Below are 56,645 nucleotides of genomic sequence, written 5' to 3'. Positions count from 1 at the left end.
CAGTGCGGTGCCTTGACCCAGCTCGGAACTTCGCCATGTTGAGGTCGGATACCGCCGCTCGGGTGGCTGAAGGCCTTGGAAAGCCTCCCGCCGTGGGCCAGCACCGGCTCCTCGCCTGCGCCCCTTGCCTGCCCGGGCGCCATTTCCCACCGCTGAGCTGCGACCCGGCCGTGACAGCGGTAGGTGCAGGGTATGCCCGCGGGCACAGCCGCCTGGGAAGTACGCCTCTTGCTTTTGGAAGGGTGTTTACAAGGAGGGAACGTGTGTTTCGGCTGTGCTTCTCAAATTTTAAGGGCCTAGAAAGCTACAAGAAAAAGCAATCTTACAGTCAGGAGGTGTATAGATACAGAATCATAGAATGGTTTGGGGTGGAACAGACCTTCAAAGGTCGTCTAGTCCGACCCCCAGCAATAAGCAGGGACATCTTCAACTAGATCAGGTTGCTCAGGGCCCTGTCCAGCCTGGCCTGGAATGTTTCCAGGGATGGGGCATCTACCACCTCTGTGGGCAACCTGTGCCAGTGTTTCACCACCCTCATTGTGAAATATTTCTTTCTCACATCTAGCCTGAATCTCCCCTCTTTTAGTTTAAAACCATTACCCTTTGTCCTGTTGCTACAGGCCCTGCTGAAAAGTCTGTCCCAATCTTTCTTATAGGCCCCTTTTAAGCACTGAAAGGCCACAATTAGATCTCCCCAGAACCTTCTCTTCTCCAGGCTGAACAAGCCCAACTCTCTCAGCCTGTCCTCACAGCAGAGCTGTTCCAGCCCTCTGATCATTTCTGTGGCCTCCTCTGGCCCCTCTCCAACAGGTCCATGTCTTTCCTGTACTGAGGGCTCCAGAGCTGGACACAGGACTCCAGGTGGGGTCTCACCGAACAAAGCAGGGGGCAGAATCGGCTCCCTCGATGAGCTGGCCACACTCCTTTTCATGCAGCCCAGGATATGGTGGGCTTTTGTGGAAGGCTGTATCTCTGCTGAAAAAAACTAAGAATTTACATAGCAAAAAGAGTAAACACCAGTATCTTAGACAGCCATAAACTCAGCAAAACGATGTCATTGTGCTATAAAGCAGTTGGGCCTAGCCATGGTCTACAACTGGTAGTCTCTCTGACGTACTTCCACCATTTAGACTACATTAAACATTTTGGATCCGCTAGGAAAAACAAACGAACAAAACCCCACAAGCTTACTATTTCTTTATTTTCCACTGTTTATACACACAGGAGGAAAAGTGCCCAAAAGACAGAGTCTAATGACAAACAATACCCTGCACCTGTAATGGCAAGAAAAACATCTGATGCAGACACCATTGACTTCTTCAGTACAAAGCAGATTAAATCTATGTGACTGATGTTGCATGTGCTACTGAACAGTCAACAACTGAGCTGGAACTAAGGTGCTGTTCATCACCTTGCCTTACGAGATGATGTGCAGGGGTAAATATTTTTGCAGTAGCAGATTGAAGAAATACTTCAAGACTGAATGCAATTCCTTCCCCTATCAGAAACAGTATTTTTTACTTTCTATAAATTACAACTCATTCCATGCAGTCTGCATATCTCCCTTCAATTAATACAAATTTAGTAACTGCAATACTGACCACTGTTAATATTTCAAATAATTTATAAACAAAGAATGGTAAAAATGCCACTAATTTTGCAGCTTGAGGCAAACCAAGGAAAAGAGAAAGGGCATAAAAAGAATCTTCTGAGTTTCCTGTTTCTCTGCTGTTGTCTCAGATTGAAATTGTTCCCTGCTTGAAAAAGAAATAAAATCCAAACTCACTTGTACTGCTGTAACAAGCTTTTATTTACAGGAAACATTGCAAAGGCTTTCCTAATTTAGATGTTCATCTCTTTGTATAGCCAAAGAAATAGACCATTTTGCATTTACTCTTGTACAAATAATGAACTTTAGCCTCCAGTATCCTTCCTAGTCAAGGAAAAATAGCATCAGAAGCATCCAGTAAAAATAGCTGCTTCTACATCTTTACTCTTTCTGCTATTGAATTTTAGAATTACCTACCCCTAAACCTATGTTATCTTTTTACCCTTCAGTTGTGAAACTGAGATCCCACTTTTCAGATGTGGATCACAGTTCACTTTATTCAGTTCCTTGCTTCGGACTCCAGTGTTTCATGCTCAAGGCAATCAAGAAGACTGTAGCACCTGGCTTTTAACATTAAGGCCAAAATTAAAAGAGGTGGGGGTTTATGTCTGCAGATTGTTTTGCATTGCAAGCAAGAGAAATCATTCCAAACATGCTAGGCAGCATTTCGGGGTACAGCGGTCAGATTGTTTCAAGACTATGCAACATCTTAAATGTTTTAAGGGTGGAACAGAGTTCTAGTCCACAGCTCCAGAATCCCTCTGTAAAAAGGATCTACTACAGCAGTGAAGAAGTACGATCCTTACAAAACTGTGACTAAAAACTGGGATCTTGGATGCTTACTGCCTATCTGCTCTATCCAATGCAGGTTTCTCTCTCTTCAGAATATGCTATGTTACTCCCACGGAAATCAGTAAAACTAGATTTCAAGGAGCAGCTGGACCTGATTTTTGACATATAACAGCCCCAAATTTATGGTTATAAGCAGGGCATTTAAAAGATAAATTAAATCTATACTGCCTATTCTGCGAGAAGCAGTGCTGCACTTTTTCTTAGAGGAGCAGGAAACGGTTGGGGATGAAAGTTTAGGCTTTATGGAGAAAATAATAACTAGTGCAACTTTGTAGATTTTGTAATATTTTCAATAAAAGTATACTTCAAATGTACTTTTTTAACACCACAAAATTAATAATTACATTTTGTCTTCTCTTCCTCATACCTTTTAATCACTCCTTCTATCACATTACCAGCCTAATACAGCCACCCAGAGGAAAATCCCTTAGAACTCACTGATTTGATTCCTTGGCTCCCCATGAATAGTACCGTGAGATTTAAAAGTTTCTACCTCATATGTATTAAATATATACACTATCAAGGATTTTTTTTTTCACTCTGAAGCCATTTGGTTCAGCAAAAGTTTATTCCTATAGATATCAGTCTATTTAGTTAATCTTTTTTGTTAATCTTTTCTGCAAAATACTGAGTGAAAATACATTATCGTAATCGTATGAAAGAGAACAGGGAAGACAGTTACTGTGCCAGTCTTCAGTCATTCATTATCACTAAACTGCATAGAAGAGAAATAGATAGACTATGTATATGCCTAGTTACACGAATACCTATAGTAGAATCTAGTAGAACAAAAGTGCTTCAGTGATCCGCTTGAATTCTGACAGGGCCTCTGTTACTCCCAGCATTAGGAACTTCACTGGTGCTTCAGTTTTGTGGTAATTGGACCTGCCAACTCAGTTTTGTGAAATGATGATACTTACCTTACAAAAAGTAAACTCACAGTCACTGCTGGCTATGTGGGTATCCAGTTATGTAGTTTGGCTCCCTCTCAAAGTTATTTGTATACAACCAAACCAGGGGAACCCAATGACAGGGCACTTTATAGCTGTCCTCCTATGGTTACCAACATGCAAAGTCCACTGAAGGGAAACAGCGCATCTCCTTCCTCCAGTGAAGTAACACCATTGGCTTTTCGTCCAAGCATCCAGCCAAAAATTCTGGTTACTTTAGAAGAGAAATTGCTCGTGCTTTGGCTACTCTACAAGAAAAATGTTTTTGGATATTATCTAAATCACATACTTTCATATACAATGAAAAATAACTTGTCCTTTTCTTGTAGCACCCTGCCCTTTCCAGCCAGTGCCACAAGCCAAAATCTCCCTGCAGCCATTGCTGGCCCACGTTACCGCCTCACCCTGGGGCTTCTCTGACCATCTCCGTCTGCACCCACTACCCATTCCCACAGCTCCAGTTTTTGACCACGAATCTGCCATTTTTTCATAGGCCTGTGCCTCTATTTCAGATCTGGAGTCCCAGCTAAATAAGCAGCAGCTTATGGCTGTGGTACCATCACAGAGAAGAAAAAAGGGCAATCGTTATAGCGACTGGTAGTACTCCTTATCAAGACGTTGTTTAAAGACAGGAATGGTACCAGTGAGCCGGGCACCCAGCTCTCCCTCCAGTGGACACTGTGACCTGCTTCTGTGCCAGGGCTGGGGCTCTGGGAGCAGCTGCTTGGTCGCTCTCCAGGAGGTGGAAGGAAAGAGCTTAGCCACGAGTTTCACTCCTCACACACCTGCTGGGGGCTGTTTCTGCTCCTCCGGCGCACGGAGGCCTGCAGCTTCACCCACCCTCAGGGAAGGCCGGCCGGGCCCCCGGGCCGTGCCGCGCCGCGTGGGACAAAAATAAAGCGAAGGAGAAAGAAAAGCCCAGGGGGCGGCTAAAGGGCCGGGAGCAGCGCGCCTGCCCACGCGCGCCCTCAGGGGCGGGAGCGGCGCCTCACGGCACAGCCGCCGGGGCAGCGGCCCCCCCGCGCTCACCCGCCGCCACCTCTGCCCTGCTGCCCTCCGTGCTCCGCCCCGGGAGCAACGCGTCGGGCCTCCCCGCCCCGCCCGGCGGCCCGGGAACTACGACTCCCAGCAGGCCCCGCGGCGACACGCAGTCCGCCGCCGGCTTCCCGGGAGGCAGCGCCGGGACTCCGGACTACAGCTCCCGGTGTGCCAGCGCCGCCCCGCCTCCCGCCTTCCCGTCTCCGCGGTGAGAAAATAACCCTGAAGTTGCCCGCGATCAGCTGATCCCGGCTGGCGACGAAGGGAGCGGGCGGAGGGTGGCGGGGGCGCGGGTCCTGCCCTGGCCGCCTCGCCTGCATGGTCGGGTCGCCGCCCCAGTCCCTGGGGGAGGAGAACCGGGACACCCCCCGGGCGCGGAGGGGTGGGGGGAGGAGGAAGCCGCCGCCGGGACCCGACTCCTTAGTCACCGGGTGCCGGCGGGAGGAAGGGGAAGAAGGGTGGCCGCCGGCTTGTAAACAATAGCCTGGCTCGCGGCGCCCCGTCCCGTGCCGCCTTTGTTGTGCCGCCGCTCGGCGAGAGGAACCCGGGGCTTCCCCCTTGCTCCCCGGCCGCTGCTTAGAACGAGCCGGCGCCGCGCAGGGCGCAGCCCCAGGTAGGTGCGGGAGCGCGGCGCCGGCTGGCACCGGCGTTACGTAATAGCGCCGGCTCGCGGGGGGCGCCGGCCGCCCCCGCCCGGCCCCGCAGCCGCCGCCGAGCCACAAGTGCCCCCCGCCGCGGGGCAGCGCTGCCGGGCCCGGCCCGGCCCCCGCCCGGGCTGCGGAACCAGCGGGGAGAGCGGGGCGCCGGGGGTCAGCCCGGAGCGGGAGCAGCTCTGTGCGGGCTGGGGAGGCGAGGCGGCCGAGGGCCGGAGCGGGGCGGCAGGGCCGGGGCCCCGCGCAGCCGGGAGGCAGCAGGTCGAGACAAAGGCGGGTCGGTGCGCGGGCTGCCCTTAGCGGGCGCTGGTGTCGGGGGCTGCTGTGGCAGCTGGGGGCGGAGGGGGAGAAAATCCGGCGTCTGTCAGGCCGGCCGCGGCAGCGATCGGTATCCAGCGGCACCAGAAGGAGCGCACAAAGAGAGCGGCTTTTTGTTTATCTGGCAAAGCACATCAGGAAATTCCCAGCAAATAAACGCTGTGAACCCTGAAGGAGGAGCTTAGCCGGGGAGTGAAAGCAGAGAATTTTCTAGTATTGACACAGTCCTCTGTGTGTGTGTGTACATGTATGTGCACTTGTGCATTTCTAATGCCTTTTTTGCCTCTGTGTTACCAGCTGTCTCCCTCCGTTCTCTGCTTCAGGGAAATACTTGCCCTGTGTGCTGAAGTACACCAGACTGGGTTTTTTTTCTCATCACTGAAAATACATTATACAGTTAAGCAGAGAAAGAATGTATACTGGCACTTGGGTGTAACAATACATGAAACCAGCCACGTTGTTTATTTTGGAGAAAGAAAACTTCATCTGTGCTTAACAAGACTCTTCTTGGGAGGCAGGTCAGTGTATGAATCTTATAGAAACATCTGTTAATTATTTAAAACTAAGTACAGACAGCATTCCTGTAGTGTTTCTTTTCCCTGTGAAAATACTAAATTTGCAACTGACTCTGGCATGTATCATTGTTCAAAACAGAAACAGGAGGGAAAAACATTGCTTTAAAGAAAGCCGAAGATGAGCGCCCACACACAAACTGCAGAGAAAGGACAGAACACGACACTCCTGTGCCAGGAAAGCTATGTTTGCAGTGGGACAGATGAAGCAATCTATGAGTGTGACGAGTGCAGGAGCCTACAGTGCCAGCGTTGTGAAGAAGAGCTGCATCAGCCGGAAAGGTTACGGAACCACGAACGGACCCGTATAAGACCCGGCCACGTCCCGTACTGTGACTCCTGCAGAGGTGCCAATGGGAACATAATGCACGCCAGTATGACGGGGTCGAGGCAGATAGCAGCAGTGAGGTGCCAGGTGTGCAAAATCAACCTCTGCGTGGAGTGTCAGAAGAGAACACATGCTGGGGGGAACAAAAGGAAGCACCCTGTCACCATGTACCATGCTGGCAAAGCCCAGGAGCAGGAAGAGGAGGAGGGGATGGATGAGGAGACCAAGAGAAGGAAGATGACAGAGAAGGTTGTGAGTTTCCTTTTGGTGGATGAAACTGAGGAGATTCAGGTAAGAAGTGGTGTGGTTTGTTTGAATGGGTGAGATCCTTTAGTTTCTTAGTCTGACGGACTGCTCTGGTGCATGATTAATACTTGAAGTGTAACTGGCAGCAATGGTAATAAAATGAGGATAACCAGTTAAGTGGCACTGAGTGAGTATCTTGGGCCAAAAAGGCACAGTGCCTTGGAATTGCCTTGCTCACAAGTTCCTCAAAAGGTCAAGTTCATTAAAACCTTATGTGTGGCAAGGGCCTCCTCTTGAGAGGCTTGCTAAGTGAAGCTGGTGAAAGAACTGACTCTGAATTGAGACACACAGAGCTAAGATAAGAGCTCTCTGTGCAGGATGCTGATCATTCCTGAACAAAATTTAACTGAGAGTATTGCAGTAGATATCCTGCAAATGGGAGTGCTGGCAGCCAATCTCCTACCGTATGACTAGGAGTGGGCACTGTACCAAGCAGTGCTAATGCAAGACTACAGCCCCCTGCTACCCTCCTTTAGCATCAGTAAATCCATCTGATTTTTAGAAATAGGACAAAGTAGAAATAAGGGTCCAAAGTGTGTCATCTAAGTCCTACAGACACCATGGTTACACTATATTGCTTGTGACAAATATTACTTCGTGTTAGCCTTTTGCTGAAAGAGGGGGAAATTTGCCATCAATTTGGGGCAGGCCTGCTGGTAATAATGACAGAAATACTAGTTGACTAGGAACAGCCTTTCAGGAGGCATTATTTTAGAGAGTCTAGCATTCAATATAGACAGTTAAATAACTCTTCTATTTGCCCTTACATTTGATGAGCATAAGCACTTTGCAGTGTTAAAATACTTTACAAATGTAAAACCAGCAATGTGTGAAAGTCACAGAGCAGATTAGTTACACAACTGAAAATTCAGCTTTTTCTTCTGGCTTCCAGTTTGCATCCTTCATGCTAAACCTCATTCAGGGGACACTGAAAGAAAATGTGTAGTCACCTGAAGATTCGATATCTGGTTGCTCTAATTTAATATATTCATGCTACCAGTGGTAAAAAGAATTGTGATGATATTCTGATTATTTGTAGATTAGTTATTTGTATCCATTGTAGTAACAGTCAATGTTTCTGCCATATGTTGCAAGGAAATGTGACTTAAGTATCTTTTATCTCATATATGCACACACTCTTCTATAGTATAGAAATGTACTCTAATTATACTATAGTATAGAACAGATGCAAGATACTTGGGTCACATTTTAGTCAGTTCAGGTGTACTGACTGGCAAATTCTCATGGCTTTTAGAGAGGAAAGGGAAGAAGGGATGGCAGTCTTTATGATGCAGTGTCATAGAAAACATACTATGCAGAACACCTGTGACTGTGAACTGAGTGAGTTTCAGGTGTAGTAGCAGTCTTAAGTTTTTATGCCTCACCTAAGCATGCAGATGCTTCCTTGTAGATCCAACTATGACATTAAGAAGCAGCCTTTTAAATAATATTCATCTAGCTGCTAGAGCAAGCTCTGAGATGCATTATAACAGGGCTGTCCTGGCAAGCTGCTCACAAGCTGTGGCTGTGTGTGGTTGTACCAGTTTAAGTTATCTTTATACTCATGAATCTGTAAGCCTTGTTGAGGCAGCCTTCTGGCTGCCTCTTGCAAGCTGGTGCAGTGGTATTTAAATGTCATGGGCAATAAAGTCGACTTCCTTTTTGGGACAGCAGTGGTCCTTTATCAGATCGTAGCAATTTGGTCAGAACAGGGTTGAAAATGCTCTCAAAAGTGGTCTTGCTTCGCTATCAAGATGTTGAATCAGAGCTCTTCCATCTAGAGTGATCTCTTCCTCATAACTGAATAATTATGTGACATCTCACAGTCAATGTCAAAGCAGTTTGAGAGTTTTCAATTAAAATATTTTATGGCAGCTGTAACTTGAAGAGTTCTTGCTATTGTAGTGATATTGCTGCTAGTGAGCATGAGGACCTTTATTTAGAAAGGGCTGTCAGGTGATTAGCTTGCTCTGAAGACATCTTCTGTAGCATCTTTTGCTCTTGGTAATTCCGAACAGGCAATTTAGCTATAGGAAAGTGATCCTCAGTCTTTTGTGCTTCTAAGTAGCAAGATTATTGATGATTGCTTGGGAGAAATCATTAAAATGTTCTTTATTTAAGCCAACGCTTTGTCCAAAAATGCCAAAATAGTAATAACTTGAAATGTGGAGATTCAGGGTTTGAGGATGTGTGGCTTTTCAAGCTTGAGCAGGCAGGAGAAGTATTTATCAGAATTATGGAGTCCAGCTATCTTTAACAATATGTTTTCTGACCTTTGGAACTTGAAAATTATTGCATTAGTTAGGAAACAGGAAAGGCAACTGCTGATTTGCTGTCAGTGGTAGATTCTGCCATAGCAATGTTAAATGCTAGGCCTACGAAAATGGGCAGAACTAGTTACGCTGCTGAGCAAACACAATAGATCTAAATACTCAATGTATACATTTTTACAAACCTCTAACTTGAAAGTGGCTCGATGAGATGGGAACACAAGAGATTTCATTTTGGTTTCCTTTGGAACGTGAAGTTGTTAAGCTCAAGTGCTAATATTTAATCTCATTGTTCCTGTTGGCTTCTTGGAGGTGGTAGCTCTAAAACTGAAGGACATTTATAGTGTGTAAGCAATGATTGAGCTAGTTCCAGATTCAGAAGCAATGCAGACTAATCAATAAGGATCTGTGCCTGAGCAAATTAGTTTAGCTGAGAGGTGAAAGTTCTCAGCTTGGGCTCAGCGCTGCACTAATGAAGCTATGATAATTCTGAGATCTGCATAATCGTGCCATGTTGCACAGATGTGCTGGCCCGCCTAAAGCTAGTTTGGAGCTTTTTGCACTTTGCAGACGTAACCATAAGCTCAGAAAGCTGAGGGCTTCTTGTGCTAGTTTCAAGTCCACTCAGTCAGGAAAGGTCCCATTTTAAACTACCACTTGTGAAGCAGTTGTTTGTAGATAGTAGCTCAAGTTCATACCTGTGAAACGCAAGCTTCTTTGTGATGTTCATCATAACAGCACTATATGGGAGCACTTTAAGAAGAGGCTGGTTATCCCATGTTAAGAAAATTATGTTTAAAGTTAAATGCAAGTTTGCACTGCAAGTCTGTGAAGAACCAGAGAGAGAGAGGTTGTTCCCCATGCAGCCCCACGCCAGCTGTCTCACACACCACACAGCGTGATACTTTGCTACTCTTGTGAGTTAATCCCCAAGCTATCTTGACCTACATGGCAAATTTTCCTTTCCTTCTTCAGGACTTATTGACAATCAGACCTGATTGACGACTTCTATCAGAAAACAAATCTTGTCTATATTTTACAAATTTGCATCACCCGCACTTTAGATGTTGTTCTAGGTCCTTTTTCCTCAGGCTGTATTATGCAGTTTCTCTTTACACAGTATTAAACTTTTGGTCTTATCTCTTACATATCTAAAGCTGGGACTTGAATCAAATTGTTCTTGATAACTGCAGCATCTGTTTGGCAATTTTTCTCCTACATAGTCTATCTTCCTTTCTCATCTCTACTCAGAATGATAGTGTAGGGATTACTTCCTCAGTCAGTTGCTTTGGACTTGTCACTGCTCGTGTTACATCTTCCACATCTCCTCTTTGCTGTGTTAGGCTCAAACTGGGTGCCTTCTTTTTTTGTGTGTGTAAATCCCCCAACTGAATCTCCTGATCTGTTCTGTCAAGCTGTCAGCTTTCCTTTCTCTTCTCTAACTTGCTGAATTTTCAAACAAGCATCGTTCTGCTGTCACTAGTGCTGCTCCTTGCACACAGGAGGCACTTCCCTTGAGAACTTAGAGAATCAATTAATTTATCTTGTTTAAAACTCCCCTGTATCTGTGGATCTATTAAGAAAAGTGCAGCAAAATACAACAATAAAAACATGACTTGGGGTAAGGTAGTTGTTTCGAGTCCTGACGCTGTCTCACTGTCTCTTGAACTTTTCCACTGGTCTGAATCTTTGTCTCTTGTACTTATGTTTATGCAGTTTCTCAAACAGTATCAGTTTTTGCTTTGTCTTTATACAACACCTTTGCAATAGAGCTCTTTAGCATAAAGGGGAGAGCTGTGTATCAGTTGTAGAGTGATCTCTATTTACTACCACTTCTGAGGTAGGAGAGAAGTGGTGCTTAACAACGCATAATGACAATTTGATATTTTTATCGTGGGGAGCAGATGTTGAGACTTCTTACCACAGGATCAGAGCTTCGTTGTAGTGTCACTAGTGGCTTCTATGATAACACTTTGGACAAAGAACTAATTAAGGACTCAGCTCATATACTTTATAGAAAATAGGGGGCATGCTTCATTGTTGTTAGTCTGCCTTAAAGAGTTCACTGATCTTTGACCAAACGTTAACTGTCATAAGACATTACCCAATCTGTGGGTTGCGAAGAAAAATAACAGGTATTGACTTTGTAGCCTGTCTTACTAAGGAGACAGGAAGAAAAGGAAGTTTTTCTTCTGGCTAGTCCCAAAAATATCCCCAGCAATACAATTTTATGTGAGAGAAAGGAGCATGTATTTATTACTGGCTCTCCTCTGAGATACCCACTATGAACTTCCTTTTTTCATTTAGTAGGGTCTTTTTGTTTTGCCAGTAGACATCTCCATTTCCTAAAGCCAGACCCATGCCTTGAATTCTTTTTTTATTCCTGCTAGCAGGGTTAGACACCTCAAGGATTAAGCTCTTTCCCTCAGTAAATACTGAGCAGGATCTATATAATGCTTTGCAGTCCATTTACATGATGCAAAATGACCTGTAGCCCTTATTTAAAACCAGACCATTTTATACAATAATTAAATAACCAGCCTCTAACAGTGTAACAGTCCATGTGTCCTCCTCTGTCCCCTCTTATTAAAAAGTTACACATACAGAGTGATAACTCTTTAAGGCGTGCTAGCTGCATTGCTTTTCTTACTCCCACTGTAAACCTGATTAAAGTACTGTGATTTTTCCTTATTGCTTACTGATTTGAGCCTTGCCGAAGTCTAAGGACGAGTGAATGGAGTCACTAGGAATGCCTTTTCTAGTCAAGTATGCTTTATCAGTCAATGCAAGCTAATGTATGTCTTCTAGGAGAAGAAGATCACAATCTCCTAAGTTTTATTGTTTGTCTCTCGTACAAAAGCACTTGTCTGGCAGTAGTGCTAGTTCCTATGACACTCTTACTTGATTTACTGTTGGGAGAATGTTGTTTTGGCGGCGTGTGTGTGTTTTTTAGGGTAGCACAGTCAGCTGTAAGTTTCTGGGAATTTTAGTCCATATCCTGTAAACTGAAAAGTCACAGCTGGTATATTTAGCATAGATGCAAAAGAGAAAGAAGGAACATAGAAGAATCCAAGTTTGTTTAGGTCAGTGTGATCTGGTGGATCAGGGTATGTAATTTCTGCCCCTCATCACTGTTGCTGCACTATTGATGAGCTTTCCTCCTGTTTGTGCTTCCAAGAGGTTTTGTTGCCAAAGTATTTTTGTGAGTTTGTTGTCCTATACTCTAGGAATTTTTTTCTTATTACCTTGTTATTTTTCAGTATTCCTCCCATCCCAGTCTGTTATCAGTTTTGCAATTCCCTTTCCTACACTAGCATTGTTTTTCTGTCCTTGGAACAAAGTAGTAGAAAAACTACTTAGCAATTGCTGGTTAGGAGTGTTTGTTCTTTGACTGGACACATACCAGTATTTTGAGGAGTATTTTTAGAAGATGGGAGAGGAACTATCCATTCAACAAACAGTCTCAGACTGACTCCTAGCTAATTTGAACATAGCCACTTACAAATATTGCTTTTCCTTGGAACTGCTCCTACACATTATTCATGATGCAGTTCTTCTGGGCCGTAATTAAAGTAAAATCTCTTGCTTGCTTCTTGTCTCTTTTGTCCTTATGTTGAAATGAGTGCTGGTGTAGAAACAAAGGAGAGCATGTCACAGGTGAGAGAAATTGGTGGCAAGCCACTCTGGAATTACCCACTGTTTCATTTGAGGAGTTCCTGAACTTAGTTCAGCTCCTGAACTAAATAGGGTTGGTCGGGGAAAGCGGATATTGTAGTGCTTTCTTTGCTGTACTGCTCTTTGCATTTATCCAATGAGTCCTTTTGGGCTCCTGGGTGCTGCTGGCAGGAGCAGGATTTGAGTGCTTTGTGGTGCATTCAAGAAAGGGAACTGGCAGCCTGCTGTCCTCCAGCCCTTCTGTCCTTTTTGTCTCCACTGCTTTCTCGCTTCTGCAAGAATCACTTGGAGGCAGATATTGCTGCAGTGTACCTTTTACTTTTTTATATGGGTTGTTAATGCCATGCTTTAGGATCGCATAGGCAGGAGTTTCACACAGCTGCCTGTCAAAACACCCTGCAGTTGGGAAAACAACCTGAGTAAGTATTTTCTAGAAAGAGTGAAACTGTAATACAAACAAGCTTGTAAACACCCCTCTTAACAAGGATAGTGTTACAAAGTAGTGTCTGCACAGGTAATCTAGTCACCCTTTGTATTGAGGAAGACTGTTAGTTACAGCATGAACTTGCTCACTGACTTGCAGTCTTCTGGGCAAAGTCTTCTCACTTGGATGTCTTCTCTGCTGCTACAGCTGTGACATTGGGGTGGTAATTGGTAGTTGTGTGGCCAAATTAACATCCATGGAGAATTGGAAAGGTACTTAGGATACAGAATAATTATTTCTGCTGCATTGTTTCCTGTTTTCTTTAAGAGTTAGGTGACACTCTTAAATTAGTGTTATTTCTGCAGCAGTTGCATTTACCTTAGATCTTTATTAGTTTTGGGTTCTTGCAAAAGCAGTTTTTCAGTTAGCAAACAGGTTAGTGGGATGTCTAGTCTTTCTTCTGCTTTCAGCAGTTTCACATGAGAGAAAGGAGCATGCATTTATTACTGGCTCTCCTCTGAGATACCCACTATGAACTTCAGCTGTCATCTCAGCTGTCATCTACAAGGGTAACTTACCTGGTCACAGCAACATTTCAGTCAGTATTGCCTCTTGGGTTAGGGAGGAGTCCAATCAAATCGGATTGTCTCTGATCCCCTTACGTTTTTTCCACCACTGTCTTAAAACCTTTGGAATAGGGTCTCTCTCTTTGGGTAGGGTTGTTAAGCAGGATTTAACTCTTATCTCTGTCTCTCTTAGGAAAGAGTCCTGTAATAGATAGACATGGGCTTCAGACATGGGCAGCCTGGCAGCCTCCACCTTTCATTGCAGGGACCTGTAGGCCCTGTTGAGACTCATTTTGTTAAGGTCTGTACAAACACATGAAAATACTGTCACCGAATTCATTTTGCAGAGCTGTGGGAAGGAACAGGATAACTTTGGTCTGAAAAAGATGGTCAGTTCAGGGACATTATTTTCATGGGTGCGTACAAAACCTAATAGAATGAATCTGATCAGAACCCACAGATGGTATTGCAGTGATGGCAAACAAGCAGGTACAGAAAACTGCAGCTTCAAAACCACCCCTAATACAAATGTTTTTCTTTGTTTGAGCCAGACCTGCACCTGTGCGTGGGGAATAAGATCAAAACTAGCTGAAGCTGAGAAGGAGTGTTGGAATCGAACCTGAAATCCTTTTTGTGTTTGTCCCTTCCTTTATTTTGCACTCTCGCCTTCTGGTGTCAGGTCACTCATTTTGGGCTTGAGGCTCTGTAGGACTCCAAGCTTAAAGATGCTGGTGTCCACTGACAGCTTGGTTGAAGTCTAGGAGACTACTGAGGACAGTAATGATAAATACATTTAAGTGTTTGCTGGGCCAGTGATTAATATAACAACTTACTCCTGAATACTGGATTGTAACTACTGGTACGACATACACAATTTTATAAACTAATCCATTGACCTTTTGACTAATCCATTCCCTTTTGGGAAAATTCTCCCAAGCTACCATAAAATGTTTACATAGTAACAAGTAACTCTTTGAGCAGTACAGTTAATGAAGTCTAATTTGAGATGTCTGCCTCCCATTATCCAATGCTGATCCACATCTTCTGTCTTTTGGGTCAGAAGCAGCCGATGTGCCATCATGCACCAGCCAGCAACTGTGGGCATGACTGCTCAACTTACTCTTCTGTCTTGATAGCTGTGTGGAATGGACAAGAGACAAGCTTTTTCCTCAGAAAGCTTGTTAGAGTCTCTCTTTTCTACTCTGCTGTTTATTTTCGTCAAACTTTTAGGAAATGTATGTTTTAGAGGCACTTATTTCTATATAAAATATGTTTGTGTAATTGGATTATGAATTTTAAGTTATATGTGGAAGACTCAAGTAATGCCGTAGGCATTTTCCATGGGAAGTCATGCAGAAGAAAAGGTATAGGAGACAAACTAAGGTAGAAAACTAGAGCTGCTTGGACTTATAAGTCAGCCTTGGTTCTTCTGGACCACCTGCTTATGATCAAAGTCTTCTCACTTGTTTGGAGGCCTCTCAAAGCTGAGAGGGAGCAATGACCTCCTGAGGTCCCTTTCAGCCTGAATTAGTCTATGATCTTAGCAGAAACGGGGTTTAAATTATGGTAGTCCAGGGCGTCTCTCATGGCTCTGCTGATGTCATGGGTTTCTTAGCAGAGAGTTTCTCTTCCTCACAAGGAGCTACCCCATCCTTTTTCTCACTTAGTAGCAAGAAACATTTCAGAACATCAACGAAAGTTTCTCCTGGAGCAAATGCAGGGAGTTTCTAGTTGCCTTTTTAATAGCCTGTTGCATTTGAGGTGCTGGCGTAAGCCAGCTGTGCTTCTCTGCATTCATGCACTGCCTTTCTGAGAGCGACTGTGGGGAGCTCTGCAGAGGTGTGAATTTTGGTGGCAGCACTGGGCTGTGGTGCAGGTCGTTCTTCTTAGATTTGCCTTATAGGCTCTAGTTAAAGGAAGCAATCTGCTTGATAGGGTTCTCTTGTTTGTTTTCAATGTACACTGAAATTCTGATGTAATGACCAGCAGTAGGACCTGGGGCTTTAGGCACGCACTGTAAGACTTTTGTGTAAATGTACCTCTGGATAGGAACTCAAGTTTTTAGAGTTAAAACATGACTGCCAGAATTTAGAAGCTGCATGATAAAGAACTGGTCTGTGTTGAGGTGGGCAGATCTGACAGATCCGTTCTGTTTCCAGGTTTAATGATTAATAGATACTCTTAAGATCAATTATCTAAAATTGTCTCAGTTTTGTGTTTTAGAAGTTGAGGGCTGCTTAAAATGTTGCAGATCTTGTTATAGCTTGCTTTGCTGTTTCTTCCTCTGATTTCAGGTGTGAGTTTGAGTTCTTGTAAGCATTGTCCTTTTAAAATGTTTTCTGAACTGTGAGCAGAATTGCTTGTATTGCCAGCGTTAAGTAATGCTTGAAGGCAAATAGTACTTTTTTCCCCACTTGATCGTTTTGACCACTTGTACTTGAAGACTCATTTGTTTCAGATATTTGCAATTTTATGCTGGTACATATTTGGATGTGCTGTTACAAGTCTTGTAGCTTGTTTTTCCATTCATCGAAAAGTGTGTTAATTTATATTCTCTTTATTGATTTAGTGGTTGTGTACCAGAATATATTGTGTGCTGGTTGTCAGACAAGTCTAACAACTCAAATGTAATCATTTATATGATGGTATCTCTCTTGATTGCAGAAAATGCTTAGCTATTGAAAATACTCTGTTAAATTAGGTCAAGCAAAGAGTAAGATTTCAAAATGCAACAACAAAAGTACCAATATAAGTAAATGACAGTGTAAGACTAGCAAATGAAGGTGCTCTTGATTTTTGTTTTGAGCTATTGTGTCGTCGTGGCACAGCTCTGCCTTTGTGCGCTGGTTCCATGAATATTAGCAAGCCTTAAAAGATTCATAAAGAGTTTTAGAAGGAGAAAACTCTGGTAAAAATGTCTGATTCACTTAATGTGTTTGTTTTTCCTGGAGGCAGAGTTAAAGTTATGAGTACTGGTCATTGGAAACTCCATTCTGTTTTATGGATTTTGTTCCTAAGCTTTTAACATGTTATTATTTTAATAACATTGTTTCCAGGAAATTAGTAGGCTGGAATGTCATTTTAGCAGTTCTTGTTTCTTGTCTCTTTCTAAACAGTTCTACTTTTATTATGACTCACATCTAGGAAACTTGTTATGTTGGGTATAATAGATTTCCAAGTATGGGTGACAAAGAGGCTTCAGATCTAAATGCATTCTATGACAGTGTGGTATGAGTCTTTGTGTCCTCTTTAGAGAGGACTTCAGCTGTAAAGGTCTGTGTTTTTTCTGCGTGAAGACTCTCAGCTCAGCTTGGGTGGAGTGACTGCATGAAGGGCTGGATGACAATTGCTCACAGAAATACAGTTAAAAATATAAGAGAAGGCTAACCATGATTCTAACCTATGGTGGACCAAAAACTATTCTTTCTAGATGACAATCTTCTTCTAAGATTGATAACAAAAGTGTAAATGTGTTTCTGATACTAGAAATGGCAAAGTAGAGAAGGGGCTGGAGAGATGCGTCTTAGGTTAGACATACAAAGTTTTCTTTCTGAATTGACATTGCTGTGCAATTTAAGGAAGGTTTCATATTTACCCTCTGCTGTTTATGTCAGAGATGTGGAGTCTACATGGGAGTGGACACAGCTGTGGAAACACGAGTCCTTTGTATACACTTCGTATACACATACCATGCAAACTTCTCTAGAGATGAGAAGCAAAACAGAAGTGGAACTTGAACCCAATGGGGATTAGTACTTCAACACACTTACTATACCCACTCTGACTTTAAATATCTTAAAGAAACTTGCTCAAGAGAAGTAAATTTGACAACTGATATGGGGATTGTTGTGGATGGTTCTTGGAGAGTATGATTCCTGTGCTCAGCAGTGGTTAAAGACGACAGGTACACAGGAGCGAGGAGCATCCATGACACACAAGCATATTCAACAAAATGAAGGGGCTTTTTTTTGGTTGTGTTGGCTTGGTTTTTTGCTTTATTTCTTCTGCTGCTGCATGCGTGGAATTTGTTGTAACAGGATGTTGCAGGATCCAAAGCTGACCAGGTCCACAAAGGGGTTAGACAACCCCTTAGAGCAGGGGTGTCAAACTCATTTTCCCTAGGGGCCACATCATTTTAGGACTCTAAATGTAACTACTCCCATATTTTTACAGTCCTAAAATTACATTCAGCCCTTTGAAGGCAACCGCAAGGCTGATGTGGCCCCCAGGGAAAATGAGTTTGACAGCCCTGCCTTAGAGGGTAGGTCTAGTGGTTCTATACCAAACACGACTGTCTAGAGGCAGCCACTGCTCAAAGTCATTTGGCATCTGACTACTGAAAGCTGGTAAAGCATGCTAGGAAACATTTACTCTTTTCATGTCTGAGTTCTTTCCAACCCGTTACCAAGCCCTGTGAGACACAACATTGGATTAGTTGGACTTCGGTATGTTCTTGTGCTTCTGGGTGACTTGCTTGTCCAAATCACTTCTGAGTTCTGTCCTGCAAGGAAGTCTGAAGAGCCTTGAGCTTTAGAAGGGGCTAAGCTCTCAGTACTTTGGGTGTCTGATTTGATATTCAGAGTAACTTTCCTGCTGGAGTGATCTGGATTATTGATCTGGAATCAATTTTTCTTCTGTCTGGCTCAGCAATCCAGCTCTTCTTCCCACAATAAGTTGCCCTGACATCAGCAGTTGTTAAAGTACATTGAATGTGAAAAGAAGGCTGGTGGTGTGAACATTTGCATTAGCTCCACTTGGGACAATTTCAGCTACAGTGGAGTTTGTGTGAGTTGACTCCTGTTTCTTACTGGTGGGAATGCATTGCAGAACTTCCTCTATCCCTGTGGTTCCTGTTGTCCTTTGTGTCTTCTCACATTACTGACCCAGCCCCTTCCACATGCTCTCCCAAACCGATACCAGAATAATAACCAGTGCTGCCTAAAGACCTTGGTTGTTAGTCCTGCCAATACTTAAGTAGCTGTTTGAAGACTGGTATTTCTTTGTGCTGTACAAGGAGTCCATAACCAGAATCACTGGATATAGTCAGGCACTGACTCTGGCAAAAAGAGGGTCTGCCACCCTTATGGTAAGAAGTTTGGGAGGTGAGAGTTAAAACCAAAATAATCTGGAGAAAAAATTATCATATTCCTTTTTGCTTACATACACATAACCTTATTATATAATCACATCTGTGAATGTTTTTAGGAGCTATCCCATGAACTAAGAACTTGCTTTCATCCACAGAATCATCTTTAGAGACACTAAGAGAAACTGCATCTGTCATCTAAACTACCTTCCTGATGACAAGCTAATAATCACAGCGAAAAAAGCAATTGTCTCGTGTAAATGTAACTTGAGTGTATCTTGGTGATCTCCCACAGACACCAGAAAATATTCTGCTGAGAGCATTTTGATTTCTCTGTTCCTGGTTTTTTTCCACACTGTGAGGCTGCCTTGAATGCTTTGAGTCTGCAAAAAAAACTACTGCAGCCCCACAGTTCACAGTTTTTCTTTCTGAATGCTGTTCCCAACCACAATCTGGTACACTGGCTATTTTTTGTCACTATGGCTGTTTTTTATTTTCCTTCAAAATCTGAATGCTGCTGATAGATTTGACCAGAGCAAATGGGGCTGGCTGAGCCTTAAACTAATTTGCTGATCTAAGAATAAACTTGTTCGAAGAAACCATTTATTACCTTATGGCCTCTGTGGATCACGTATCATGAGACCTTCCAACTATACTTGTGGGGGGGGGAAATAGCCAAGGAGCTTCCAGAAGTTGAGAGATGGACGGGAGGGGATGGAAGCCCTGCTCCCATCAGCTGACGGGGATTCCTTGAGGAGGGAATTGTGATGGAGGAGGTGAATTTAATCCTTCTCAAAAAGTGCCTTGTCATATTCTTCCCTGTCACATAACATAACACATGGATAAAACCTGTTAGAAGAAGAAAAAGCAAGTGATAAACAAGCATAGCCAGAAACCTTTGAAAGCCAAGGCTGTATTCTGCAATGAAAACAAGGCAAGCTCTCGTATAGAGCCTTAACCTGTTTCATTGCTTGTTTTTCTGTTCCCTGTTGCTCTAGGATCTGAATTGAAAATGCCGAATTCTCTAACCCAAATAGCATGACACTTGTCATTTAATCCATGTGAAGCCAGAGAGAAGTTAACTGCTGAGCGCTGTCTGTTCTCTTCTGGTTTTGTGTTTGTGTGTGTTTTGGTTGTTTTAAAAAGAAAGCACAATGCAGTAAGTTATGAAATGGATCATTGAGGTAGTTGTGGCACTTCTGTAAAAGACAGTTTGGCCTGCTTATAGGCCACCTGACTCCAGAGCACAACTTTGCTTTCTTCTCTGCCCCTCCTTCCAGCTGAATTGTTTCTCAGCTGCAGAGCAGTGGGAGTGGGACAGGTTGTGTCTGAGCCCCAGCTGTGGACAGATGCAGCACAGCTGCAAAGAAGAGCTTTTTCTCCCTAAACTGGTTCTCAGCCTCTGGATGAGGCATGTTAAGGTGACAAAAACTTTCCCCTGTTTTGCACCTGAATTTGGATGCTTGTCAGGAGTGCTACTGAGAGTGACTGCTGTGCTCCAAGTAGCTGTTCTGGCAGACTTGAAAGTATTAATAGAGTTGTGCTCCCTTTTCTGAAAGGACTGCCTCAGGTAACAGGTGAGGTACCAGAGGTTTCACTAGATGGGTAATCACCATGAGGCATCACTTCCAAAACAGCCATGTGGTGGAACAACCTAAATCCCATTGATGCTTATGTGTTACAAAATTGCTTTCTAATATTTTGCTTTGGACTTCTTGGTACTTCAGAAACTTATGATGAAATCTGAACAGGAAGTAATCACTGTTGTTAATCTTATCCCAAAACCAGCTGTATTTTCAGTGTTGTCTACTCCATTTGCATAGAGATAATATTTCTCTCTCTTTTTTTTTTTTTTTTTTTGAAGGTAAGGAATGAAGAAGACTTTATTAAGAAACTGGACTGCAGTCCTGACCAGCATCTAAAGGTAGTGTCCATCTTTGGGAACACAGGGGATGGCAAGTCTCACACCCTTAACCACACTTTCTTCTACGGCCGGGAAGTCTTCAAGACATCTCCAGCCCAAGAATCTTGCACAGTTGGAGTCTGGGCAGCCTATGACCCTGTCCGCAAAGTCGTGGTAATTGATACAGAGGGGCTCCTGGGGGCCACTGTGAACCTGAGCCAGAGAACACGGCTGCTGTTGAAGGTCCTGGCCATCTCTGACCTTGTCATCTACCGTACTCGTGCTGACAGGCTCCACAATGATCTCTTCAAATTCCTTGGTGACGCCTCGGAGGCTTATTTAAAACATTTCACCAAGGAGCTAAAAGCTACCACAGCCCGCTGTGGCCTAGATGTTCCTTTGTCAACTTTGGGTCCAGGTGTCATCATCTTTCACGAGACTGTGTACACCAAGCTACTGGGCTCTGGTGAGTAGGCAGTAAGAAACTGAATTATAATGTGCTAATTGCTATCTATAAATTATCAGGTTGCATTGAATATTCAGAGTTCTTTACCACCACATAGATGAGGTTTGAGTTTTGCTCTCCCTTGTCTTGGCCTGGGAGCCAGGCTGTGGAAATAGCAGAACATTCCCTGATGGTGATCTGACTACCCAAGATCAGCTAGAATAATCTTCTTAGCCATCTGGACATGAGCACTGACTGGTCATGATGGGAGTTCTGCCAGCCGTAGGAGGGGTTATCGTAGAAGATCATGAGTATGGGTGATACAGCAGACGAAGGTGAAAACTGAAACACCCTGACATTTTGGCAGGGGTACAGAGTATCCTGTTGCAAAAAAAAACCCCTAAAATAAAACTCCATGTAGGAACTAGGATGAGCAAGAATAATGAAACTGAACTTCAGTACATACAAGTACCGTCACTCTACTTTTTTAAATTCTGCAGACCAGTGTCATTCAGAGGCTGGTGTGAGGTTGTGACTGAGGCTGCGGTGGCTCAGAGCTGATGGTTTAGCATCACTTTTCTCTGTGGAAGTATCTGATGGCCAAAGCAGCAGGCCTGGCACACTGTTATTCCCATCACTTTCAGTATTTTTCACCAGTACTTTTAGCTTGGCTTGTGTCACACTGGATTATGCATATTGAAATTGTGTGTTTTATTTGTACGTCTGAGTTAAATGCACTGTCCTATGGAAGTCATGGCACGTTTTGGTTTTGACTATACAGGGATATAAAATTCTTCTCTTGGCCCCATTTTTCCCATGTTTCAAAAGGCATGATGAGACCTTTCTTCGTTCTCTCCATTTCTGGTGCTTTGATAAGTAAGAGCCCTAATTAATTGGCTTGCAGCGGCTGAGGCTCAGTCCTGCTGTCTGTGAACATCTGGGAGGCTCCTGCCTTATAATACCACAGCAGCTCCCTGCTGGCCCACAGTCTTATTTTGACTTTTTGAACCAGTGAGGTCTTAAGCCTAGTGGAAGAACTTGGCATTCTTTCTGGTTATTATTAAAGTGACTTCTTAATTACTTTTAACTTACCTGTCAAGGCAGTTCCTTTTCTTACACACCAATTTGCTGATTAGCAATGTGGACTTTCACATAGTTGTTGAAATTTGCTGTTTCAGCAGGTTGGATTTAGAGATCCATCATGATAGTTTCACCTGTGTGCAAAGTCAGGGTAGTAAAAAAGTTATATTTTTGTGATCGCTTCTGATCATGGTAGGACTAGGAAGGAAACCTCTTAGCATGTGGATTTGCAGCAAACTGTAACCATCTGCCTTGATGGATAACTGAGATAAGTGTGTTTTATGTAGTTTCAGGGCAGGGAAGAAGGGGCCTGCCTTATTCTGAGATGTATGGCAGGTGCTTGGGAGCAGGCAGAAGAATGTGGTCGGCTCTATGGAGTCTGACCTGATGTGGTCAGTTCTGAAGTGCTTCACCATGTACAAAGGCTCGGTAGAGACTTGCTCATCCTTGTGACAGGGTTGGCAAGGAGAATAAGCAGCCCATGTAAGGTTCGTGTCCTCCACTTATCAGGGGCTACGACCAGCTATACCAACTTATGGTCTGGTGAGAAGAGCTAACAAGTGTGCGGACGTGGAGTTTCCTTACACTGTGTCATAAATTGCTTCTTATTCTGTATATCTGTGTTTCCAAACCTAGATGTTCCTGGTTTTAGCTGGTCTTAAAATATAAAGCTTTATATCAAAAACCAGAATCTGCTTTTGGAAACAGTTTTTCTTTTCTTCCTTGTAAAATATAACTGCATTCCAGATGTATTAGAAGGCTTAATTAAGAAAACTAGCACTGTGTTGCACTGTGCAATTTAAATATTATTTTAAACAATCAGTTGTTTATATACTTGCTGATACTCTTATATATAGATCATCCTTCTGAGGTTCCTGAGAAGCTCATTCAGGATCGGTTTCGGAAGCTAAGCTGTTTTCCTGAGGCTTTCAGCTCAATCCACTACAAGGGAACAAGGACGTACAATCCTCCAACAGATTTCTCTGGACTTAGGCGAGCTGTGGAGCAGCAGCTGGAGAACAATACCACTCGGTCACCTAGACAGCCTGGGGTTATCTACAAAGCACTAAAAGTAAGTGGAGAAGAGTTTGTCACAATCTTTATTTGTATCACTGTTGCTAGTAACTGTCAGTTGCAGCTAATAAAGGTAGAGCACATGTCTGGAGATAAAGCAAGTCTTCTGTAAAAATGATGGGTTTTGCCTAACAGCCAGGTAGGCTGAGTCTGTTTTCAAGTTAAAACAAAACAAAAAAACCCAAGCACCTTAGCAAAGACCCTGAAAGGTCAAGAAAAGTTGAAAAGCAAAACAGAGCAAAATCAAAAAACTGAGCCAGGAAGAAACTGACCGGGGAAGAAAAAAATAGTTGATGTGAGTGACAAACACTTAATGACAGTGATTTACAAAGAGGAGGCACAGAAAGAGTTGCTGGTGAAACTCCTAAGGATGGCCTCAGCATAAGGGGAGGAAATGCAAGAGACTTGGAATGAGTTAATGTTTGGCAAAACCTGGCACTGAGTATGGTGTAACCCAAGGGCTAGGAGGCAAAAAGGAGGAAGGAGGAGTGTTGGTAGCTAAGAAACAAGGTGGGATCAAGGCAAATGATGGATCATTTCAGAGGTACTGCATCAGATGAGAAGGCTGATGAAAAGGAATTGGAGAGAGCAGCTGGTGATTTTTTTCTTAGAAGGTTCAGCTTGCTAGGATGTCAGAGAGATTTTTGGGTCTTCAAATTTGCAGTCTGTCCTACAAGTTTCCACCCATTGCTACCACTACCTGATTAGCACCATATTTTCATTGGCCTGAAGAGCACAGCTGTCATCAGGGAGGGGTGGGCAGAGCTGGGGCATATCTGCAGAAGGTGGCACTGTTAGCAGGCTTTTCTGATGTTAGTCACAGCTGTTGGAGCAGATAATTCCAGCTGCTCTGTGTTTGGGGTAGCTGAAGCACAGAGGGAAGTATCAGGGTGACATGTACATGGATCCTTGCACTAAGGAGCAGAAAGGCAGCAAGAGGAAAACAGCTGGAGTGGTTAATTCCAGTATTATTTCTAGGACTTTATTGCAACAATTAAGTAATTCAGTTTCAGATATAGCTGCTAGTGTACTAGTGCTAGTGTATTCATGTCCAGTAAAATGGTTTCTGTGTTCAGATCACTACTGACTACAAATGAACATTTTTTTTGCTTCATTCCCAGAGGACACAAGGCTTGCTAGAGATCTGTGTCCATCTCCTCTAACTTTTGGGTCCATTGACCAGTACCAGTCAATCTTGAAAATGATCTTGAGGGTAGTTTCCTGAGAATTCTGTGAAGTCAGACGTCTATGTAGAGATCTTACGTGAGAGAAGCTGTGCTGAGAGAGATACGTATGTCTGTGTGTGCAGTCAGCCCTTGTTAGACGGCAGAGATGTTCCCTCCATGCTCCCCAGCAGGGCAGAAGGAGGAAGAGAAGGGTGGGCAGCCACTGTAGTTACCTCAGCTGTAGGAAGCGTTTCCATTAGATCTCATGCCTTCAAGGATCTCCATCAAGAAAAACCATAACCATCTGGTTGTTTGGTGGTTTTGTTTGTTTGGTTTGGTGTTTTTTCGTTTGTGGTGTTGTTTTGTTTGGGTTTCTGTTTGTTTTTGGTTTTTTTTGTTTGCTTGGTTATTTTTTAAATGTAACACCCAAAAGAACCGAAAAAGTGTGCCAAGGCTAAGGACTGACTTAATGTCAGAACAGGTGCTTCCAGGAAAGGGAACAAATCCCTTTGTCTCAGTTTCACCGGAGAAGCGTAATGGTTCAAGGGACCAGAGGAAAGCTCAGGACAGTACTTTCTGAGCTGAGGGAGAAAGACCGTGTCTTCATGTAGTGTGAGAAATGACTCTGAATTTCCTTCTGGAGGTTTCCAGAATGCAAAGCCCTTTTAGCAAGCACCCTGCTATTTTGAGCATGGGTTGTATGCACAGAGATGGATGCAATCTTCCACCACCCATTTCTGCTATAAAATTAAAAGTAGGGGCAGGAGGAGAAGACTAAATATCTTACAAGCATTCAGGTCACTTCCATACAAGTGCAAGATTGTCTTCTTGCTTGGTTTCTAATCCCTGTCTTGGTTTCCAGGTTAATAAGACATTATTTGTTAGCTGTGTACTCTCTCCTTCCGGTAGAGGAACCCATGCTTTTGATTGCAAAAGCTTTCATAAAATGTCTGCATTGCTCTCAGTCCCTCACCAGTTCATTCTTTTCTGTTTGGCAGGCTCTGAGTGACCGGTTCAGTGGGGAGATCCCTGATGACCAGATGGCTCACAGCTCTTTCTTTCCAGATGAATATTTCACATGCTCCTCTGTGTGCCTCAGCTGTGGGTAAGTAGATGAGAAATGCACCCTCATTCTGCCAGAAGATAGTGCTGCCCTGGTCTGCAGCCACAGAATTTAAAGTTTCTGTGACATCTTCACACCTGATACCACCTATTATCAGCTAGTACTTCCAGGCAGAATTTGCTTGAAATTCAACTCTTATGTGAATTGGACGGCTGCTATTGCCATGTCCCAGCTGGATGTATGGTCTTTGCCTACTCTGTTTGTGTGTATGGCTACAAACCTGTTCTGCCCACATCTTTTCTCCAGTGCACACAGGGCAGGAATAAAGGAGTGTCTAAAGAAATCCCCTGAAAAATCCTATGATGATTTTTTTTTTTTCCTGCCATTTTTATTACCTAAACAGCATAAAGAATCCTAGAGCACAAATCATCATGGGCCTGTGCTGTGTTCTGTGACTAGGTCTAATCCGGTTTGCCTAGAGCTTTGCTTGTAGCTCTCTGGGAAGAGCCTGAAGTTTGAGGCTGGAAGGGCAGTAGATGGCAGTCAGCGCTCTGAGTCTGTGAGCAGTCTATAGCAGCCTGATGTTATGGCTGATTATGCTTCTGGAAACATTTTCTCTTAAATGTGATATAGTGCTGCATTCTTGCTCTTTTATGCTCATTAGAGAGTCCCTAGCAGCTCCTTGCAAAGGCTGCAGTGTTAACTCTGTCCTGTTTGATTTCCAGACTTGGGTAGTCCTTCCTGAAATTCTCTGTGAAATTTAAACTGGCTACAGCAATCATTTCCTGCACTGAACTGTTGTGTGGTCCTGCTCTGTGCTGTGAAACAGTTGGTACATCTCCTTCCAAAGAGCCTGCCTTTCAATCATGAATGATGTCATTGCTTTTTTGTACAATTGTGAAAATGGTTTGGGTTACAACACCTATACAAATGCAAGATAATAAATGAACTCTTGGTGACATCTGTCCCATATCTAACAGCATCAGCTAATGGTTGGCTTTTGCATACTCAGGTGTGGCTGTAAGAAGAGCATGAACCATGCAAAGGAAGGCATCCCTCATGAATCCAAAAGTCGATGCAGATATTCTCACCAGTATGATAACAGAGTCTACACTTGCAAGGTGAGTAGCAACACAAGGACCATGTCTGAAGAATGGAAAAGTATGGCCCAGTAAATGAGGAATATCACAGGCATGTGGGTGTTTTCTTGAATTTTTTTCAAATGGGAGAGATACTCATGGCCTTGACAAAAAAAATTGATCCCCATTGAACTCGTATTTTCACTTGGAGAGGTCATCACCTCTGTGTGCTGTGTGTCATTTTCTAGCTAAATTGTGAATCCAGATGCTCTCACTCTGGATGATATTTACCTTCCACACACTTGATGTGGTTATGTTCATTTGCTTATGCCCATTGCTTGGTATTAGCCAATTTTTCTGAAGAATGTATTCCCGAGATAGGAAAATTTTCAGCTACCATCATTACTTTTGTTATTGTAGAGATATTTTCCTGATGTCATTATTGACAGTGGGTTTGGTTTTGGTTTGTTTCTAAATCAGTTCTGATCAGTGCTCTCCTTTGCTGTGCAGACTGTATGCCAATTATGTGCTTCACATGGCCAAACAGCTGCAAGACCTTGAGTCTGGGACTCCCAAGAGTGCAGTTTTAATTGAGCCTTTGTGTTATAGGCTTGTTACGAACGAGGGATGGAGGTCAGTGTGGTGCCAAAAACCTCTGCTTCCACTGACTCCCCTTGGCTGGGCCTTGCCAAATACGCCTGGTCAGGGTGAGTACTGCAGCTAAGATATCTCTGTTGCCTCTACACTGCCTGGTGCACTGGATGTCAGTATCTCACTGATGTAACCCATCCTGCCCTTCTGCAGATACGTGATCGAGTGCCCCAACTGTGGGGTGGTGTACCGCAGCCGACAGTACTGGTTTGGCAACCAAGATCCTGTCAACACTGTAGTGAGGACAGAAATTGAGCATGTCTGGCCAGGGGTAAGTCTGGTTGCTGGATAGTCTTTGTGTATGTGTGCAGCCACACACATGTTTATATTGGTTCTTCTGGACATTGATGGAGAAGAGGGATTGGCTTTTGTTAGAGCTGGTCCCTGCCTCTGCTGTTTAAAAGAACCTTTACAAGGGCCTTCAGTCATCTTTTGGCTATCTTGAAGTAGCTAACTTGCCAGTTTGTGAACACTTTGTGTGAATGATACACCATTAACACCTACCCCTGTGTTTCGAAGCAGAGCTGGTTAATTTTTTCTCATGTTTGCCCTCCAGTTTAACAGGAGTTGCAGAGCCATCTGCTTCTAAAAAAAAAATAAATTAAAAAAATTTCCCTGTTTATTCTTAAATGAATATCCATTTCATTCCAGACTGATGGATTTCTGAAAGATAACAATAATGCAGCCCAGCGTTTGTTGGATGGGATGAATTTCATGGCACAATCAGTATCTGAACTTAGCCTGGGACCCACAAAAGCTGTGACCTCCTGGCTGACAGACCAGATTGCCCCAGCTTACTGGAGACCCAACTCTCAGATTCTGGTAAATGGCAGCTGCTGTACACAAAAGCTTTGCATAGCTAAAACCCATTTTCTGCACCCTTTAAGTAATACAGCATTTTGCAGATTCCACATGCTTTCTTGTTTTATTGTAGCAAGCCCTTCTCCTACAATTTTGGGAAACCTGAAATGGTTTCAGCTCTTCCCATTCTTGATTTAGCTAGAGAAAGTATGAAGATAGACTCTGCCCAGCCCTGCTAAAGAGGCTGTTTCCTCCCTACTTTTTGTGACCTCCTCTGCCAGCAGTATCACAGAAAATCCTGGCTTGCATGAGCTTACTCTTCAAAGCAAAGAATCAAGGTCTTAAATCTGGCTACTGCAGTTGATAGTACTGTTCATATAGGTGCAGAGGTTAAACTCTGGTTTCATACCAGATGCAAAAACCTGGCCCCAACAATTCAACCAGAAAAGGATTCCCTGTGCCTTACAGGAAACAGATATTCAATGAAAACTGCCTTCTGAATTCTTAACCCGATAAAGATCAAATACCCACCATTAAGCCCTGCATGCTGTGGCTGTAATTATTTGTCATTGTGAATGAAGGATCATAGCAAACTATTGGCTTAACCACCATACATCTATGTGTCTGAACTGCTTCCCTGGGGTAAAGTTATGGGGCTGGTAGCACCCAAGTTTGGGGTGTAACTATATTTTTCAAAATTTCAGTTCTGCTCTCTGTTTTTTCGTTAAGGAAGATCAAGCTAACAGTTTTTCTTTCTATGTTGTTCTGATTAGAGTTGTAATAAATGCAACACACCTTTTAAAGATAATGACACTAAACATCACTGCCGGGCCTGTGGAGAGGGTTTCTGTGATGGCTGTTCTTCCAAGACCCGTCCAGTGCCTGAGCGAGGCTGGGGACCAGCACCAGTGCGTGTGTGTGACAACTGCTATGAAAACAGGGGCATCCAGTTAGGTAATTCTGTCACAATCAACTCAAAATTATCCCTGGGCAATAGTTAGTCTGAAGTCCTTGTCCCTGGTTTCTGGATCACAACCTTTCCCATTGGGTGTAGACCATGTTGTTCAAACTGGGCTTTGCCATAACGTCCTCAGTAGGGAAGCTCAAGAGCTCAATGTCTTTTGGCAGGAAGATGACCCTTGCAATGAGCTACCAGATATCTGGCCCCTTGACAAAATTATTTTCTAATTGAATCTTTACTTTGTTTTCCCAGCACCTGCTGATGGTGTAGAGTGAGCATCAGAGCAGGGGTGCTGCTGTTTCCACAGGCAGTGTATTTTGTCCATTATTGCTGAAATGGAAGTGAAAACTCTGCAATCCAAGATTGGGGATGTGGGATATAAAGGCTGAGGAGAAGCCCCGAGCTGCCTTTTGGGTTTGCTGCCGTTTTTTGCGGATGTAAATTAACTGAAGCTTGGTGGACATTGTGCTGGACTGAGGTATTGAGCCCTTTATTCTTGTGTTGTGCAGATGTGGCTGAGCTGCCTTCAGATGAGGAAGGGGGAACACTTATTGCCAGAAAGGTGGGGGAAGCTGTGCAGAACACTCTTGGAGCAGTGGTGACAGCCATGGACATTCCCTTAGGTGAGCTCTTTTCTCTTCTGATGGATATATATTTTTTTTTTGTCTAGATGCATTTTTGGTTTCACAGAGCAAAACATCTGATTAAACTTAGTTTGTGTGGCAGGCTGGCACCTCTGCTATGACACCTGTTGGTTAAGGGTTCTACAGCTCCCTGCACCTCTCTTGCTTGATGTTTCCTCTTGGTTTTCAGCACATTATTTTTGCAGTTCATACCTTTTCTTTTCTCCCTGTCATGCAAATCTGTGTGCACCGAGTTGTGAGTAATTTATGCTTCTCTGATGCATCACTGCAGTGACCTGCCAGATGGAGTTCCCTAAAGACTGGCCAATTAGGAAGCACTTTATCAGGTTTGGTTTTCTTCCAGAGATGCTGAGTGCCTTTTAAGTATGTTCATGGTTACTGCTGGCACTTGGTACTTCTGCAGGGGAGGGCTGAGAATCTGAAGCTGTCCAGGTTGGTAACGATGGGAGAGTAATCAGTAACGTAGTCTTTAACAGTGAGCTTAGTACAGTGAAAGTCTGATGCTTTTTCATGTGCTGTGTGGCAGCGTATGGCAGCAAACACTTTGCATTTGAATCTTCTGTTGTTGGACTTGATCTCCTACTCACTGCGCAGATCATCATTCCACTGCTTTGCCTACAGCATGTCCTGTCATCGCCCTTGTGGGTGTTTGTTGCCCAACTCAATAAAATGCAGAATAAATCCCTTTCTCAGTTCAGATAGTACATGCATTTCTGAATGTTTGGTTTGGTGACTGTGGTGGGGTTTTTTTGGGCCACAGCTGAAACTGAAGGTAGGGAAAAGCAAATGTCTCAACCTCTGGTAGATTCTGAGTAAGGAGGGATGCCACTGTTTAAGGAGAAACAATCTATCCCTTTTGAAGAGAGGCAGAATGTGGGAGAATGACCTAAAGGGCTAGCCATTGCACTGAAGTATTCTGTCAGCACCTCTTCTTCCCCTTAATGGTGGTGGTATGACTTGTAGCGTGTGAGTACTTCTACTGGGGTACATTCTTGACATGTTCACATTCACAGATTTTCTTCTCCCTCTTTCTCATCCCCCCCACCTCACTTCTTCCATAGGTCTGGTCAAAGATGCTGCCCGACCTGCATACTGGGTACCAGACCATGAAATCCTGCACTGCCACAACTGCCGGAAGGAATTCAGTATCAAACTTTCCAAACACCACTGTCGGGCCTGTGGCCAGGGATTCTGTGATGAATGCTCACACGACCGCAGAGCGGTTCCTTCTCGTGGATGGGATCACCCAGTCCGAGTTTGCTTTAACTGCAATAAAAAGCCTGGTGACCTTTAACCCCAGGCTCTTCTCCAGATCTTTGCAATTCCTTATGTTCTCAGGGTTACAAATGAAAATATCTGGTCTCCCTTTCACCTCTTAACCTGTTGCAGCCAGAGTGCATGTTTCCAGTTTCTGGCCTCCTCTCGTGTTATATCCATCTTGGAACACTGGGAATGAGCTTATGTTGAGCCTCTAGGTTTTAATTTCAAATTAACTGGGGAAGGGAGGGAGCTCCCTTGTAAATCAGCAAACCAAAATCCAGTGTATTTTATTCAAATTTAAAAAATATATATCTATATATATCTATGTATAATTTAGTATATTGAGAATGCAGTTGGCTAATGAAGCTTTGAGTATTCCTAGTTCAAATGATGGATGGTGTTGTTCCTAACTATACTGGATCAGGCTTTTGGCCTTCTGATTCTTTTTGTGGAACGTCTTGCTGATCATGATGTCCTGTGAGGAAGGTTTGGACTCTGTGCTGCCAGGAAATCTCCAGTGTTGATGTATGAGTTTCACCTCGTAATTCAACCAACCGTACATCTGGAGGTGCTGTACTTCTGGTGATGGAAGATTAAACCCAGATTCATTAGCAAGTTTCTTTGGACTGTGGTATGAGCAGTGTGGTCTTGCAGTGCAAGAGGTATCGAGTTGAAATAGATGCCCTGGTAGAGACCAGCAGAGCTCTGAAAGGTGAAGCAAATCACATGGCACAAGGCAAAGCATTCTGATTTTGCCATTTCAACTTCAGTACCAGATCAAAAGGTAGCAGGGTCTTGCTCTCCCTGACAGTGTTCTCGTGTACTCAGGTTTTCTTCAAGTTTCTCTGCCAGATTGTTGCAGTTAAAAGTTTTGTCCAGTGCAGAACAAGAGAGCAAGTTATGTAGGCAATTCTGAAATATGAAGTTTGAGTTGTTTGGGTTGTGATGACTTTTCTTTTCCCCCAATTTTTAAGTGATCCCGGAGTCTATGGAGCCTGTGTGTTCTCAGACGTGGTTGCATAGAAACTGCACAGATTGGACTTACCTTTTTCCTAATAATATGAACTTAACAAATCCACCTGGAAAATGGGAACCTTTCTTCTTTGCTTCTAGCAACTGGCACTCACTGGACTTCATCCTTTTATTAAAGGACTGCAATGAATTCACTGATTTTTATTATCAAACCCAGCACTTAACCTAACTAATACTGTGTTGTACTGTGGATTCGTGGTTCCAGTTATGAGAAGTAAGAGACCATTGTGGATTGAACTGCCTAAAATTCTCCCTTCTTGACTTACATAGACAAGAACTCTTCCACCAAATGAGAGTTGTCTCCTCTTGGAGTGGCTGGAGTTTGATGCAATGTCCCGGAACTGTGATATTTTTTTGCCCAGCTTATTACATGTGCTCTTGTGTAGATGAGTGCCCAACACCCTGGTTTAGGACTGTATTATTAATTTAACTGATATAAAAGACTTTATCTTCTGAACAAGCGTACTGACTTTTTCCTTGTAACAAGTGGTCCTCACTTTTGTCTCTGAAAGAACAGACTCACAAAGCGATTGCCCCTTCACAACTACATCCAATCTACACATGGGAGTAGACTTGGAGGACGTTCCAAGACACCTTTGGTACTGGCCGAGTTTACTGGGGACTGCCTGAATGTTTTTGTAAGCAAAGTCTGCCATAAACTGACAGTTGCCCAAGGGAGGGCATGAGTAGGTAGAAGTCCTCTCTTAAAAGACATTCTGCACATTCAGCATAATTCTGTGCTTCAAAGTATTTTTATTTTTTTTAATGGGTGAGCAATGTGTTCTTGGCTTATAGGCCATGCCCTGTGTGCCCTTTATGCATGTGGCTTCACTACCATGTTAATGCACAAAGAGAAAGCAGCCATGACATTCCTTGTATAAAATCTTTGGCATCTGTTTCAACAACTTGTCTGGGTTGTTGTTTGGTTTGGTGGGGTTTTTTTGTTTGTTGGTGTGTTTTTTTTTTTTCTTTTGTCACAGCCAGAATTACTACTTGGTAAAAGAGAATCTATTGTCTAAACATTTTTAATGCATATGTGATCTTAGTAACTTAGCAACCCGACAATATGTAGAGTCCATTCTTGATTGATTATCTTGGAGCTGAATCTTTTGCTCAACAAAGCAAAATCTGGTCCTTAAAATGTGGTGCTTAAACTGCAGCAGGCTTGTGTTAATCCTCTCAACATAGTCCATAAAGAGTATTTGCGTTTTCCAAAATGAAAAAAAAAAAAAAAATCTGTAAGGTTTAAGTTCACTACTGTTTTCTGTGCGCAGAGTGTTTTTTTTCTGACAGTATTGAGTGCTGTGAGTATGCAGAGTATAGAATATGGTTATTAAATGGATTAGCTATTTAAAGGAAATAGATGCATATTCCAGCAGAGCCCAACGTTTTTGGTTTTTAACACATTAGAATTCAGTAAACAAAAGGGCTCTAAATGATGTCTGTGGACAGAAAGAATTACAGTAGGAAACTTAAATGAAGGAAATCGAAATCCTGAACAAAATCAGCAAAGTAACATGGGAGCATCTTGTGCTTTGGGTGGGACTGTCAGTCTGATGACAAGGGTTAATCCTAATAGTAGAAACCTGTGAGATTTTTATTCCTAAGCTCTTAGGAGAGATGCTTTGTGTGTAAAGAGGTACTGGTAGCATCTAACCAGAGTGAGTCTTTGCAAAACCTGTCAGCAGTTAACAGGAACCTTCCTGGGGCTCTGCAAAAGCCCGAACTGTGAGTGTTTCATAATGGCAGTGTGAGACAGGTTCTGATCCAACTCCTATGCAAACAAGTCTTGTTTATTTACAAGAGCAGGGATAGGAGGGGACTATTTTCCAGGAAATTTCTGGAAGATCGCTTTGTGTGTTTTACCGAAGACAAATTAATTACTTGTCATGAAATTGCAGTTAGTCAAGATGATAGCGTGTCCTTTGGATCAGCCGAAGTTCACTGTAATGTTAATATTTCAATAGTTGAAATCAGCACGCTGTCTTGGTGAGATAATGAATTCAATTGGTCTGAGATGTGGCACGATAAAAGCAAGTTCTGAGTTACAGAATGAAGTTGACTGATGTAAATCTCTTGGCAGAAAAATGATGTCAGATTGATTATTGGCACATCAAGCAGCCCCTGCACCCCTTCTGATTAGGAGATGCTGTGAAAAACATAGAGTAAAATAAGAATCATGTGAATTAATTGATGTGCAAAGATGTGTCCCAGTGAAAAACTAATTCCTTGCCAAAGCACCATGAAATGAGCCTGCAGAGGAAAAAAAAACCCAGCTGCTATTGTTGCTCTATCTGATGGATTTTTTTTTTTTCATTGTTGGTATGCGTGCCAATTCAGCATAAAGATTAATCTTTAAATAGGTGATGTGGATTTTCCTTTTCTTATGTGAAGCAGATACATGTGAGCTTCATAGACACGTGCACGCTTTTAGACTCCCTACCCAAAACCTTCAGGCCAGACTTGGCTTAAACATATACCAGGTGCACACCATACCCGAGACGTGCAGGTAGGGAAGCAGATGGCAGGACAGCCATCGTGGCTCTAACACATAGCTATTGTCAGGGTAGTGGCAGGCTGTAATGTGTAGCTACTTGCACAAAAAAAACCCTGTTTTGTCTTTTAGTCCCCTCTACTTCTCTGTTGGTTTTCCTGCTTGTTCATCTTCCTGCCTGGTTCCTCACAGGTGAAGTTGTTCCTGTTTGCGTCACTTGTGAACTGGACGTTTGGTCATGTTCTGGAAAACGTGGCAACCCTCACTAGCTTTTGATGTCCACAAGAGTTTTATTTGTTGAAATAAACGCCATTGTTATGTTAGATCTGCCTTGCAGTTTTGCTAGGTGTTTGTCTGCTGAGACACAAATGCCCCTGTTTCTTTGAGTAGCCTGGGCTTTAACATTGCAGGACTCTGGCTTCCCACCTGGTCATACAGACTTTGCTCTTCAACTTTTTGCTTCCAGCATAAGCAGCCCAATGAGGTTTAAGTACTATTATCACACTCTATTTTGCAGTCTCTCATTGTCATGTTTCATTGTCAACTGATGTTGTTAGTCACTGTAGATCCACATATTGTGGCATTGTCCTTGCATTTGATTTATTTTTGATGGCTGTGATACAATTTGGCACCAACAGATATGTCTTTGCCTGCCAATAATTTGAGAACAGAGAGTGATTTGGACAAGCAATAGAACTGTCCGTTTTTTGTTGTTCATGTCCCATCCCCCCTCCTGCTTTAGCTGAGCACTCTTTCTTGGTAAAGCAATGTTGACATGTATATTCTGTCAGTCACAGCACACAGTATGTCATAAAATGTTTATATTCTTAGCGCAGGCATATCAACAATGAAATCATGGCAATGCCAAAATAAATAAAAACTTACTATAAGGGCTTTCAAAATTAACAGTATAATGTGACAAAGACAAAGCTAAACTAGATTGGCAGCTAGCCAGTTGTCTTAAGCCAAAATGAAAGTGCATTCAGCTTTTTAACTTCATTTTTATTGGATATAACTCAAGCAAAAAATAAAGCAAGACGTACAATTTATATGAAGTCTTCATGTAGGAAATGTCTTAATTGCAGCATTACAGAAACTCTAATATAAAAAATGCCTGGAGATTTTGAAATGCTCTGATTTCTGACATTTTTGACAAGCTCTCTACATCTTTCTGGTTCTGCTTAAGAGGCACTTCTACAGCACTGGAGAGCAGCAGTAGTGTATGTATGATAATTTATAGATGATGGCTTGTCAGGAAGGCACCAGAGTGCTTCGCAGCTATTATGATAGGAATAGAACTGCAGATAGGAAAGATGTTGTTTTAACAAAAAAAGCAGGTGATTGTAATTATATTTTCAGACATTACCTAAAATGGTTTATCAACTTTGTGCCTTGACTCTCATTTTTGAAACTTGTAAAGTGCTTTAAGCACTTGGATCAAGCATTGTTCAGCTCCCAGCCCCTCTCCCCAGAACCTCTGTCTAGAAAGTACTTTGGGTCAGTATTGATGCTTGATTCAGCTTGCAGTATATGTAGTATATATAGTAAATGCCAGGAGCCACCAGCAACTGAAGGTTTGGGGACCAAAGCTGAATTGTCCGCTACTAGATTATAAATTTTCTCAAAGCAGTTATTGTAAGGGGACATCTCAAGACTACGTACACATTCTGGTTTGAATTCTCACTTCCTTGCAATGAATGCCTATTTTTTTTAGTACTGTTAGAATATGTCCCTATCAAGCTCAAAAACGTAAAAACGCCAGAGTGAGATTGTGACTAGTAAACTGATTTTTTTTTAACTTCTTAGTTTCAGTATTCATCAGGATAATAGAGGAGGAATGACCATGAAACCATGCACTGCAATAAATCAAGGTCAACAGAAAGACGTGACTACCACAGAAGACTCAAAAGCAAATCCACCCCTCTCCCCCCACCCCAGCTTTAGACACTTGAAGTTAAAATGATGGAAGTTTAAGTTTCTGCCTGCTATGTCTAAGAACCTTATGTGACCTAAAGGATTTTATGTGATCTTACTAATCAGGGTTGAAAGATGACTAACAGAAGCAGGATATATGGACCAGACCAAGGGCAAGAGTCTGCAGCTTCTGAAACGATTGTGTTGATGGCAGGGACTGGCAGCTTGGTCAGCGAGGAGAGGCTGGTGATCTGCTCTGAGCCTTGCTCCAGGGAGCGAAAGGGACCAAACAAATTGTGCCTACTGGATAAGGGATGCTGCAACCTATCTTGGAGGGCAGGTTTGGCTTTTCTGAAGCTTCCAGCTAGATTTAGTACTTGCTGAGAAGCTAAAGCGAAGAAAAATGGTGTTATGATACTGTAGCAGAAGGGAAGCGTGCTGCAGTTCCTTACTTTTTAACTGCCTTAGGGTCCTAGCTATTGCTGCATAATGAAATAGTCGATTTAATATACTGTAGCCACTGCCTGCGGGCTGCTTGCTGTTTGTCACTGAAGCCAAATTCCCTCTCTCCTTGCCCTGCTTCCCCTTTCCTTTCAGGCTGCTCTTGCAGGCGTAATTGGAAGTGTTGGCTGCAAAAGCACTAGTTGAGTGAATGCGTTTACAGGGATGTGTGTGCATTTGGCTCCTAGAAACAACAGAAAACAAATCAGTTATCTTTTGTTTTATGAACTTTGCCTAAAAGGGAAGAAAGAAAGAAACTATCTTCAGTTATGTAAGATGCCTTTCTGCTACAATTCCTAGTTTGTGTTTCCCACGGTAGCTGAGCACAATTGTTGCATGGTCTTGTCCTTGCAGAGGAGGCATTACTGGAGTTAAAGGCACTGAAAAGAGTTTAAATGCTAATTTAAATGTTGGAATTCTGATTTAAGGGAGTTAATGAATGTTGTGGCTTGCTTACCTGCAAGTGTTTGAACCATACATATTTTACAGAAAGAATATCTATATAAAGTGTGTTCCAACTCAACTGTGAGTTGATTATTGGATGTAACATTAGGAGTTTGCAGTGGGATGGGTTAGCTATATTTCTGTTTCCTGACAGAAGCTTAGTTGCAGTATGCATTATTAACTAAGTCAATGCAAATGCTTTTGAAAGTTGTGCGATATGCATTAATCACTGTGCATGAAACAGAAAGTGTCCCAAGTTAACATATCAAGATAAATTGCAGAATATCACAGAATCACAGAATGTTAGGGATTGGAAGGGACCTCAAAAGATCATCTAGTCCAATCCCCCTGCCAGGGCAGGAACACCCAGGTGAGGCTACACAGGAAGGCATCCAGGCGGGTTTTGAATGTCTCCAGAGAAGGAGACTCCACAACCTCCCTGGGCAGCCTGTTCCAGTGTTCCATCACCCACACTGAGAAGAAGTTTCTTCTCAAATTTAAGTGGAACCTCTTGTGTTCCAGCTTGAACCCATTACCCCTTGTCTTACTGTTGGTTGTCACCGAGAAGAGCCTGGCTCCATCCTCGTGACACCCACCCTTTACATATTTAAAAACATGAATGAGATCACCCCTCAGTCTCCTCTTCTCCAAGCTAAAGAGACCCAGCTCCCTCAGCCTTTCCTCATAAGGGAGATGCTCCACTCCCTTCATCATCTTCATTGCCCTGCGCTGGACTCTCTCCAGCAGTTCCCTGTCCTTCTTGAACTGAGGGGCCCAGAACTGGACACAATGTTCCAGATGAGGTCTCACCAGGGCAGAGTAGAGGGGAAGCAGAACCTCTCTCGACCTACTAACCACCCCCCTTCTAATACACCCCAGGATGCCATTGGCCTTCTTGGCCACAAGGGCACAGTGCTGGCTCATGGTCATCCTGCTGTCCACCAGGACCCCCAGGTCCCTTTCCCCTACACTGCTCTCTAATAGGTCATTCCCCAACCTATACTGGAACCTGGGGTTGTTCCTGCCCAGATGCAAGACTCTACATTTTCCCTTGTTATATTTCATTAAATTTTTCCCCACCCAACTCTCTAGCCTGTCCAGATCTCGCTGGACGGCAGCACAGCCTTCTGGTGTGCCAGCCACTCCTCCCAGCTTGGTGTCATCAGCAAACTTCTCAAACTTTCTCAAATTGAACAGAAAAGCAAGCCAGGAATCGGGTGTCTTGGTTATCCAAGCGTAGTAGAGGGAATGGGAAGAGCCTGCAAGACTGACTTACCATCTGAGGAGAACAGGAGCCCCCTGGTCTTATAAACAAGGTCTGTAGAAGGAAGGAGCAACACAGAGTATACTGTGAGCAGCATCCACTCTGTGTGAGCAAGAAGGCTCTGCAGAGGAACACTAAAGCCAGATGTATCAGGGGAGCCATAGCTGTAAAGAATTCACAGCTCAATCTGCCTACAGGGAAATCAGAGAGAGATGTTAATGGGATACAAGAAAGACCTGAGGATTTTGAATGTATACTCAAGCAGGGAAGATACCATTTTGAATATTTGCTGGGATTCATCTTTCATCTTTACTACCCTTGCGACAGCTATTTCATACAGAATATACTCACACTGTAAAGTTACCGCACTGCTCCCAGGAGGAGGGTTTTCCTGCTCTATTTTCTTCTATATAGATTAACGGGTAAAAGAAATACAAAGAGAGAGAAGGAGATCACCACACATAGCGCTGGAGTATGGAGAGCAGTAAGAGCTGCTGAGAAGAGACAGTTTTCTAGAACAGCATTGCTTAGGCCTGAAGGTTGTGAGAGGACAGGAGAAATGGGTGTGGAGCCCTGCAGGACAGAGAGGATTTCTAGTAGCACCTTCCCAGCACCTGTATTTTAATAATTCGCTTATATCCAAAGTCACTTGAAAAAATGAAAGGAAAAGGGGAGAGGAACCAACCAGCCACAGGATACACTTGGGTTTGCACTGGGCTTGTGAAGGGAATCTCCCTGTATTGGACTGGCAATGCACATGAAGTGTGTTCCATGAACTCAGGCCACCAGCAGGGATACAAAGAGATGAATTGGCTGCAAGACCAAGTCCTCGATGAGCTCTTAGCGGGCTGACAACACAACCTTGAGTGCCTCACTCTTGTTAATGGGGCTGTGCTCATGCTGCAGCTCACACACTCCTCTGGGAAAAAAAATTGTGACTGATTGAACAGTTTTGCCAACTCACCTGTTTAACTGCAAATACTCCTGCTCAGTTACAAGAAGGGGTTTGGATACAGCACTACAGGCACCGGACAACACACAGCAAAGGCAGGAAGGGCCTTGGAACACAAATTAATCATGCCTGCTCAAAAGATACAGTGGAGTGAATGGGGTAAGCAGCCAAAAGACAGGTATTAACCCTGTTACTTCTTAATCCTAGAATGCAATTTAGTGAAGTAGAAAAGCTTTGATGTGGACTTGCAAGTCCCTTTCTTTCCAGGATGCTCAGCACTGTTGCACCCCTCTGCAATGGAGAGAGATGGTATCCCAGGTGTCAGTGCTGGTTATTCCTGACTCTAGGCCACACCTATAGTCACCAGCAACCCTTAGCTTTGTGTGTATGTGCAGCCTATGCTTGGAATGCAGACACCTAGCCTAGTTTTTTGACGCAGCCACCTCACTGAGCCAGCTGGACAGCAAGGAGGTGATTATAACCTGTTTGTGTGCTCACCTGCTGACCTGGTAGGACATGTGAAGTAACATCTCTGATGACACAGTTGTACATCTAAGTGCTCTAAGCGGATCCCAGGATGAAAAGGTGGTTCCTGCATTGCTTTTCTAAGATTTTTTTTAAAACTTGAGTGTGCTATGTCTTTCCTCCAAAGCCCATCAGTAGCCCCACCTAGTTCATGAAGGCCTTCACCCACTGTAGACTACTGATCTCATCAGTGCTTCCTACATATACCAGCTGCAGGATGGTCTTGCCCAACCTGGACTGGTTACTGGGAAGGAGCTGGAGATAATAAGGCTCCATGGGACAATTGTTCTCAAATACAGATATAGTGTCATCTAATTACTGTGAGCTGGTGCTACAAGTTTGCAGTTGAGGGCCCATTTGTACCTCTGAATGCAAAAGCCCTGGCTCTGCCCAGGTGATCTCATATCCCAAAGAGGATGTGGTCTGTCCAGGCTGGGCTTGTCTCCTGCTACAGCTGCACAAGTAAGCCTGCCAAACTGCAAGTTAGGTGGGGACTTGGTTAGGAAACACCATGATAAATTAACAGGGACGTTCAGCCTGGCCACTGGACCAGGAAAGGGGCTTTGTTCTACACATGCTGCCTTTTAAAGGGAATGGTGGCAGGGCAGTGGCACACTTCCATCATCTGAAAAGGACCAAGTTTAGCATGGCCCAGCTCGAAGGACTGAGAGGTAGCAGGGACTCAGACCAAAGCTACTCCAGGCAAAGCCCCAGAATACCCAGTGTCACCTTTTCAACACCAGCTACTTTACTCTGTTAATCTACTCCTGCACCAGCCCACTTGTTAAAGTGGATGTAACCATAGTTAAGTGGTTCTATGACCAAACTGGGATGAAGTTAGAGCAGCCTTTTGACAGCAAATTCAGCTAGCATGAGTTAGGCCCTTACTGCAAGTTACCAGCTTTTCAAAACTTATAGCTAGATTGCAAAGAGGATGAACACAGCCTAAGAAGTTACTCAGCATTCAGCTTTTATTTATTCCCAAGATGTATACAGCAAGATTTGCTGAACCTGCTGAAGGATGTTCAGAATTTCATAGGTAAAGCAGATACAACAGCAGCACGTAGTGACTGGTGCAGTTTTGTAGACCACGTCTCAGGAGAATATTGTGTCAGTTATAGGAGAAGTGGTAGAGATCCTGTTTGACAGCCATGAGTAAGCCAGGAACTCCTCGTCTACCCCCAAGTCTTGAAGAAAACACCACACTGGGAATGGCATCTTTGGAGGCTGGGTGGGGGGAAGGGATGGTTCTAAGCAGATGTGCATCTTGGAGACTCCAAATTCTGGTGTAGCAATCCTGACCAACTGGAAAGGAAAGGAGACCAGAATTCAATATCACACAAAAAAATCCTGTACACGGCTCTGCAAGATTATCACAAAAGCAGAAGGTGTATGGGAAAAAAACCCTGACCATTTCTACACGTTAGAGGCAAAGCACTTATCAATACTTCACAAAACTGAACACTGCAAAAGTGGGAAAGATATGCAATAAAAGGTAAGACAAAAATCAGTGTTTAGAGTGCTTTCCTCATTATCAAGCTCCTAAGCCAAAAAAAGGGGAGAAAAACTCACTGTCAAATTAACTAGAATGCTTCTCATTATTGTGTTACTTACTGACAATCCAAGGAGAGATCACTGTGTTTACAGTGACACTGTGAAACTTGGCTATACTTTGCTTCATTTATTGTTCTTTCTTCCCACAACCCCAAGTAAAATAAAATAATCTCAGACTGTAGCCAAGTGTATTCAAAATGAACCTGAGCAGTACAGACAATTTACAAGCAGTTATGTTGACACACCAATGCTTCAGTTCATCACCACACTACCCACTTAAGCACCAAATAAACATACACATGGTCTTTAGTCTCGATGTAAAGCTATCACCAAGTCTCCCTTTTACACATTGTTTTGCTGAATTTCAAAATCAAGTGTTTTCTACTCTGCTCTTGAGACACACTGTAGGAAGGATAATGAAGCTTTTGCAGGAAACAGCAGATAAAGCCATTAAGCGCCACGCAGGAATGATGACAGTAGGTGTGCATCCATGACATTATTTCTTAATTTTCATAGTATACTACAGTATGTCTAAGGCTAAATTTCTTCTGAATTTTAAAGAATTAACAGCTTTCAACAGCTGTAAGGTAATAAATGTTCCTCAGACATAAGAAAAATCACTGCCACGCACTCTACAAGTAGAAGAGAAAAAAGTCAACCCACCTGCTGTAAGAAGTCCTTCCTCCTCATTTACATGCAAAGGGAGAACAGCGTATTCATTGTGATGACCTTTGTACTGCTTCACACACTTTGCTGTTCTCAGGTCCCACAGTTTTATCTGCATGTTGAAGAATTGTTTGAAAGAGGATACATTAACAAAGCAGGGGGCACTTGATGGTTGATAAGTGGATCTGGAAGAGGACTCATATATGGGACTACCACCCAGTTCCATACTAACCCCCCAAAACAGGCACCCACTCTCAGGACTGGGATAAGCACCTGTCAATGCCCAGGTACTAAAAGGAGCGGAATACTCTGAACGCACCAAACCCATACCTTTCCAGCCATATCTGCTGCCATAAGATAATGTTCAGCCTCAAGAAGGCGAATGGATGTAACTGCTGAGTCATGGAAGAGACGAATTGCTTTCCAGCTCTGGCCCTTTCGGTTGCGTTGACGCACATCAATGCTGAAAATCTCACCTGAACGGCAGCCATTGTACAGCATTGGGGTCTGGAAGAATCCAAGAGACAGAACTGTACTGTGTAACATCTGAAGGGATCTTACAAGTTATACAGACAGAACCTATGTCGAGCTTTCAGGCTCCCTGGTGCAGTTGTCAAGTTATTTTATTAACATAGGCATTAAGAACCACAGTTTCTAATACACACTGCAACATTTTTTTGGCCAACTCATTAGTTCCATTCAAACCTGAACTATTTACTTTAGCTGTAGAAGTTCTGCTAGTTAAGTAGGAATGTAGTCTAACATAACATCAAAACAGAAACAGGAATGCTCTTATTCCGATTTTGCCCTTCTCACTAAATCTGTGAACAAGTCCATTAGTATTTTATAGGGATCTTTTCCTTCTTGATAGAGACAATACACTGAGCATTAACAAAATGAGGTCATTTGCCAAAACCAAACCAATTGTACAACGCATTATTACTGTGCTCTTTGTACTTCCTTCATTTCCTTTTTACCTCTGTACAATTAACAAAAATTACCCCTGTTGCCACAGAGTTTGAAATCAGTTAATCTTTTTTTGTTGCTATTCAATTGTGTGCAAGCATCAGACCACATGAGCTCTGTTGTGGAACAGCTGCCAACAGTAACTGCAATCACGGCCTTGCACACAGCGCGATGAGTCCCATCACAAACAGAACAAAACGCCCACTGATGAGGCAGTGCTCTGCATGGTTCTTCTCACCTGTGTGGCAAACTGTTGTGCCAATACATCGCTACTGGTTCCAAATGTCTGTCGATGCCCTGTCACTACATTGGTCACAAGAACTCGTCGTGTCAAGCCTAAGGAAGACAGATTATGTTTGTTTAGCTGTAATTTGGGTAGCAGCAAGAAGATTAATGCAAGAAGTCTTTCTGAGAGAGAAGGGTTTGCTAGCCTGGCAGATCACCTGTGCTGAAGCAGTTGTCTGCTTGGGGATTCAGGCACCAAGCACAGGACCAGGCAGTGGATATCTTGAAGCTGCACAGCATTCCAGGTCGATCTCCTACGAGAGCGGAGCAACACATGATGAGTCTATAAAATGTTAGGACAGGATGATAACTCAGAAAGCTTCTCTGAATTTCCATACTTCTTTTAACATTTCAATCTGAAGCAGAGAAAATGTTGCCCAATTAGTGCCCCTGTGCTACCCAAGAGACAGGAAACAAAACTGGGACTTCATGATTGTAAGCTGAAAACTTAGTCTATATAGATAGATGATTGTGAGAGATTGTGAAATTTGTTCAGTAGTCAGAGGGCTGACCATGGCAGGAAAGAGAAAAATAACACTTGCCTTACAGCACTAAGTAAGCCATTTTTTAAAGATGAGTGAACTAGAAACACAAAACATTTACTTTTAAACTATAGGTTAGCCAAAGCCTAACCCATAAGTTCTTGGCCTGCCTATTAAGAAAAAAGAAAAATCGAGCAACAATACCCTAGATTTGATTCTTTCTCATGTAGCTCCTGTACGAAGTCTAGTAACTGACATAAATTTTAAGCCCTCAGTTTTCACTTCCTTCATGGCACATTCACCATGATCATACATATGTCAAGCAGCACAACATGGTTTTAGACTGGTTAAGTTCTACTTTGCTCCCAGCATCTACTTAGCAAGGTTCCCTCAAACCAACAATTTAGGAGAGTGAAGTAAGTCAAGAAACTTGGAAATACCGGAAGTGGTCCATAGGAAATACTAGACAGGAGGGCATCAGTGGAACTTGGGTCGTCTGATTATAGTGAAAGGCTTAAACTGTTCTACAGAGCAATTGGGCAGGCTGGCCTAGTAGCCATCCATCTTCAGTGACTCTTCAAGTTCATGATAACGCTATGCGTATTTTTTTAATGGCTGCATAAATAGCATGACACTAAAAATTTAAAATAAGTCCGTAACACTTATCTATCACAGATTTCCTCTGTGCAAACATAACTGATCATATCTGAATGGAAATGGGGGTAGAAGACTGTACTGTGTGACTTGAAGAAGCGTGGTTCTGACATCTATCAAGAAAATCCAATTAATAAAGTCCTGCCCCCAAGAACATTTAACAAACAAATATATAAAGATACAGTTACAGCCAGACTTAAGATACAGGGTTCTCCAAATCAATCATACTTACACACAACTGAGCATGAGCTTGCACAAGGAGCTTTGTGCTTAGACATTTACCAGCTTTCCACTTTGGATTAATCCAGTGAACATACCTGAGTAGCTACTATGAGAAGGGATTCTGCAATGATTCTAGATAGTCTATAAGGAAATTTGAGTACCTTTTGTGTGCAGCTTCTGAGCATTACTTACAGGCCAAGCTACTCATGAGAAATCTCAAATGTTTACTTTACAAGCGAGGTGTTGTCCTGCCAAAAATCAAATACTACATCAGCAGCAGCTAAAAATAAACTAGTGCTTTCAATACTGCTTGTTAATTAATTCTTAAGGCAAGTTCTTTCATCTGTTCACTTCTTAAACTGTTTCAGAGTGAGTTTTACAAGAATAAAGCAGGCTCACCAGCTAGCGAAAAGTGTGGAAATAATCTTTCCTTTGTGCTCTTTTCATACCAGAATTGCTATCAAAAATTGAAGAAAACAAACAACAAAAACACCCTACCTGGGTTAGTGCTGCTGAACAATGATGCTGGAAGCAGACTGGCACAGCCTGGTGTTTCTGCAATTCCCATGAGACACAGCTTGCTGAAGTGAGTTAAGGAAAACAAAGATTTCTCCCTAGAATGGAACATTCTGTGGAACAGTTATAGCTGAAAGCAACATACCCTGACACAGTCACAGCTCACAATATTTTCCCTTTGAGAACTTTGATGTGCCTTACAGTTTACAATATAGTCTTGACTTTTCATTTGTTTCGTAGTAAAGAGCTAGAAAGAACTCTAATTCTTCCTTGTGTATTTTCACTACCAGAAAGACAAGGGGAATACTAAAGCATCTTTCTAGCAATAGAAAAAAAAATGCCTGGCCTACATGGATCATTCTTCTCATCTTTACACCGCATTAATATACTTCTGTTTTTCATGGAGATAAGCTGGAAAAAGGGGAGCACACATGGGGGAAGTGGGGAAGAATCACTTTAGATTATATTAAAATACTTTCTAAAGATTATACCAGGTATAAATAGGATTTGAAAGCTGCATTTCAAGTTCAGTGGGGTAAATCTGTGACATCATGAGAGGAAAGCACAAAATAACCAAACGATCCCCAACTCCTGACCAGCTGTGAGGAAGTCTGATTAACTCCTGCCACCTTCTGGATCAGTCCTGAATTGCTTGGCTTTTCCCACGAGCCATTACATACAATTCTATATAATTTCCTCTCTTTTGGCACTTTAACAGCACATCTGTTGCCTGCCATCTCCCACATTAAAATCCCCTTTTCTTCCTCTCTTCTCACCTTGCCCCAACCAATATGGGATGGTTTACAACAGAAACCAACCAACCTACTTTCAAAGAGGTCCACTTGAAAGACAAAGTTCGTTGTTCTCTATTGTTCTTTTGCATCAGGCAATTTCTAAACATCAGATCATTGTGGATATGGCATCTACACTATTAATGAAGTGGGAAGCCTCCAGGGCAGGAAACATGGTCTTTCACCTACTATTACACTGGAACAATTTTACATATATCTATAACAGAACTATACATCTGTCTCACTAGCTCAAACATCCTTCAATTTTTATAACTTTCTGTTTTTCAGAAAACTTAATTTCTGGGGCAACTACATGAAAGGTCTTCCTGGAAATTAGTTGTTCTGTGCAGCGTGATGCAGACTTGTGAAAGCTGAACTGAAATTTTGCCTTTTTTTTTTTTTAAAAAGGATATAAAACATGAGAATCTGGATGAGTCAATGATGCCCAGCACACAGAATTCACCTTCAGACACAAGAAGACATATTATTTTTGTGATCTCTTATTCAACTCATGAAAGGGTATTTCCATGCAAAGATGACATAAAGTTACACACTGGGCAAACTTCCTTAACCCACTAAATAGCCCAGTAATGGGACGTGATCATTTTAGCTTCATACTCCTCTTAGATGTACGAGACAGAGCGGCATTGAGAAGTCTGTCTAAACATGGATTGAGGCACCAAGCACATCCTATTATTTAAGAGATCATCATTAAAAGAATCTGAGCATGGAGAGACTACAAAAGCCTGCTTCATGTCTAAGGATAAAAACATTTTCACAAAATTATTTTTAAGAAAGAAGCATGCAAATCTTAGTAGTTTCTGGCCCTCAACATGAGTTTTGTCATCTATGGCCAAGTGCAACTCTGAAGTAAGCACTATCCTTAGAAGCTGGTACTGCTACGTAGTCTTCTGTTCCAATTGCAGCATAACATTCCTGAGAACTAACACAGGTACTGAGGACTTTCAGAAACAAGTTTACTGTGATTCTGCCTTGATCTAAGCTTCACATTGCTAGATTCTTCCATTCTTTCCTCCTAATCCCTCCCCCAACCCTCATGCATTTCCACCTTTGCCTCCCAAGAGCAGCGATCTGAGAATGCAACAACCGAAGGAAGCAGGAACAGAACACAGTACTTTGCGGTTTGTGAAGTAGAGGTTGTCATACATCTCCACAGTGAGAGACTCCTTCCCCAAACCACTGAGGTTGATGATACCGTATTTACATCCTCCATGCTCCACATCATTCACAGTGAATATCCGTTCACAAGCAACATCTGCCTGTAAAATAAAAGCTTTCTGGTCACACTTACTGGAAACTTACAGGAAAAAACAGCTTGAGGGAGCTGCATTAGGTCTCAAATGAAACAACACATTAATTCTGATCCCTTTAACACCATCCGCTTTCTATTAATCTCTGAAAACAGTGGCTGACTCCTTTTTATAAGCAAGCACAGAAAAAACACAAGTAAGAAAAGGATTTAGTCCTTGAGTAGCAACAAATACTCTTTCCAGTTATATCAGTTCTAGACACTGACTCTGGCTGATTAGTAAGCACAGACTGGTATTGGTAGAAGACACAAAACAAAAATTTAAACCTTATCAAAAGGACATGGAATTCTCCTGCTATTGGAGCAAAAAGGCTGGTGCTACGTTTCAACTTTTTCTTAATGACACTAAGTTTCTGATTCCCTTCTGGCTTCAGCTACCTATGCACTGCTCTGTTTACAAGGCCAGGAGCTGGTCCTGTAGAGCTGCCTACATACACTATGAAAGATATTTGCTCCAGAGACCTCTCCTGCACATGCAGTACCATCAAAACCAGTAGAAACTGCCTTCAGGTCATGAGATACAAAATGATTACTGATGTTTACATAGATTCTCTGGACCATAGACTTTGCCACTCCCAAAATTCTTCTCTTCCATTTACTTCTTTCTCTCAATCCTCCCAGCCCCGCACTATCCACTCAACTCCTGTTTATTTCCCAAAGAACATGTTGATCAGCTTAACAAAAAAAAAAAAAAAAGAGTCACTTTCATATCCAACCTTGTCATCATTTTCCTTTCTAGGAAAGGAACAGTGTCTTCCTGTTTAAAATTACTGAGCACAGATAATGAGAACAGACAGAACACGAATAACGCATCTTTGAAAGCAAAATTTGACCAATGGGATTTGATTACAAGATCCCTAATTTCCACTGAAGGTAGGTTATCCTAAAGACTTAACAGTTCTCATAACATACCACAATTATTTTAAAGTTGTTGGTTCCAGCAACTGAGGAATCTGGACTGTGAATTTCTATCTTCCTCCTCTGCATGCAGTTCACTTTTAGTTCATGGACCAACCTGGAAAAGCAGGGTGGGGTGAAAGAGAAGAATTCAGGTAAGCCTACATTTAAAAGAATGAAAAATTAAAAGAATTCTGGATAGAATATCCAGAAATACTTCTCAGTCACAGAAGATGAAATGCCTGAACAACTAGCATGCTACAGTTTCACTTATATAACGCATGAATATGTGCATCTTCCACATTCATGGAAGTTCATCTTTTATATTGCAACCCAGAATATTTTCAGTAGCAGAAAGAACAACACAGCAAGTCACTAACTTATGTTCTGCGTTGTTAATGAATCTGAGCTGTCTTAGCTATTCTAACAGGGGGCAAGGGGAACACTGATGTCAGTTGAAGAGCATTCATCCAAAGAAAAGCTGCACTGTATTCATAAAGCACAATGTGGCAAAGCGGCATATATAGAAAAAAAAGTGAAGTTATAAACTCCATTTATCTGAAATTGGAAAACCTTCATTTGAATTCTCATCACTTCAGTAATATGATTATAAAATAACTATTTTTTATTTTAAGTAAAATGTTCCGTCCTAATTGTAACGCTAATGCAAAAACCTGACAGGAACAGTTGCATTAACAGCAGAACTTCATATTGTAAACAGAAGACAATCAAATAATTGTACCTGCAATAACTTGTGGAGCTGAGCAGACCCAGCTGCCTTTTCTGGAACAGTACAGATGAGTTCAGTCCAGCCCTTGTTGTCTTCTGGAAGAGAATAACATTAAAGAGTACTCGATTATTTGCTTGTTTACAATTCAAACGTGGCTGTAGGTCTTAGATGTTTCTTAGATATTTAGCTAACTTTTTCTTATAGCCTACATACCTTAAAACTTTCAGAACATCTATAAAACACATTTCAGCTCTATCTCCCTGGTCTAGTACAGTAAGTAGACAATCATATATTTGTGAGAGATGTGGGGTGCTTCTATAAATACAAAAACTGGAGGAAAAAAACCCAAAACAAAACAAAAAACATCCATTGTTTTTACTTGGCATAGTCGGCAGTACCACCTGGAGGTGTGAAGTCACCTTCTGGTTTCACTATATAAACTTAAATTTTTATTTTACAGCAAAATTCTCTATCACAACAAGACTTCTATTAACTATGTAGTCTTACTGCTGCATTAAACTACTTTTCCATTCATAATTTTTTAAAATTTCACACAAACACTTTCTGGGAAGACCAAAGGATAGAGTACTTTGCAGAGTTACGGAGTAAGAAATCATTTTGATAAAATGCTCAGAAAAAGCAAGTATTTAAGAGTCAAAATGTTCTTATCTGGGAGCCTAATTCAGATGTCTGATTCAATAGCCAGATTTTGAAAAGAGATGTATATCCAGAGTTTCCATTAACAACAGTGTGGCCAGCAGCTTTTTGGTATCTATGAAACCAAAACTGTCCATGGAAACAGCTAAAATAACTAAAACAAAACAAACAAACACACACACAAAAACCACCACCACCACAAAACCAACAACAACAACCACCCAGCAGCAGGACTTTCACAGTAAAGACTGAAGAGCTCAATATCTGGTTGAAGTGAGAACTTCATTACCCAAGGAGAAAAAATACTGCTTGCTTCTTCCAAATGACAGCATATTTAAGCTGAGCTGTAATTTGCAAATTTATAAGTCATAGTTTTGTCATAATTAAAACACATCCTTGTTCGGTATTTTACCCAGAATACAGACGTGCAGCATCTGCATTAACTCGGCTGCAACACTTTATGATGAGAAGCGTATGGGCTTTCCAGGCATAAACATACAACGTGCCTTGATTTTACCTGTACAAAAAAATTCTTCACGAAAAAGCTGTTTCTACAAAATATCATTAGTATTGTTTCTTCAGTGTCCAGGAATATGATCAATACATTTATTAAGCATGTGGAAAACTTAAAATCAAGACCTTACATTGCTAAGTCAAGGCAGGGGCTTGAAACCTGGTGTCCAATGTCCTCACTCAAGGGCAACTGTTGGACAATCTGCAATTCTGAGCACAGTTCCTGTCTCTTTACAAATCTATTTGTAATGACTCACTTTCATTCCTGTGTGGAACAGTCAAACAAAAGGCATCGAGTACTCTAAATTCTTAGCAAAAATACATTTTTACTTCTTCAGACAGCTTAGGGAACTGTACCACAGTCAGAATTTAAAGGCTTTAGCTCATTGTCTGTCCTGGGCCTGAGCACAATAAAACTTTAATTGCAATCTTTTTCAAAATGTACCTTCTTTTGTTTTTCTTCCTCTTCTAAGAGTCTCAGTCTTTTGCATTCCATTGCCTTGTACTGAATGCTCTCCTTGGTGAGTGGGTTGTAATTATTATGTCCAGGCAGCAGGCGAAAATAGCGGTTCTTTTCTGAGTCATAGTAAAATCCTGGCAGTTCTTAGGGAAAAAAAAGTGACAAAATCAGATGGATAACTAAGTTTGTTTATTGCTTTTGACATCCCACATCTTCATGGGAATGTCAGAGTCACGAGGCTCAAAGCTCTTGCTCCCAGCAGGTCCCAAGCATGATACATAGAGTAGGAACAGATGACAGCCACTTCACAGGAGGAAAAAAAAAAAAAAAAAAAAAGGTACTTAGTTTTCAAATGCAGTATTGTTACACAGGTACAGAAGGGGTGCCACTACTGACCAAGATCAAATTCAGACAGATCGCAGAAGCAAAGAAAGGTTTTGCTGCAGGACAAAAATGACCTTTCTTCGTAAGTCAATTCATGAGGGGACAGTCTTCATTAAAAGACTAAGCAGGGCAGTCCCAAATGGGAAAAAAAAAAAGACAATAGAGTATCACCCAAACCAAAATAAAGTGATTCACTTCCCAGAACAAGCCACTTTTTCTTCAACACATAGGAGAGATTTAGATACAATCAAGAGTACATTTGGACAATACACAGAGGCTCCTTCCAAAGATAAATTGGGATGAGAGAAATATTCAATTCAAGTGCTTCACTGCCTGGGTAAATTCACAGAAGCAGACAGGTAAAATACTTTGACAGATTCATAATGGTACATTGTCTCAAGACCAAGGATTTTATTCAGAAGAGGTGAGTGTCAGTATCTTCATTTCAAGAGTTTGTATTTAAACCTTTATCTACTACCAGAAATTGCATTTGAAGTAACCTCTTTTTGCTGCTGCTTACAATTCAGCTCCTTGTCATCATCTTTTATGTTTCAGCTTAGCAACAAGTGACCAAGATTTATTCAGGTCAACAAAAATATAAAGTTAGTGAATGAATCAGTAAGCACACTGCATTTAGTATACAGAATCTAATTACACAGCAATAACCATTTGGCATCTCCTAACATGCTCACAACCTCTTAAGCACAAAAGGGTGGTATAAAAAAGGTCTCTCCAAACTTCGGCTTTGTCTGTTGTTAGGAGGTTACAGAGTCAGTGGTGTTTCAGGACGCTCCTGTTGTGGAGGCATGTATGTTCCCACAGGCTTCACTTTTGCTAGGGTTGTTTAATGATTCAGGAAACCAGAATGCAAACGAAACATGTTTCTCAGTAGCTCTGGTACTGCATCAAGTCAACTCCCTGATAATGAACAAACATTTAGCCAGAGCATATTATTTCTTATAGACTATAAAATACACTGATGGCATAAAAAGAGATTATTTTTCTCCTCCAAGCCCCATGAAGTGGTGGATTGTTGTGTCCTTTAAAAGGCTGAATAACTGGATGCAAGTTATCCATTTTTATATGCTCTCTTATTTTCTTTGCTTATTTAATGTTTACATTGAAAGATGTATTTTATAACATCTTCAGCACATATGAGAAAAGAAACAAAGTTTGTTTTCTTCCCAAAGCAACGCTTCTGAAGAGAGAGACAGAATTCTGTTTTTTCAGTTTGTATCAGCTTGGCTAAGCAGCCAAGTTTTCACACAAAAGAAGCGCTTGTATGCCTGAAAGTGCATCCTCACTACATCTTTTTATATCACCTGATGTTACCTTTCTCTACAAACTTTACTGCTTATATCCTTCCTGTAACACCATACTATTAACACAGCTGCTACTACTACTTTTTAATACAGTCAGCATATAGAGACTGATTGTTGACCTATAAACATGGTCTCTTACCTGGTACTACAGAGTCCTGTGTTAAACTGGATGAAGAAGGATCTCCACTGCTGCTGGGGCCTGCCCTCACTGGGGTCTGTGGTTCCTCCTGTTCCAGCCTAAAAAAACTAGCATTACCTTCAAGATAGGTTCACAATTGTCCTACACATCTTTCCCACAAAGAATCTAGAAAGCGGCTTGTTACTGACATTAACAGAGTATTATACAATTTTGCAGGGCTGTGATAAGCACACAGTGCATATTACCATACACTAAACTATGAAAATGAAAGAGTAAAAATATTCAGCTTTAAAACCTCTCAAGAACATTAGAGATACCAACATCTTGAATGCCTTAATTACTTGCTAAACCATTAGGAGTAGCTGCTGATTCTGCAAATGCTGTTAAGGCTTTTCAGCAAAATATTAATTCTGGGCATTTTACCATATCCCTCGATTAAAAGAAAAGCCAACCCTTGAAAGCCTATACGTCTTTTTGATCAGCAAAATTCCATGGGTATGCTTTCTGAATCACTCGTACAACTCTCAGTTTCTAAGATAGGTATTATTACATGCCATCTTAAAAACATTAGGCCAAAATGTTTTGCAAGAGTCATAATTTATTGACAACGAAATGACAAAGAAATTCTAGTTGAATACCAGCTCTATTGCTATTTGATTATACAACTTTGAAAATAGTTAACGGACATAACTGATCTACAAGGGAAAAAACACCCCACATCAAAACAAAGCACTTCAATTTAAAGCTTTTTAATAAAATCCTTTAAATTCTATATTCACTGCATTAGGGTCCATTTGCATTTCTAACTTTTCTTACACGAATACAACTAATGGGACAACTCATATATAAGCGCGTGTGTGTTTTTCTCTGAAAATATTTAAAATAAATACTTAGAGCACTAAAGCAAAGGATTGGCCTCTTTTATTCCTGCAAGAGGCACTAAAAAAGAACATGGGAAAGAAAAAGAGGCACAAAAGTAGCTCAAACACAGACAAGTGTAAGTTCTAAAGTTTAAAATGTACTTTTCTGAAAGAATCAGTTTTCAAGACAGTGGATTATTCCTGAGACCTTATTTAATTTTCCTAATCTGCTAGATGTGGTATTATTACCACATTACTTTCAAACTTTCAGGAAGATCCTTTAATGACAGGTTTTACACTAGTAAACACTGTGGCATAAAATAAATGGGCAGATGGAACGGAGGACTTACAAATATTTTTCTTCCCTGAAGTATCTTTGCTTATTGATGAAATGTTTATGGATAACCTGGCACACTTGAAAGGACTGGGTTATGGAACCACATCTCACTTTAACATCAATATACAGCTGTTAACATATGATAAATTTCCAGAAATCAATGCAATTCCAGTCCCACTAGGGATGACAGATATACCAGAAGTACTGTGTGCAGTTCTAGATGGTCACCATTCTGCAAATTCAATTAGCCATAACATCCAATGGCTCAACCCATGCTAAGCACAAGCTGCACTGACTTGCCTTTCGGTACAGTTACTGTCATTGGGCCTGCTGCAGCGATGGGGACGGCAGCCGTGCTTGCAATTGCTCCATCCATGCCTTTCTTTGCCTCTCCAGTAATTTCTTTTCATTTCCACCTATAAAGCAAACACACACATTTGCTTCAATACTACTTGCGTGGAACAGTCCAACACACGATAGTCTCTTAACACGGCCTCTTTTCAAACAGTTTCAGATAGCTTCGCAGTGGTCTAGAGATCAAAACCAAGGAGGCCCATCGGAAACAAACAAACAAACAAACAATTTACTTCTACAGAGAAACGCTTCCAGGTTCAAACAATATCAGATTTTAAAGACAGGCAGAGCAGCTCCGCAGTCCGTCGGACGCGGGGCACGGCGCTGCCCCTGCTGCACGCAGCACTGACAAATATCCCCTCGCCGGGCGCCCGGGAGCGCAGGCCGAGCAGCGCTGCCGCCGAGCGAACCGGGTGCCGGCTGCCGCCGGTGTCCCAGCGCGACCCGCGCCCTTCCAGCCGCGGGCTCTCGCAACACGGGCACAAACCGAAGCGACCAACGGCGGCCCGCGCGCCCCCCGCCCCGGCCCCAGGCACCGCGCCGCTCCCGCGGGGGCACGGCGGGACGAGCGGCCGACACCCCCGGCCACGGCTTCGTAAGCGACCGGGCCCGCTGAACGCCCGCACTACGGGCGCTTCCTCACTCCTGCCGACTTCACTGCGGGGCCGGGACCAGCTCCGCAGCCCGCCCCGCCGCGCTGAAGCCAAGAGCCGCCGGGGTGGAGAGGCGACCGCGGCCAGACGTACCCTCCAGCTCCTCCGCGCCACCCGTCCCTCACCGACACCGTCCCCGTGCCGGCTCTCGCCGCTTCCACCCTGCCGCCCAAGCTCCGCCCGCGCCCCGGCAGGCGCGTCTGATTGGCCCTGACCCGCTCCGGCCGCTTGACGGACGGCTCACCCACCAAACAGTAGAAGGCTAAGCCGGCGCGTGCGCTCCGCGGAGAGGGTTGGGCCGGGCGGGCAGTGGCGGCCGCAGGGCAGGGCAGGGCAGGGCGTGCGGGAGGGAGGCAGCGCCGGCGTGTCGGGATGGAGTTTTTGACAAAAAGGAGCCGTTTATCGCGGTAGAGAGGGCAGAGAAGTGGCGGCCTCTAGGCGGCTGTGGGGCGGGAGCCTGAGGGGAGCTTCTGAGGGGGCTGCCGGTCAGCGCTTCGGGCGCGCTTCTGTGTGAGGGGCAGCCTCGGTGCCGCTCGTGCGGAGCGGAGGCGCTGGGTGAGGGGGCGAGCGGGCAGGTCCCGCTGCTGCTGGTCAGTGCGGGGCGGCATTCCCGAGCAGCGCGGGGGAGGAGGCTGGACCGTGGTGGGGAAGAGGGGAGGGCCAGTAGTTGAGCTCTGCGAGGGGAGAGACTTGGGTCCCTCAGTACAAGAAACACTGAGGTGCTGGGGAGAGTGCAGAGGAGGGCGATGAAGCTGGTGAGGGGCCTGGAGCAGCAGTCTGATGAGGAGCCTGGGGAAAAGGAGGCTGAGGGGAGACCTTACCGCTGTCTACAACTACCTGAAAGGAGGTTGTAGCATGGAGGGTGTTGGTCTCTTCTCCCGTGTAACAAGTGATAGGACAAGAGGAAATGGCCTCAAATTGCACTGGCGAGGTTTAGATTGGATATTAGGAAAAATTTCTTCACGGAAGGGGTTCTCAGGCACTGTAACAGGCTGCCCATGGAAGTGGTGGAATCACCATCCCTGGAGGTGTCTAAATAAATGTATAGATGTGGTGCTTATGGACATGGTTTAAAGGTGGACTTGGCAGTGTTAGGTTAATGGTTGGACTCAATGATCTTAAAGGCCTTTTCCAACCAAAATTATTCTATGAAGGCAGTGGATTTGCAGGGCATGGTGGGGGAAGGAGGCAGAGATGTGTGTTTCTGAGGGATGGGGGTACCGAAAGGATGCTGCTGCTTCCTTCTCTGGATTTCTAGTTGGTTGAAGGCTGTCCTTTGGCTTCGGGGAGCTAGACACTCTCACAACCTCTCTAAATTTGTCAAGAATTTAGAATAGAGAGTGGTGATTCTAAAGTGGCCCTTGTAGCTGAGACCTCTTGATGCTTAGATTTTTTTAGTGTTGTGCTGTTGGGCAATAAGCAGTTAAATGAATGATATTGAGGCATTAGTACTAGGATAGCTTTGGGAAGCATGCAGCAAATGGACAAGTTGGGAGAAAAAAATCTTGAGGCTACAGGAGTCAGTAGCAGGAGTCAGCAGCTCAGCACTTCTCAGTTGATCAGCAAAAGCTGAAAGAGCAACAAAAGGATGTAGGGATAACTACGATTCCTTTGCAGTCATTGTAAGAAAACCCCTCTCTTAATCTTTTACTAAAGGTGTCCTTCAGCTGGTTTTGTGTAGTGGCCTTACTTCTCCCCTTCCAGCTTATACAGCATCTGGGAGTTAAAAAATTAAAACCAGTATGGTAAAAATGTTTATTCACCTAATGGATGATTAAGGTTACAGCAAAACATGAGCAATAGTTCACAAAAAATGTGAAAAAACAGGATTTCGGCTTTTTTCCTTCCAAAAAGTTAGGTTTGGGTTGTTCGTGGTGTTTTTTGTTGTTGTTGCTTGTTTTTGTTGTTGTCGCTTTAATATTTTTAAATTTTAAAAAAATGCCAGTACAGGGAAAATAGGCAGTGGATTTTTA

At 42.9% G+C, this 56,645-nt stretch overlaps 2 protein-coding genes across 3 annotated transcripts; one reads left to right on the top strand and one right to left on the bottom strand.

Annotated features, from left to right (window-relative positions):
* Positions 1 to 4,704: 4,704 nt before the first annotated feature.
* ZFYVE1 (zinc finger FYVE-type containing 1) lies at positions 4,705 to 32,266 on the top strand. 2 transcript variants are annotated; one of them, XM_065636862.1, is made up of 13 exons: positions 4,705 to 5,062; positions 5,744 to 5,938; positions 6,075 to 6,611; positions 20,512 to 21,016; positions 22,933 to 23,147; positions 25,314 to 25,420; positions 26,391 to 26,499; positions 27,067 to 27,164; positions 27,262 to 27,379; positions 27,760 to 27,930; positions 28,683 to 28,863; positions 29,380 to 29,493; positions 30,576 to 32,266. In XM_065636862.1, exons 3-13 carry the CDS (start codon positions 6,114 to 6,116, stop codon positions 30,806 to 30,808), a joined length of 2,349 nt encoding a protein of 782 aa, XP_065492934.1. In that variant the 5' UTR covers positions 4,705 to 5,062; positions 5,744 to 5,938; positions 6,075 to 6,113; the 3' UTR covers positions 30,809 to 32,266. The 2 variants fall into 2 exon arrangements, with proteins under 2 accessions (XP_065492934.1, XP_065492933.1); XM_065636861.1 differs by having other exon boundaries at positions 5,718 to 5,938.
* An 8,587-nt stretch (positions 32,267 to 40,853) lies between these two features.
* DCAF4 (DDB1 and CUL4 associated factor 4) lies at positions 40,854 to 54,842 on the bottom strand. Its single transcript, XM_065635913.1, has 14 exons — positions 54,766 to 54,842; positions 53,966 to 54,081; positions 52,469 to 52,566; positions 50,609 to 50,766; positions 49,006 to 49,088; positions 48,279 to 48,381; positions 47,173 to 47,316; positions 46,450 to 46,499; positions 45,228 to 45,307; positions 43,530 to 43,625; positions 43,325 to 43,422; positions 42,451 to 42,627; positions 42,118 to 42,232; positions 40,854 to 41,205 (listed from the first exon to the last, which is right to left on the bottom strand). Exons 2-14 carry the CDS (start codon positions 54,073 to 54,075, stop codon positions 41,012 to 41,014), a joined length of 1,506 nt encoding a protein of 501 aa, XP_065491985.1. The 5' UTR covers positions 54,076 to 54,081; positions 54,766 to 54,842; the 3' UTR covers positions 40,854 to 41,011.
* Positions 54,843 to 56,645: the final 1,803 nt, after the last annotated feature.

The sequence above is a fragment of the Caloenas nicobarica genome, chromosome 5 (assembly GCF_036013445.1).
Source record: "Caloenas nicobarica isolate bCalNic1 chromosome 5, bCalNic1.hap1, whole genome shotgun sequence".
Lineage (NCBI taxonomy): Eukaryota > Metazoa > Chordata > Aves > Columbiformes > Columbidae > Caloenas > Caloenas nicobarica.
Note: the sequence above shows the minus strand (reverse complement) of the source record. Positions and strands in the feature narration are given on the sequence as shown.

Excerpts from the sequence above, each read along its gene's own strand:
- DCAF4 (XM_065635913.1), bottom strand. The coding sequence starts at position 54,075 with ATGAAAAGAAATTACTGGAGAGGCAAAGAAAGGCATGGATGGAGCAAT. Across the intron at positions 49,089-50,608 it reads AGGAAGAAAAACAAAAGAAG|AAGACAACAAGGGCTGGACT; the intron begins GTACATTTTGAA and ends ATTCTCTTCCAG. Across the intron at positions 46,500-47,172 it reads TCTACTTCACAAACCGCAAA|GTGAATTCTGTGTGCTGGGC; the intron begins GTACTGTGTTCT and ends TTGTGTCTGAAG.
- ZFYVE1 (XM_065636862.1), top strand. The coding sequence starts at position 6,114 with ATGAGCGCCCACACACAAACTGCAGAGAAAGGACAGAACACGACACTC. Across the intron at positions 25,421-26,390 it reads TCTGTGTGCCTCAGCTGTGG|GTGTGGCTGTAAGAAGAGCA; the intron begins GTAAGTAGATGA and ends TTGCATACTCAG. Across the intron at positions 28,864-29,379 it reads AAACAGGGGCATCCAGTTAG|ATGTGGCTGAGCTGCCTTCA; the intron begins GTAATTCTGTCA and ends TGTGTTGTGCAG.